Source organism: Macrotis lagotis, chromosome 4, assembly GCF_037893015.1.
Source record: "Macrotis lagotis isolate mMagLag1 chromosome 4, bilby.v1.9.chrom.fasta, whole genome shotgun sequence".
Lineage (NCBI taxonomy): Eukaryota > Metazoa > Chordata > Mammalia > Peramelemorphia > Peramelidae > Macrotis > Macrotis lagotis.
The window spans coordinates 42,077,515-42,149,603 of record NC_133661.1 but is presented as its reverse complement, the minus strand read 5'-3'; the positions used below and the strand labels follow the sequence as shown (position 1 = coordinate 42,149,603).

The 72,089-nt window shown below is 35.1% G+C and overlaps 1 protein-coding gene across 1 annotated transcript; it reads right to left on the bottom strand.

Annotated features, from left to right (window-relative positions):
• Positions 1 to 15,116: 15,116 nt before the first annotated feature.
• On the bottom strand, positions 15,117 to 56,823 carry SCART1 (scavenger receptor family member expressed on T cells 1). The gene is made up of 16 exons (XM_074236171.1): positions 56,760 to 56,823; positions 46,016 to 46,336; positions 44,894 to 45,190; positions 40,794 to 41,108; positions 35,045 to 35,362; positions 30,716 to 31,015; positions 30,325 to 30,639; positions 27,369 to 27,686; positions 25,653 to 25,721; positions 25,239 to 25,553; positions 24,949 to 24,984; positions 24,344 to 24,472; positions 22,748 to 22,903; positions 17,446 to 17,519; positions 16,844 to 16,991; positions 15,117 to 15,247 (listed from the first exon to the last, which is right to left on the bottom strand). The coding sequence occupies exons 1-16, from the start codon at positions 56,821 to 56,823 to the stop codon at positions 15,117 to 15,119; spliced, it is 3,306 nt and encodes a 1,101-aa protein (XP_074092272.1).
• Between the last annotated feature and the right edge of the window lie 15,266 nt (positions 56,824 to 72,089).

Here is a 72,089-nt window from a genome sequence, read left to right as displayed (position 1 = left end):
TGAGGAAAACACAAGGAAAATGGGGGGAAAGAGCTAATTTAATAATAGAAGAATGGGGAAAAATACATTTTTAAAGCATTCATAAAAATGAAAATATGCTAGGTCAATTATAGACTATAAAGCCAAATATAGAAGGAAAGCTTTTGCATATTACATTTATGAATAAGAATTCAGTCATTAGCAAAAAATACTATGAATATAAGTTGCACATTTCTATAGAAATTAAAAGGCAATTAAAACTGGATGAAAATATATCAATGAGAACAATTCAAATATTGCATATCAAAATGTATGGGATTCAGACAAGTATGGGAACTCAGAGACAAGGTTGTAGCAATGTCTATATCAAAGAAAAGCAAATTCTGCAATTTAAAATTTTTTCGATTTAGTAAATAAAATAATGGACCAATTCATATCAAGAAAAAAGAAAAGTCAAGTTCTGGTTAATACTGATAGGATTAAAAATAGTGATTAAACTGACAAGTGAAAACAAATTAAAACTAACAAAATTAATACATAATAAGCAAAACTTAGCAAAATTTAAAGCAGAGCTCAAGATAAAATCTATTAGATTACTGTACCCATTATCATGATTCCAAAATTATAAAATATGATTATTTACAAAACCAAAATTTTCAAATATCCAAAGTGGAAATTTTAAATAATCAGGAAATTTAAATTTAAAAATCTAAGAAAAAAATCAGATCATTCAAGAGCCACTCTACAAGAAGGTACTATGACCAAGCAGATTCTATCAGCCTTTTGGAGAACAATTCTCCTATAAAATTGTGTAATGTGGAAAAGACACAAAGCTGCATAATTACTTGCTCCTATAAAGTAAATGTGTGTTTAACCCTTTAAAGGGATTAAAAAAAACTGAAAAAATGAACCATACTATTGAACATTAATGCAAATTATATTTTAATACTAGTAGAATCTGACATTATTCCATTAAAAATTATTCCCTATGACCACATAACATTTAAAACTGAAATAAAAAGGTTTTGAACCAGGAATATTATAAAGCAAATTATAACCATAATAAAAGACAATGATCAATTTTATTAGCCACAGAAAAAGGCCAAAAGTAAAAATAGAATTCATTTATGTTAGAACACAAAAAATTTATAGGGGGAAGGGAAAGAGAAAGAAATGAAATGATGTTGTGACTATTATACCAATAAGCAGCAAAAGTCTAATTCAAAAGTAAAATATAATGAAATAAAACCAAAATAAACTAAAAAATAATTTGCTTTGAAATACACAGAGGCAATTGAGTGGCTCAGTGAATAAAGTAATGGCCCTGGAGGCAGGAGGACCCAAGTTCAAATTCGATCTCAGATAATTACATAGCTGTGTGACCTTGGGCAAGTCACTTAGCCCCATTGCCTTGCAAAAACCAAAAAAGTACATAGAAGTTGGGAGGGACAGGACAATTATATTACTTTATAATGTTCATATTTTTGATTTTATTAAGTTGAAAATAAATTTTATTTTCTGATTAAAATGTAAATTTTGAAATTTGGGAATTTTGATTTTTAAAATTGTTCAATATGTGTTTGTTGGGGGCAGCTAGGTGGCATAGTGGATAAAGCGCCGGCCCTGGAGTCAGGAGTACCTGGGTTCAAATCCAGTCTCAGACATTTAATAATTGCCTAGCTCTGTGGCCTTGGGCAAGCCACTTAACCCCATTTGCCTTGCAAAAAAAAAACCTAATAAAAAAATATGTGTTTGTTGTAAATGTTGTATTCATGGTAATTTTACTTGAAAATAATAAAAGATTTGAGATGATAATGCCTTCTCTACTGACCTGACAGGATTAGAAAATCATAGGAGAGGAAGGACAATACAAAAGTCAATTTTTCTAGTAGAGTCTAAATCTGAAGAAATGTAACTTTTTAAAGAGATACTGAAAATGGAATATCTTTTACCAGATTCTGATTTCTCAATTAGAAAATACGATGTCTGTGACTATTGATGAATTGCCTACCTAATATAAAGTCATTTACAAAGTACTCCAAAAATCTTAAAAGCTTCAAACTATACTGAGACTTTGAAAATACTAGATAGGAATGTAGGTAAGACCCACTCTCATATATATGTGCATATATTCACAGATATCTATGTATACCTTTCACTTTGTAATTTTAAAGACAATAATTTTGACTTCATAGGTTTTGAAGTATTAAGTTACTGGAGCTTTTTATTAGGGCAATTAAATATGTATCTATGCATATAACACTACATATATGCATATGTGCATGTGTGTATATATATATATATGTGTGTATATATATATATATATATATATATAGAGAGAGAGAGAGAGAGAGAGAGAGAGAGAGAGAGAGAGTATAGTATGTTGGTCATGCAGTGGTTAGAGTGCTAGATCTGGAGTCAGCCATCTTTTTGAAGTCAAATCTAACCTTAATACAATAACTGTATGACTCTGGGAAAAATTGAACCCTGTTTGCCTCAGTTTCCCCATCTATAAAACTGGTTGTAGAAAGAAATGGCAAAGCACTCCAGGGTCTTTGCCAATTAAACGAAAGGTGTTATCGAGAGTTGAACATGACTGAACAAAAATTTTATGTTCACCTTATATAGTAAGCACTATATATATGGATGTATTGTATTTGTACATGCTGTGTGTGTGTGTGTGTGTGTGTGTGTGTGCGTGGGTACACACTCTGAAGTTTCCTTCTGCTCCTATAGTCTCTCGTTGATCTGCTCTTACACCCAAGAGAAAAGGAAAATATACTCTTCTCTAGAAGCTAACTCCTCTTAAACAACAGGATTATTTGCGTTAGATTGACAGGTGATGTTTTTCTGTTTCTAAATCCTTGCATATTTCTGACCCCACCCTTGGCTCTTTTTGGCACAGTTCATTGTGTATCAGGAGATTAGGACCATGAAAAACATTAAGATTGTGAGAATTGTGAGACCTATAAGAATTACTGAGTTTTGGAGTAGTCAAGTCACTGTTATTGGTTTGATATAAGGAGCTATCATGATCATTGAACCATCCAGTAAAGGGTACTATTAGCACCAAACCTCTTTCATCTGAATTATCTAAATGTGATGTATAATCATAAAGGATATGGGCAAATTATAATGAAAGGACAAGGGTTTCACAGCTAGCTTGCCTAAGGGCTGATCTGATTATTCATAAAATGTGAAAAAGTCCATAGAACTATAGTTAACATATTGGGTTTATACATCATGGAGAATCTAAGGCTGAATATGGACACATATTCACGAACACATACCAAGAACATATAAATGACTTGTGACTGACATTGATTGAATATGTACTTTATTGGAGTCAAAGGCCCTTTTAAGTACAGAAGTAGATGAATATATTTGATACAAAAAATATAGCAATCAAAATATGTAGTCACAAAGTTCAGGAACAAGTGCAGACCTGTGTTAAGGAATATTCTCAATAATTTAACTTTTGGGGGAGGAACGAGGTAGCACAATGTTGATTTTGGAATCAAGAACACGAGGTCATAACCTGCCTCAAGAGACTTCTTGCATGACCCTAGCCAAATAACATCCATCTCAGTGTCATCGTATGTAAAGTCGAAATTAAATATTACCTCTATTTCTCAGGGTTGTTGTAAACTTTTAAGTGATGTTTAAATACTAGTTATTAGTAGCAGCAGGAGCAGCATAGTACAAGTATAAAAAATATGTCTCAGTAACTCATTGCTATTAATGTTTTCATTAATCTAACAACAAATTTTTAAATGATTACTATGTGCTATAGGCACTATAAAGAAAAGATGAATAAGATATACCCCTACTCATAAATTCCTTGTAATCAGATAAATAAGGGGAAGGTGGATACATAGAACATTCTCATATAAAATTAAATGAATAGACTACAGGGAGCAAATAAAATGATTTGGAGTTCAAAAAGAAAGATCATTTGCATCTTGAATAATGGCAAGGAGAGCCATGAAACACTTTATTATATAATAAATTAGACAAATATCTGGGTTAGTGCATTCTAGGAGTATGAACCCTCATAAAAGAAAACACAGATGGGGGGGATTTAAGACTTGGGAAACAAAAGTTTCCTTTGGTTGTAGTATAGGTGTGTCATGAGATTTCAACAGACATTCTGAAAGAGGATCTGGAACATATTCAACTCAAACAAGAACTAATTACTAATGCTGAAAAAGTCGTAGAATCTGGGAGAGATAAATGACTCCAGCCCTCATATAGTTTATTGTCTAGCTGGCATATACAAAAAAATAAACAAATAGCTATATGAGGAAATAATTTAGGAGATGGGCATTGAAGAGATACAATGTGCTATAAGAATAAAATACTTAACAGTAGGGATCACCCAGGTAGCAAGGAGAAGAATGCTGGCTCCCAGAATACCGAAAATCACTTTCATGTTCAACTTAACCATCTCTTGGTGCAGCTTCAAAGTCAAGTTGCTTTTTCTTGAAGTAATGAGTAAAAAATAGCACTCTGAGAAATACGTAGAAGCAGTTACCAAAGGTAGCATCAAGTTGAGGGTCAATGGAAACCTCAATTTCCTTCTCAGAAATTATGGGAATCTTCATCTGTTGATGGTGCAGTCAAATAACCAAAGGAGTTGATAGCCCCCAAAAAGCACATAAGCTCTGTCGCTGTGAATTTCTTCCAGACACTGCTACCCACTACCTGAAGTCTAAACAGCTATATCTATATTCAATTCTTGTTAGTTCTCTTCCCAAAGTATGCTTCACCATGAATATGCCTTACTACAAACATTATCAGCAAGGTAAAATGGCAAAAATCCCCAAGAAATAACATACAACTCCACAGAGCAGGACCATAGGTACTTTGAATTAACTATGTCCTGTGATGTTTTACAACCCAAATGGTCACCTACACTGACAATTTAACAAAACTATCTGCAATATCCTAGACGAAAGGATTAATCATGTTTACTATTTACTATTGGGTTTATACAACAGAAAAGATGAGATCTTCCCAATTGCAGACATAAAGATTGTACTTTCTCAAAATATATGTAGGAAAAAGACATTTTACACTCAAATGTTTTATCCTCAGAACACTGGATAAATGGAAATATCTAATTACATAAGTGGAAGACCAAACTTTGAGATCAATACAAGCAAAAATATATCTAAAAAGTCAAATGGACTAAGCCTTTGAGAGGTAGTGAGCTTGCCATCACTGTAGGCCTTCAAACAGATGATGCCCATCTATTAGAGAATTTGAGTGGATTCATTATTTCCTTATGTACTAGACTCAATGACCTCTGCATTTCCTTCTATCTCTATGATATGTCTTCATATTTCCACCTGGAGACATGGTACCATGTAAACATTGAACCAAGTATGATGATATACAATTGTGACCATAAAATCAGGGGAGACTGAGGCTGATGGATTTGTTTAAGCCTGGGAGTTCTGAGATGCAGTGGACGAAACGAGTTGAGTGCACTAAATTCAGCGTGAAAATGGCGGACAGGGATCCACCAGGATGCCTTAAGAAGGGATGAATCAGTCTGAGTCAAAAACAACAAGTTTCCCATGTTGATCGGAGTGAGAGCATAACCACTGCACTTCCATTCAGAAATGAGGACACATTATCCTTTTCAAAAAATCAAGGAGGAATCGGCCGTCAAAATAATGGCACCTTGAGATTTTCATCAATTCATTCTTAAGTATTAATGCTTGATTAATACATTATTGTTGGGAGTTGTGAATAAGATCAAATATTCTGCAACGCAATTTGGAGTTATGTGGCAAGGGATTAGTCCAAGGTCACACAGGGAAGTTTGTGAGACTGAATTTAAACTTCGGTCTTTCTTGCTTTTTACCCACTATACCATCAGTTCCCCTAAGGTAATATTATTAAGTGATAAGAAATGACAGATTTGTAGAATTCAGAGAAACATTGAAAAATGTGTCATGGGGAGATATGTATGAACTAGTAAGGAGTAAATAAATAAATAGATTGAACCAGAAAAACAATATACTCAATATAAGAGAACAAAAAAGAAATATTTTAATACCATATGATCAAGATTAGCATCAGAGAAGAGTTGAAAAAAATGGAATTCCTTCTTCTTTACAGAATAGAAAGTGCCTGGCTAAGAAAACTACCGAAACTGTTAGGAATGGTGGATATATTGGGTCAGTGTTTACTGACTTTAAATTGAAACTTATGGTTCCTTGTGTAACTGAGAACAGATATATTCAGAAATAAAAGGGATAGCATCAGATATTGATCAAAATAAATTTTTTTAAAGTAGCTTTGCCTAGAATTTATGAGTACTTTCAATTATCAGGAAAAGACAGATTTCTGAGCTTCATGATAGCCTTTCACCACCTCTGGAGTATAACAGTGTATATTTAATTTTCTGGAGCACATGCCAGAAATATGTATCTTCCATTTTATGAAGTGATTTCATAGACATCTCAATTGATCTTTGCAAGAACCACAAATCTTTTGTCTTTATGCCCACTTCTCCCACGGAATCCCTCTCTACCCTTCTTTCAGAAAAGCTTAAAACAAGTAATAAAGGGGGAGGTGGAAGGTAAAAAACATGTTCACCAACCAAATACAAAATTAGACAAAGTTGCTCATCTAATTCCCTTCACCTTTGCAAAGAGGTGTCTATAGCATCCTGGGAAAAGGAAATGAATCTCTAGTGGGTTTGCCCTAGTTCATTTAGCCTCAGACCTACAGTATCATAGGAAAATGTGATTAGACTTCATAGTCAAATATTCAGTATTTTTCTTTCTGCTTTGTCCTTTTAGTAAATTCTCTGAAACATGTATCATATACATATCTAGATGTGTATTTGTATATATCTGCATATATATATATGTAAATTCTTGCTGATTGGTTATTTGAATTTGTAAGATAGCATACATTTTTTTTTATTTATTCCAATAATATTGAAGCTATTCTGCTTAAGTTTGAGGAGCAATGCTTCTGTTTTCACTTAAGGGTTTCATTTATTTGGTTAGACTAGATCTAGTCAATCTTTGAGTTTCTTGGGAGGAAAAGTGACATTCAGATTTGATGTGCTTTAACTCATATAGATAACTAAATGAATAGTTTATCTGTGTAATGTCAGAAATGCATTGGATTAACCTTCTTGAATAATTTTAAAATTGACTTGTGAACAAGATTTTGTTTCTATATGAGTTCCAGGTATTCTCAGATTTCCTATTATTCTTTTCACTAAAACCACACTTTCTTACTATCATATGTTCACACCCGGGTGCTCACACCTAACCCATTATTCTTTTCTCGGAGACCACATGTTTTGCTATTTTGTTTACAATCCCAGATTTCTCATCTAATCCACTATCCTTTTCACTGAGACAACACTTTATTATCATGTGTTCACACCCAGGTGTTCCCACCTATCCCACTATGCTTTTCAATGAGGCCATACTTTCTTAGTCATGTTTGCAGCCCCAGATGTTCTCACCTCTCCCATTATCCTTTTCATTGAGACCACATTTTTTTATTGTTCATTGTTTTTATTTTATTTTATATGTTTATATCCCACTAAGAGATATATAAGTGAAATCAATTCTTTTACTTGACATTTATTGAGAAGCTACTATATTTGCAACACTGTTCAAAGGTTTGGGGATACAAAGGCAATATTGATCTCTTCTCAAAAATCTTACATTCTCCTAGCTACCTTTAATATATGGTATATTTACTATGCTTAATTAAGACATTTTTCAATTCAGGAATCATCAACATGCTGTTTTAAGAGTTTAAATATCTCCAACAGCAAAGTTTTGCCAAAAACGAAACCTTTTCTATCCATATGGTGCTTATAACTACTTAGATGACTTTCAGCCAAGATGGCAGAGAGAAGCCAAGTACTGTCCTAAGCTCTCCTGGATTTCCCCTCTGAAATAATATGAATCAAGTCTTTTAATAGCATTTAAATCCACAAAACCCAGAAAAGAACCTAGGAGAACATGTACCAATAAGGTCTGTGTCAGGGGACTGTGGGCAAGCCAGGGGAAGAGAGCAGAGATCCAGCATGGAGTGTACAAAAGCTTTGGTTGTGTGAGCAGCAGGACAGGAGTGTTCCAGAGAGGCTGTAGGAAAAGATCAAGCTCCTTAGATATTGATCTGGTCAACTCAGCTGATCTGGAAGAACAGGGCCATGAGCTTTGTATTTTCAGGAGGGTTCCCTTGTTTCCAGTTGAGTCCCCTCACCTCATTCCTGTGGGAGAAAATGTCTCCTCTCATAAAAAACACAGTAACAGTCCCCCAATCCCCCAGACTCAGGTGTGGGCAGCAGATCCCCCCAGTGCTGAGTGAGGATTAAGGAAATTAACTATATAGCCCAAGTACTCAGTCCACATTGTTTGAGGATAACACAGATCCTGCTGTGCCACAGACTCCCCCCAGGCCTAGGGAGTAGGTCACAAATCAAGGTCACAGGCACTCCAGAAAAAGCCTTTTAGCACCCCTACTACTGGCTTGGAGTTACTAAGCCAAGTAAGCAAAGTCTCTAGGGATTTTAACACCAAAGGTTTTGAAACAGGCCCTCAAGCAACACAAGATCCTAGGAAAATGAAGAAAAGCCAACAGTAAGGGGGATATATTGAAAGTTATCTAGAAGTCAAAGATCCAGACTCAGAGAGATCTAGAACTTCTGAGAATATGAATTGATCTCCAGTCCAGAAAGACTTCGTAGAAGAGATCAGGAAGGAGTTTAAAAATCAATTGGAAAAACTGGGAAAAGAAATGTAAGAAAATTAACACTTTGCAAGAGAAAATTATCATCTTGCAAAAAAATGCAATTTGACAAGTGCAAAAAGAAAATAATTCTCTTAAAATCATAATTGGGCAAATGGAAAACTCCAACAAAAATAGAATTGACTAATTGAAAAAGGAGTTGCAAAAGGTAAATGAAGAAAATTCTGCCCTAAAAAAAGATTGTAATCTGTGGAAACTAATGACTTCATGAGACAATAATCCATTTAACAAAACCAAAAAATGAAAAATTAGAAGAAAATTTAAAATACCTCATTAGCAAAACAACTGACCTAGAGAATAGAACCAGAAGAGAAAACTTAAGAAGCATTGAATGTCTGGAAACATCGAGGATAAAAAAGGCTTGTATCTATTCTTCAGGATGTATTGAAGAAGAATAGTCCTGATATCATGAAACCAGAGGACAAAATAGTTATTGAAGGAATACATTGATTCCCCCCCACCAAAAGCTATCCCAAAATGAAAAAGCCAAGGAATTTTGGGGCCAAATTCCACAACTATCAGATAAGAGAGAAAATTCTGCAAGCAGCCAGTTACAAACAATTTAAATACCAAGGAGCCACAGTAAGGATACACAGGACCTAGCAGCATCAACATTTAGGGATCGAAGGACCTGGAATATGATATTCCAAAGAGCAAGGGAGCTTGGAGTACAGCCAAGAATTCACTATCTAGCAAAACTGAACCTTTTCTTCCAAGGGAAAAGATGGATATTTAACAAAATGATAGACTTTAAATTTTTCCTGATGAAAAGAGCAGACCTAACTAGAAAATTTGGACTTCAAACAGCAGACTCAAGAGATACATGAAAAAAGTAAAAAAAAGGAAAAGAAAAAAATACTGTTATCCAATAAGATGAAACTGGCTATATCCCCACCTGGAAGAAAGATTCTCATAACTCTTGAGAATTGTAAATCTATTAGAGAGAATATACTTAGCCAGAAGTAATGGAGACTCATGACACATCTGTGACTCCAATAGAATGATTTTAAAACAATATCCCCTCAAAAGTGGGGGAGGACAGTAAAGAGACTGGAGGATGGAGGAGATTGAATGGGGCAAATTAATTAAATGAAGAGGTACAAAGGATCTATTGAAAAAGAGGGGAAGAAGGGAGGAGGTGAGAACAGCATGAATTTTACTCTCATCAGATGTGTCACAAAGAAGGATTAACATACACACACACTCAGTTAAATTTAGAAACTCATCTTATCTTTTAAGTATTAAGAGAGGAAAGAGGGAGAGGTGAGGAAAAGAGAAACTGACAAGGAAGGGAAGGAAAAAGGGACAAAGGGAAATGGGAAAGAAAGAGGAGGAGCATTGATATAAGGGGGCAAATACACTGAAGGAGTTGGTATTCAGAAGCAAAATACTAGAAAATATGGATAAGGTGAAAAAAGGAGAAAAATACAAACAGAGGTAAGATAACATGGAGTACAATAAAGAGTAATTATAACTTTGAATGTGAATGGGATGAAAAAACTCCCATAAAACATAAGTGAATAGCAGAGTGGATTAAAAACTAGAATCCTGTTCATTTGAAGCAGAGAATATAAAGGTAAAAGGTTGAAACAGAATATATGCTTTAGCTGAAGTGAAAAAGGCAGGAGTAGCAATCCTTATCTCAAAGTAGTGACAAAAATAGATCGCATTAAAATTGATAAGGAAGGAAACTGTATCTTCCTAAAAGGTACCATAGACAGTGAAGCAATTTCAATACTAAATGTGTATGCATCAAGTGGTATAGCATCCAAATTCTTAGAGGAGAAGCTGAATGAGTTACAGGAAAACTCTACTGGTGGGAGACCTCAACTTTATTATAAAATAAATAAGGGCATTAAGGAGGTAGGTAAATAGAATGTTAGAAAACCTAGAAATGACAGACTTTTGGAGAAAATTGAATAGGGATGGAAAGGAATATATCTTTTTTTTTTCTGCAGTGCATGTAAACGATGCAAAAATTTACCATGTACTAGGGCATAAACACTTCATAATCAAATGCAGAAAGGCAGAAATAGTGAATACTTCCTTCTCAGACCATAATGCAATAAAAATCACATGCAATAATGGGCCATGGTGAGATAGACCTAAAACTAATTGGAAAGTAAATAACCTCATTTTAAAGAATGAGTGGGGGAAGCTAGGTAGCAAATAGAGCACCAGCCCTGTAGTCAGGAGTACCTGAGTTCAAATCCGGCCTCAGACATTTAATAATTACCTGGCCGTGTGGCCTTGGACAAGCCACTTAACCCCATTTGCCTTGCAAAAACCTAAAAAAAAGAATGAGTGAATCAAATAATAAATTATAGATAGAATTAATGATTTCATCTTAGACAATGACAATGATGAGACAACATACCAAAACAAATGGGATACAGCCAAGGCAGTTATTAGGGGATAGATCTTTAAATTCTTACATGAATAAAATGGAGAAAGAGGAAATCAATGAACTAAGCATGTAAAGTAAAAAAATAGAGAAAGAAGAAATTTAAAAAAAGTTAAATACCAAATTAGAAATTCTAAAAATTAAAGGAGAAATTAATAAAATTAAAAGCAAGAAAACTATTACACTAATAAATAAAAGCAAAAGTTAGTTTTATGAAAAAACATTAAAATAGATAAACCTTTGATTAATTTGGTTTTAAAAAAGAGAAGAAAACCAAATTACTAGCATCATAAATGAAAAAGATGAAACCACCAATGAGGAGGAAATTAAAATAATAATTTTGCCCAATTTTAAGCCAATAAATTTGATAATCTAAGTGAAATGAATGAATAGAAATTAAATATCTAAATAATACTATCTCAGAAAAAGAAATTCAACAAGCCATCAATGAACTTCCTAAGAAAAAATCTCCAGGGCTAGAGGAATCCACAAGTGAGTTCTATCAAACATTTAAGAAACAATTAGTTCCAATTCTATATAAACTCTTTGGAAAAATAGGTGAAGACAGGACTCTAATTCCTTCTATGAAACCAATATGGTGCTGATACCTAAAGCAGGAAGAATCAAAACAAAGAAAATTATAGACTAAATTCCCTAATGAAGATGGATGCAAAAATCTTTTGTGTGTGTGTGTGTGTGTGTGTGTTTGGGTTTTGGGGGGAGTAGGTTTTTGCGAGGCAAATGGAGTTAAGTGGCTTGGCCAACGCCACACGGCCAAGTAATTATTAAGAGTCTGAGGCTGGATTTGAACTCCAGTATTCCTGACTCCATGGCCGGTGCTCTATCCACTGCGCCACCTAACTTCCCCGATGCAAAAATCTTAAATCAAATCTTAGCAAAGTGATTATAGAAAGTTATCACTAGGATAATACACTATGACCAAGCAGAATTTATCCTAGGAATTCAGGGTTAGTTCAATATTAGGAAAACTGTCAATTTGATTGATTATATCAGTAACAAACCTAACATGAATCAGATGATTATCTCATTAGATGCTGAAAAAGCCTTTGACAAAATAAAGTACCTTTCCTACTAAAAACACTAGAAAGCATAGGAATAAATGGATTGTTCCTTAGAATGATAAGCAGTATCTATCTGAAACCATCAACAAGGATTATACGCAATGGAGATAAGCTAGAGACATTCCAATAAGAACAGGGGGGACACAAGGATGCCCATTATCACCATTAGGATTCAATATCATTGGGCAGCTAGGTGGCATAGTGGATAGAGCACCGGCCCTGGAGCCAGGAGAACCTGGGTTCAAATCCAGTCTCAGACACTTAATAATTACCTGGCTGTGTGGCCCTGGGCAAGCCACTTAACCCCGTTTGCCTTGCAAAAACCTAAAGAAAAAGGATTCAGTATCATATTAGAAATGTTAGCTTCAGCAATAAGAGAAGGAAAAAACTGAAGTAATTAGAATTGGGAAGGAAGAAACAAAACTCTCACTCTTTGCAGATAACATGATGGTATACCTAGACAATCTTAAAAAATCATCTAAGGGGGTGGCTAGGTGACACAGTAGATAGAGCACCGGCCCTGGAGTCAAGAATACCTGAGTTCAAATCCAGCCTCAGACATTTAATAATTACCTAGCTGTGTGGCCTTGGGCAAGCCACTTAACTCCATTGCCTTGCAAAAAAAAAAATCACCTAAAAAACAGTTAGCAACTTTATCAAAGTCACAGGATATAAAAATAAACCCACACAAATCCTCAGAATTTCTATATATTACTAGAAATATATAGCAGCAATATCTAGAAAGAGAAATTTCATTTAACATTACTTCCTACAATATAAAATATTTGGGAGTCTCCCTGCCAAGGCATACTCAGAAACTCTATGAAAACAACTCTTAAGGCACTTTTCACACAAATAAAATCAGATTTAAATAACTGGGTAAATATCAACTACTCATGGATAAGCTGAGCTAACATAATAAAAATGACAATTCTACCTAAATTAAACTGTTTATTTAATGCCTTACCAATCAAATTTCCAAAATATTGCTTATGAGCTAGAAAAAATTGAAACTAAATTCATATGGAGAAATAAAAAGTCAAATATCAAGGGATTTAATGGGGGAAAAGTGTAGAAGATGGCTTAAGCTTACTAGATCTAAAATTATGTCATTAGGCATCAGTCATTAAAGCTATGTGGTACTGGCTAAGAAAGAGAGTGGCAGATCAGTGAAACAGACTAGGTATAAAACAGACAGCAAGAAATGATTATAGTAGTCTGCAGTTTGATAAATCCAAAGAACTCAGTTTCTGAGATAAGACCTCTCTCTCTTTGATAAAAATAAAACTGTTGGGAAAATTGGAAGAAAGTATGGCAGAAATTTAGAATAGATCAGCATCTCACACCCTATACCAAGATAAGATCAAAATGGATGCAGGATTTAGACATAAAAGACAATATTATAAGCAAACTAGGAGAACAAGGAATAGTTTACCTGTCAGATCAATGGAAAGGGAAGCAATTTAAGACCAAGGAAGAGATGGAGAACATCATTAAAAGCAAATGATAATTTTGATTACATTAAATTAAAAATCTTTTGCACATACAAACCACTGTAACCAAGATCAAAAGAAATGTAGTAAATTGGGAAACATTTTTTACAACTAGTGTTTCTGACAAAGGATACATTTTTAAATATACAGAGAACTGAATTAAATTTAAAAAAAAAAGCCATTCCCCAATTGACAAATGGTAAAAGGATATGCAAAGATGATTAAATCAAAGCTATCTATAGTCATATTAAAAATTGCTCTAAATCATTACTGATTAGAGAAATGCAAATTAAAGCATCTCTGAGGTACTATCACAACCATCTCAAATTGGTCAACATGACTAGAAAGGACAATGATCAATGCTGGAAGGGCTGTGAGAAATCTGGAACACCAATGCACTGCTGTTGGATCTGTGAACAGATACAGCATTTCTGAAGAGCAATTTGGAATTATGCCCAAAGGGCCATAAAAATGTGCATATCCTTTGATCCAGGGATACCACTACTGGGTCTATATCCCAAAGAGATCATGAGGGTAAAAATCCCACATATACAAAAATACTCATAGCAGCTCTGGCAAGGAATAGGAAATCAAAGGGATGTCCATCAGTTGGGGAATGGTTGAACAAATTGTGATATATGTATGTTATGGAACACTATTCTAATTAGAAACCAGAGGGATGGGATTTCAGAGAAACTTGGAAAGACTTGCAAGAACAGATGCTGAGCAAGATAAGCAGAAACAGAAGAACAGGATAACAGCAACATGTAGGTGATGATCAACATTAATGGACTTGCTCATTCAATCAGTGAAATAATCAGGGACAATTTTAGAGTATCTATGACAGAGAATATTGTTTGTATCCAGAGAAAGAACTGTGGAGTTTAAACAAAAATCAAATATTAATGCTTTCAATTTAAAAAAGTTGTCTTGTATACTATATAATTTTTCTATCTCTAATATTTTATTTTTTCCTCAAGGATTTTTTTTCCTCTCAACACATTCAATTTTGATCGATGCATAGCATGAAAACAATATAAAGATTATCAGATTGCCTTGTGCCGGGGGGAGGGGGGGAGGGAAGGAAGGGTGGGAAAAATTGAAAAATTCCAAACATTACCAAAAATGATAGGTAGAAACTACTATTTTATATATTATTGTAAAACAAATAAAATATTTATATAATAAAAAACTACTTAGACAATTAAGGCATCATTTGATAATTAAACCAAGAACCAATCATGAAAGGACAGAAAAAATAAGACTGGTTGATATGTTTTTGTGAAATTAGAAATATAATCAGTATCAATATCTCTCAGAGTACCTGTTTCAATGAAGGATGAAAATATATCATGAGATGATTTATTTTAAATTTTCTTCATACAAGGACATCCCTAAAATATCCAGTTCAACATCATCATAGCCAGGAGCCAGAGACTGATCACTTTCTTCTTCAAGAAGTTCACTGTTGTCCATAACATGAGGTTCCAAGCCTGAAATTTTAGAAGGAGATTGATTACTCTGTGATACTCTTCACAATAAGATTAACTAAGAGGTGGAAACTGCCTCTATCCCTCCAAGTGGTCAACACTTTCCCTTGATCTCAATCAAATACTGGTACCACACAAGTGGAAAAATTAAATTTTTCTAGAATAAGAATCCAATTTCCTTTGAAAAGCAAGGGAAAGAAGGCTAAATTTTCAGTGCAAAGACCACAGTTTGAATGTCCCACTTCTCTTTTCAGTCTTTCTTCTCCAAGCATACCAAACCAAACTTGATTTTAGGGTTTTTTTATTATTCTTAGACTAGAAAAATTACTTTTGATCACATGATTAGTGTTTTACAAATATATACATATATTGACATAATATATGCATATACATATATTTATATAGGCCTCTGTGCATATTCCAATATTTCCTTTTTTCCAATTAAACCCCCCCATGTTTTTCTCTATGACCTCATGATTTCCAGAAATTGCATATATTAATGCTTTTGCTCTTCATTCTCTTCCCTCTTTTCCTACTTCCCTCATTTTCTTTTCTCTGTTCTATCATAACTTCACCCCTAGTTTCAATACCAAAAGAAAAATGAGTTAGACCCAAAAGCAACAAATCCTGAATATTCCCAGATACAGAGACAAACAAAACTGCAACCTGAACAACTGTACTATATTCCAGCAGGATTGGTACTATTGCTGACCTTGTCATTGAAGAAGTTCTACAGATGTTTCTTGATCTTGTGGATATTAGTGAAATGACTTGCCCTATCTCTGATTTATTAAATTTGGCATCCTTTAGTACTTTTTCCACTGGATTCAATGCACAATGGAAGAGGTCACCATTAAGTTCTTCAAAGTAGAAGTGGGTGAGCTGGCATAGAATTCTATTCCTTCATAAAAGGAGTAAGGCTCATTGGGTACTAGAAAACAGAGTATTAATTACATGTTCACAAGTGGTGCACAATGGACAGCTTTCTTACACTTAGAGCCTTTTAGCATTTTGGCTTAAACTCAGTTATGAAAAATTTGACTTAAAAGTTGTCAGTGTTCTTCCCACTGAAGTGGGTATCCCCACCCACTATGGTCCTAACTTCAAAAAATGTCATCTTCATTGATAAGAATAAATACATCTAAAGTGCCAATTATTGATATTGGGAATCATTAAAGCAAGTTAGCATTGTGATGATAGAATTTGTAGCAATCTTCCTAAGGGAAACTTCAGTAATTTTCTTCATCTTTGTCAAAACCCATAGAAAATATTTTTCCTGGATAGAAATTTTTTTGTCTCTCCTTTATACATTTGGAACTTGGATCAGCCTGTATAATTCACCACCATGTCTGCTCACACAATTGCATCATCCAGTTTGGGACCAATCACACATGTGGCATCAAAGACTACATTGGTAGGATTCAATGAAATGGATTCTTTGTAGCATCCCCAATTAAATATTCTACTTGGTGGTATAAACCTATTTTATGTAGTGCTATTTCCTCATTCTCCCATGCAGAAAGTCTTCCACACAAGATCAATGTTACTGTGGGTCCTTTCAACATTGTTCTTAAAGTTTTGTGGTCATTTCTGACTGACATGAAGTAAAAGCTGTTGCTGCCCTGCGTAAGACCCCATGCCACTTCATTTTAAAGAGATGCATGTGTAATTGGTTTTCTGGGACCAGGTAGTCTGGGCTTTCATTCCTTGGATTGTTTAGTTCAGGGAAGGTACAATGATAGAAAACCTAAAGACAAAAGCTATCAATTTAAAAGGTAAAAATGAAGCAAAAAATAAACCATCTACAAAATGTTGGATCGGAAATAAGAAAGGTGCCTTTCATGTAATGAGAAAAGGATGGAAATATGAATAGCTATCTTGACCTAAAAATCCCTCCAAATTCATCCTTTACTAAAAGGTTTGTAGTGATAGGGGTCTTCAAAATATGTGGTGGGGGAAGTTCTGACTGTTAAAAGAAAAAGCACATGATTTCTGCACTGTCTATGGATCTAAGCATATATCAAAATTTCTTTAAACATTCAAGAAAGGAAAATGGAAATAAGGGCTGAAATATGAAGACCTGAGGAAGTGGCAAATTTCTCCTCCTCCTCTTCTCCATCTTCTTTCTCAGTCAGATAATTCTCATTTTCTTCAATATCATCATACTCTTCCTCTGGCAGACTGATATCTTTCTCTTTCACCTCTTCATATTTCTCCCCCACTGCAAGGTCCTCATAGATGCCCTCAGTGGGATAATTCTGATTTGTACTGGAAACTGGAAAGAGAAGACATGAGTGAAATTTTAGGGGATAATCTCTATTAAAGCATCTAAAATGGATTGACATTTATCATACATTAATTTTTTCAAAGATAATTTCCATAACTAGTCTATTCTGGAATCACTGATTTGTCAAACAGAAAGTTATTTCTCATGTCAATACAAATTATTTTTCTTCAGGTTAAGCTTATCTCTGCTGTTCATTATCAAAATAAGTCATCATCTTGTGATATACTATGGTCCCCCTCTACATGAAAGAAACTTCCTATAACCTAATGAAGTGGACTATATTCATCTACAAGTAGGTGCGGGGGGAACTTTTATTGTATCTAGAAACATAAATAATAGAAGGGATCAGAGGTTCACCTGGTGTAATCTCCAACCCAAAGAAGAACAGTTCTTAACATTTTTAAGTTGTGAAATCTGTTGTTAGTCTGAAGAAGCTTATGGTCTCCTTTCTCAGAAAAGTGTTTTTAAATTAATAAAATGCAATACATAGAATTATAAAAGGAACAAAATATTCTGAAATACAGTTGCCAGAATATAAAAGAAAAAGTTCATGAATTTTATAATAACTTTAGCAACTACAGCAATACCCTCTCCAAAGTCCTTGCAAGATGGTCAGCCTAATTTCATTTGATAACAAAGTAGTTATATGACATTGAGTTTTGAGTCAGGAAGAACTGGTAGACTCTTGATACTGTGAGAATTTGACCTAACCCTAACCCTAACCCTAACCCTAACTTCAATTTCCTCAACCATAAAAAGAGAATCATGAGACCTACCTCCCTGAGCTATTATGAGGATCAGATAAGTAATATTTATAAAATGACTTAGCAAAGTGTATAGTATATAGTAGACCCTATAGAATCAGTATTATTTATTCTCTTGTAGCAACAGAGAATTCATTTCTCCATGAGGTGATTCATTTTATTGTTGGCTTATTCGACTGGTAGAAAGTTTTCCAACATGTTCAATTAAAATCTACTTCCCTTAAGTTTTCACCAATTGATCCAACTTCTCTCCAGAAGTTTCATTCTGCTTCTATAACATTATACTTCAAATATTTGAAGGCAGCTATGTTTCCCATAATTCCTTTCTCCAGACCAAATAACCCATTCTTACAATCATCCTCATAGTTTCCAGCCCTTTTATCCCCATTCTGATGAAACTCTTTCCAGATTCATTTTAGTTCATCAGTGTGATACCTCATAAAATATGATGCCTAAAACTGAAAATAATTAATACTTAATATTAATGACATTCACCACACAGAAGCAGACTAGCGACTTTAATTTTTACTGTCATGAGGAAGACAATAGACAAAAAAAATAGTCATCAGCATATAGCCAAAGCCACATTTGTCATGTATTCAAAATCTATCAGAGATAACTGCCAAAAGTAGAAAGACAATGAGTACAGAGGTGTAAATAAACAAAAATAAACATTTAGATAGCAAAGTTGAAGTAACTTCTCAGTATTCATTGTTGGGCTATGTTTTGTGGTAATTAGAGTGCCAGTCCTGAGCTCAAATTTGGTTTCAGACACTTACTAGATGTGTGATAAGCTTGAGAAGGATATAGCAAACCATTCCAGTATCTTTGCCAAGAAGGTCAGTCTACTTAAAAAGAACAAAAATAGGTACAACCATCTTCAGATTCTCCTCTGCTACAGGTGCTATCTATAGACATTTCTCTCAACCTCAAATTACCAAATGTTAATTGTTGCATGAGAAGAGGTATAATTAAATAAGATCTTGTGTTCCCAGGTGTTCTCCATAAATACTAAAACTCTTCCCTTCTTGACCTGCTATATGATATTTTGTGTCTCCCTTTGAGATATATCAATTTGGGATTGCCTTGAGGGGGCATGTCTTGTCTTTGCTAACTCAGAAGGTAGAGACTTCTGATCTGCTCATCTCTGTCTAGATTTGGGTAGCAAGAAAGAACTGTGAGATTACCTTGAGCCTTTTCTATAGCTAAAGTTAGCAGATTAAGATTTAGCCTTAAATTTGACCCAAAAAGATTTTGGCTGTGTCAGGCTCACCAACACCCCCTACCAGAGCTCTTTAGTAACTACACTAAATGAAAAGCACAGTCACCACCCAGAAGATTCTATTCAATGAGACCATACAGAACACAAGAGATATGTGTTTCAAATATCTAAGATTATGTCCTCAGATTGGGAAGAATGACATAAATGATTTACATGCATAATGAAGATGATAGCATAGATTCTGCAGGGGGATTATTCTGAAAAAGTATGCTGTTCAAAATATTTTTTAATCATTGTCTCTCACTTTGTGAGATAATGACTCCTGGAAATTATTTCAAAGGAAGCTGGAATCCAAAAGCACACCAAGCATTGCCCTTTTTATCTTTATTAACAATATCTATACATCAATACCGAATATAATAAGTAAATGTTTCCAGTAGCTGAATTTTTCACATTTATTTTTAGTTATATATGCATATTATAGAAATTAATAAGATATAAATTATTTTGTTACCAAATCCATAATATATTTTGTATAATTATATGCATCTCACAAATGAATATATGTTGTAGAAATTAATGATGCAAATTAAGTTAAGCAGTTCCTTGGTTCATGGTAGTCTTGTCATCAAGGATTTTCCCAACTACTGGATGACAGTTCAGTTATTATTGTGTGAGAATATACACTAAATTTCCTTCTCATTTTTGAAAGAGTTGACAAGTTATCAAAGGAACGTGAGTTATTGAGCTAGAAGGAACCTATATCCCAATTAAACCATTACTTTTTATATGTGGAAACATGCTCACAAAGCATCAATTAATGATTGCCTTATTGTCCTTAAAATCATTGGCATTTTATTCTTTCAATAAATACCACATAATTTTTTTCTATTTCTACAAAGTAACTTTGATATTCAATAATTTGATTATAAATCCAGGTAGGTATATAATGCCTACACATATATATATATATTACATCAATACATTTATAAAAGTAATGATTACTACATTGAAATGATTCAGCAATAAGCCCTATATATTTTTTGTTGTTTATTTATTTTATATTATTACAACAATCTTGTTGTGAGAGTAATCATAAACTTCTCTCCCCCCCAAAATAATGAGAAACCTCAAGAACAGTGAGAGAGAAAAAAGTTTACTACAGTCTGTGTTCAGATTCCAATGGGTCTGTCTCTTGGATGAGTTGTCTTCCCCATCATAGCCATGAGAGAAGTTGCTTCAATATTTTTTCCCACAGTTGCTATTACTAGCTGTATTTCATTCCCTCTACTCTATTCCACCCCACTCTCATCTACTCTGTTCTTTCTCTCCTTTCATGCTGTCCCTGTTCAGAAGTGTGATGCATCTGAGTAGCCTCTCCCACAATCTACCCTCTCTTCTATCACCTACTCCCCCTTCCCTCCCCCATTCCCCGTTATCCCATACCTTTCCCCTCATTTTTCTCTAGGGTAAGATAGATTTCTATACCCTTTTAAGTGTTATTTTTTCTCTAAGCCTTTTCTGATGAGATTTAAGGCTCACTCATTCCCCCTTACCTTACCCCATGCCACTCTATTGTCATAGCTTTTTCTTGACTAATATGTGAAATATCTTAGCCCCTTCTTCTCCTTTCTCTTCTTCCCAGTACCTGCCTTTATCACCCATTGACGCCATCATTTTACTCTATTATATCATTATATTCAGCTCTTTGCTGTGCCTTGTCTCTATATGCTCCTTCTAACTGTGCTTATAAATGAGAAAATCCATATAAGTTATCAGTATCTTCTTCCCTTGCAGGAATATAACCAGTCCAACATCACTAAATTCCTCATTATTAGTCCTTCTCGTCTGCCCTCTCTATGGTTCACCTGAGTCGTGTACTTGGAAATTAAACTTTCTGTTCAGCTCTGACTTTTTCAATAGAAAAGTCTGAAAGTCCCCTGTTTCATTGGAAATCCATCTTTTTCCCTGAAAGAGGATGCTCAGTTTTTCTAGGTAGCTGATTCTCAGTTATAAACCAAGATATTTTGCCTTCTGAAATATCATATTCCAAGCCTTACGAGCCCTTCATGTAGTGCTGCCAGATCCTGTGTAATCCTGACTATAGAGTCACGGTAGTTGAATTGTTTGTTTTTGGCAGCTTTTAGTATTTTCTCTTTGTCTTGAGAGTTTTGGAGTTGGCTATAATATTCCTGGAAGTTTTTCTTTTTGGATTTCTTTCAGAAGGTGATCGGTAAATTCCCTCAATTTCTATTTATTCTCTGCTTCTAGGATCTCAGGACAATTTTGCTGTATTATTTCTTGAAAAACAAAGTCTAGGCTCTTTTCCTGGTCATGATTTTCAGGTAGCCCAATAATTTTTAAATTATCTTTTCTGGATCTGTTTTCGAGGTCAGTTTTTCCAGTGAGATAGTTCACATTTTCTTCTAATTTGGGGGGTTTTAGTACAGATTTTTTTCTTCCTGAGTTCTTGCAAAGTCATCAGTTTCCTTTAGTTCCATTCTGCATTTGAAGAAATTATTTTCTTCAGAGAACTCTTATCTCCTTTTAACTGGCTAATTTTGTTTGTTAAGACATTCTTTTCCTCATTTGCCTTTGGTTTGCTTTTTCCATTTGGCCCAAACTAGTAATTAATTAATTGATTGATTGATCCATTTTAATATTAAAATATGTTGTTTTCTTCAGTATATTTTGTATTTCTTTTACCAAGTTGCTGACTTGGTTTTCATGATTTATCTGCATTGCTCTCATTTCTCCTCCCAATTTTTCTTCTACCTTCCTTAATTTCTTTTCAAAGTCTTTTTTGAGCTCATCCATAGCCTGAGCCCATTTTCCATTTCTCTTGGAGGTTTTGGATACAGAAGCTTTAATTTTGCCATCATCTGAGTATGTATTTTGACCCTCCAAGTGAACAAATTAATTTTCTATGGTCAGATTCCTTTTTTTCTGTTGTTTGCTCATTTCCTCAACCTATTATTGATTCCAATGCAGGGGGTTGGGACACCCCATTGGGACGTTTAATCCTCCAAGGTCTTATGAGAGGCTCTGACTACTTTCTTGTCTGTGTTCAGGCCCTCCCCTCTGCCCTGGAGCTGTGAGGAGGGCCCCTGCTCAGCTATGGTAGTGTTGTGGGGGCCCAGACTGCAACCTGGATCTGAGGGTGGGCAAACATTTGAGTCCTGCCCCAGGGAGAGCAGAGAGACCTCTTTAATCTCCCCCAACCCCCTTACCATCTATGGGCTGAAAGCTCTGGATGTGCTGAGGGCTCTGCAGACTCCTGCTGCAGGTTCTCACTGCAGGACTGCTCCTTCCATACTCACTCTGTTGCAGCTGAATTCTCTCACCACCCCTTCCAGCTGTCCCTGATGATCCTTGGGCCAGGAGGTCTGGAAACCACCCCCTCTTCCATAGACCCAATACCCCCAGGGATCTAGGCACCTAACTCAGCTGCTCCACAGTATACACTGCAGCTTTTTCCAACCCCCAGTCCTAATGGAACAGACCTTTCCTGTGGAACATCTTGTCTTGAACTGAGAAATTGTATCACTCAGTCTTTCTGTGGATTCTGCCCCTATAAATTGTAACTAGAGTCATAATTTGGTGGCTTTTGGAGTTTTTGGGGGAATGAGTTTGCAGGAATTCCTGCCTTCGTGTCATCATCATGGCTCTGTTCCCCCCCATATAGTTTTTGAGCAATTTTATTTTATTTCTGTAAAAGATTCAGAGTTGTACTTAAGTAAATCTTAAATGTCTCTTAGTTGATTGAACCCAAAATATTTTGTGAAAATTTCAAACAGAATTGTTTCCTTCTATTCATTTTGGGTTTTGTTATTAAAATTTAGAAAGGCATCAGATTTCTGTAAATTTGTTTTTTTTATCTTGGTACATTGCTGAAGTTATTTTTTATTATTATTGAATGTTTAAGTCAGTCAAAATATTAGTTGAAAATATAAATAATTTTGCTCCACTTTACCTATGTTTATGACCCACATTTGTTCCTGGATTAAGGAAAACCCGAGTTCAAATCTTACCTCAGATATTATCTGCATAACTCTGGGAAAATTACTTATCCTCTGTCTCAGTTTCCTCTTCTGTAAATTTGGAATAATAATAACCCATAACCTTTAGGGTTATTGTTAAGATCGAAATAATAATTGTGAAGTGCTTAGTGTAATTACTGCTAATTATTATCATCTTTATCAAATCGATTGAATTTGTTTGTAGAACTGAATTGAACATAGAACCATCTGAAAATGATAATAGACTGCCAAGACCTATGGCACATAGCAAACAAAGAGATTATTCTCAAGGCAAGGGAGGGTCTTCTCAACTAGCCCAATGGACACAGTGAGAAATTCATCCTAATGGTTACTCACTGAGGAAGAGAGCAGTAAAAATTTATCATGCTCATAGCACTTACTTAGACCCCCATTGATATCCACATATTCCCAAAATAATAAGCAATCCTCTGAACTCACTAAAGAAAATATTGTTAGGGCAAAGAAGGCTTAATGGGAGAACAGAGAGTAAGTGTAGTTCCCAAATACCCATCCTAGTGCAAGAATTAAAAACCATACCTTCACAGACTTCTAAAATAGCCATAAGTCATCTCAAGAGAAATAATCATAGATTAGATAGGGTCAAGAATGTCATTTTTAAATGCTTCACACCCTTGATCAAAGGCTTCAAGTGATGGTCCTGATACAGCAGAAGTTTATTCTCACATAATACACTGGAGAGCAATATCTCAAATATTCCAGATGTTTCTTCATTAGAAGTCTTTTTTTTAATTAACTGATATTCTCTAATACTTCCCATGCACTTACTCTGGCAGAATCCTTTCTTGTTCCACACCTGAGCCCCCATGAATATTAATACAAAGCAGAGAAGTATTCCAAGGATAAAACAGATGATCCTTAGTAGATTATCCCCTTCTTGGACTGGTGACAGTGAACCTGGACAAGAGCAGAGATTCCCAAAAAATCATGAAGTGAGTTTGTTTCTCCTCCTTATCCCCCATAGACCTAAACATTCTCTACTATTTTCCCACTCTCTTTGAGAAAGTCAATGTCACAAGATTTGTTTTCACCATTTGTTCCCCAGATGGTCTTGTTCTGTGGGATCTTCAATTCAAAAGAGATATCTTAGCAATAGTTCAAATTTATATTACATTCGCATTTTAAAGTCACTTATGATGACTCTTACACACACACACAGACATAAACACACACAAATATACACCACCACCACAACAACAAGAACAACAAGCCTAAAAAGATGTGCAAGTATTCTTTCTTCATTATAGAGATGAGGTACAGCTGTTGGAGTGTTGGAGGAGGATGTGGAATAGCATGTTTTCTGACTCATGCTCCAATATCTGTTTTAAGAACAGAGCAAACAGAAAATTTGGATTTTTAAGGAGAAGGCTCACCTCTTCCAGGCAGTGGCACTGTCTTCTCTCCCCTACCTGTAGAGAGAGAAAGAAACAAAATCAAAAGGAAAAAAAAGCAAGTAGAGAATTATATAGAAAGCTGCTAGTCTCCTATATTATTCAAATTTTGTCATTGATGATACAAGTTCAACTGTTCCTTACTTGTACTTTTTTGACCAGAGTTCATAAACTGAACTAAACTAAGTTGAACATGTTTAATGATGTTCACAGTCACACTGGGAGAGTCTTTCTCTACATGGTCCATACTCTACTCATGACCTATCACTCACCAGAGCAATTCACAGCTGCATCTTCCTTGTGACCACAGTCACTGTGTCCCCAGGGCTCTGCAGGACAGTCCCACAGAGACAGTTCAGTCCCCTTACACCGCACCTCATCCAGCCAAATAGTCCCTGTGCCTGGTCCAAAGGCAGCCTCTCCCAAAGCTGATACAGCTGAGCCACAGTCCAGCTGCCGGCACACAACCTCAGCATCTTCCAAGTCCCAGGAATCATCACACACTGTTCCCCAGGAGCCTCTATGCCAGATTTCCACTCGCCCAGAGCAAATGTCCTTTCCATCTCTGATACGCAACCTGTTCATCCCTGAAAATGCAGCCAATAAGAGTGATTGAGATAGCCAGACAGGTAAACAGACTTGACCTTTCCTTAATGATAAATAATGAAAAGTGACCAAACAGATACCTGTGCATTCCTGGTCAGATGAACAGTTGAACTTTTCACCGGGGCCCTCTGAGGTCTTCTTTTTCCAATCTATAGGGAGAACATAATGGAAAATGTCAGAAGAAATGATATTGTAGTGTTGAAATAATGAGTCATTCCTGCTATGGTGAAGAATAGGATTTCTTAACTAAATTCTCAAATAGCAATTAATTTCTCTGTGAAAAAGGAAAATGAGATTTTAGGACACATTCTGAGAACCACAGTCACAGAGACACATCATCACTGACATCACTGATCAAACTATATTTGAAATATTGTGCTCTGAGTTCTGTGTTTTAGAAAGAGCATTAAGAAACTGTAATTTCAGGAGAGGTGAACACTATAGTGAAGGAATTGTAAAACATTCCATAAGATAAATCAAAGCAACAGGGACAAAATGATAGGAGACTTCAAATATGTAAAGAATATCTCACAGCAGAGTTCAAATTTATATTACATTATATTGTTTCAGAAGGCAACATTAGGAGAATAGATAAAAGTTTCTGAGAAACAGTTTGCCTCAACAGTATGAGGAAACTTTCTAACAGAATCAAACAATATTGGAATGAGTGACCATGGCAGATAGGGAATTTACCATCATCATGACCCAGAGAATTATGAATGTAGCTTTAATGCTGTTAAAATCTTGCTAATTGTGGGAGGTTGTTTGCTCCTGAGATGTAAATTGACCCCTGTTGATTTTATCTTATCTCCCCTTGACCCTGTCAAATATATCTTATTCTCCCATTTCCCCCTCCACTTAACCTTGGGGCAGGAAGGACCAGTATGACCTGGCATGACCAGAAATGACATGTTGAACTTGGAGGTGGAGCATGTTGGGACAGGAAGGGACCTGTACATAGCCTACCATTGGAAGGTACCTGGCCCAAGATATAGGATCACTCCCCAAGCACCACCCCTTGCCCAACCTATCATAGAAGGGTACCTAACAGGAAGCACCTCATCTTCCTTCCTCCCTTCTTCTTTTACTCCAGCAGGATGGGTTTTTCTCACACTGAAGCACCAGGGGTCTCCCCCAGACCATGTGGCTAGATTAAGCCATCTCATGTCTACTTGCCCTTTCTTCTTCTTCTTCTTCTTCTTCTTTTCTCTCTCTCTCTCTCTCTCTCTCTCTCTCTCTCTCTCTCTCTCTCTCTCTCTCTCTCTCTCTCTCTCTCCCAGGCAGCTCTCTGACTGTCTTTATCCCTGTCTCTCTTCATCTCCCTCTCTCTGTCTCCCTCTCTACCAAGCAAATAAAATCTAGTCTTTTGTTACTCATTCCCGTCCTAAAGTGACTGTTGCTTTCCCAGGAGAGAAAGGAAAAGTTTTCTTTAACCTGTTTACTTTGCCATGTTTCATAATAAAATCCTGAGCAGTTTTAACATTCCAGAGAGCATGCAAACTCTTTTGCTATTCAGTGGTCCCCAAATTCCTATGCTTATTTGGTTACCCCGGATCCCATTGACACCAGTTAGGAATCTTCAAGAACAGACTAGATGACCATTTGTTAGGAATTTGGGGCAAGGGATTCCTGTTCAGGAATGGAGTATCAGATCTTGGGTCCCTTTCACCCTCTATAATTCTATGATCTATTAGAAGCCAGATTCAGCTAGAAGCTAGAAATTGAATGGCAACCTAAGCTGATGATATTAGATGATATTAGATGATATTAGAATTCAAAAGGATAAGAATTCCAACCTTTACATGTGATCCAAGCTTCATCCCCCTGGGAACATGAGTGTGGATTCCAGGGGGCTGACGGGCACTGCCACAAAGAGTTAGTATGTGAGCTGTGACATTCGATTTTGTCCAGCCAGCTAATATCTGAGCTTCTGTGGAGTATTGGCTTATTCTCCAGCCAACCATGCTTCCCACACTCCAACTGCCTACATATAATTTCCATGGAAAGTTCCTTCAGAGAGTTGCTACACACAGCTCCCCATGTTCCATTGTAGAAAACTTCCAACCACCCAGCACAGTTGAGGGTCTCACTGGTCAGTCTCATGTCTGTAAAATCTAGGAGAAAAACATAAATCAGTCCTGCAATGATTTCTATTATCATAAATTCATAGTCACATAATTATGAAGCCACATCGAACTTTTTTCAATTGTGGGATCCATCATTTTTTTAAAAAATCTAAAATCCCACAACTCCTTAATGATAATACTTGGACCAAAACCCAAGGTTCTGACTCCCAAGTAAGGAAGTGCTAAATCACACTGAAATTAAGTGGTCCAGTAAATAGAGTAATGGGACTGGAGTCAGGCAGATCACCCTCATGAGTCCAAATCTGGCCTCAGACACATACTAGATGTATGCAACTTTATGCAAGTCACTTAAACCTATTTGCCTCAGTTTCCTCATCTGTAAAATTATCTGGAGAAAGAAATGGCAAACCATTCCAATATCTTTGCCAAGAAAACCTCAAATGGGGTTATGAAGAATCAGACACCACTGAAAAGACTGAACAACAGCAAAACCACATTACTTCTCTTATTAAAGGCCAAGGCTCAGTATGGGAACAAATTATAGAAGTTGCTAAAAGAAAATATCCAAACCCCAATATCAGTTCCCAACAGAGATTTTCACAGGTGACAGAGTCATAGAGAGTTGCAATGCTGATATCTAATGTTTTCATAAATAGTCTAGATGATAGACTTTGGGCTGAAAAAAGAATTGAAGTCAAGGTATTCTTACTGACATCAAATTGAGCATTATCTGCAGCATATCAGACTATCTCATCCTACCAAGCTCAACTATCTCAATGCTTTGACATTTCTCAGCTTTAGCAATTCTTTGATTTCAAGTTAATTTGATTTTTAATGGCATGGTGAAAAGAACAGTGGTCTTTCGGGAACTAGGGTCCAAAAAAGCAAAAAAAAAAAGACCAGGGTCAAGTTACAGTTGTACTCTAACATCCTCTGACTGTAATGCTTTGGGAAAATTCCCTCTGGGGCATAGTTTCTTCATCTGTAAAATAAAGGAAGTGGATTTGATTAATCCTAAGGCTGCTTCCAACTTTATCATCCTGTGAAAAGACCAAAGTTCCAGTGGCATCTTCCATGATCTCTAAAAGATGTTTCTGGCATTATTTACCATGTTTTTAATTTTTCTAGAAAATATGTTAGATGCTTCCTGGACACTCTAAAGGAACTCTTTAATTCCTCCTACTTCTTTGAAATTATTCTAATTTCTCCAGGTTTTGTGATTTGAAAAATGGAATAGAAGATGGAGATAGAATTTAGGACCTGGAGTCTAGGAGCAGAGCTGAAATCTTAGCCTTGTCAAGACTTTGCAACCCCAAACGGATCACAACCTCTCTGTCAACTTCTTTATCTACAAAGTAGTATATTTAGACTAAACTTCTACAAGTCTCTTCTGATTCAAAATCTATGATCCTAAAAATTCCTGGCATAAAATTTTAAATATAAATCCTTTCCCTCCCATCATTTCATTATCCCCGCCCCCCTTTGCCTCAAGGGATGGAACTCTCAAAAGTGTTTGATGATTTTTGACACACTAGACTATCCTATCAATCTGTGAGTTCCTTAAATTTACTAGAATTCAACATTCATATCTGATAAAAGAGGGCATTAGCCTAGATCAAGTAATCCTAACCCATTTTGTGCCATGTGCTCATTTGGGAGCATATGATGAAGTCTATGAACTTCTCACAGTAATGGTTTTAAAAGTATAAAATAAAATACATAGCATTTCTAAGAAAGTCAATTATACCAGAATATAGTTAAGGAAGTATTTTTTAAGATAAATTACCATACCTCAGGAAAGGAAACTCTAAACTAATGAACTAATAGTACATTCCCTTATAGACAAGAATGTGCCAAAGTCAAATTGAATTGGTTTGAAAGTTGATTAGTAAATGTTCAGTGAGCATTTATACTCATAAATCAGCAAACACTACAAACCAAAGCTTGGTTTATGATTTTCTTAAAATCTAGACTTTTAAAAATGATAAAAAAAAATAATTTAAATTACACTTAAATCAGGGTCAGAAACTTTTAGTTTCAGGAGATAAGACCTCCAAGATCTCTACATTAATATCTCTATCCCTTAAGGAAAGACTACAAGGGAAAAGGGACTGTGGAATCGTATGAAGTAACATTGTTTCTAGGAATAGTAAGAAATATTTCATTCATCTAAAGACCCTTCCAGAAAGACTTCCTAGGAATATAAGCAGTAGGTCTAAGACAAGTGTTCTATGGGATGTAAAACTCAGCTTGAAATAAGGGAATTCTAATCTTGTTTAGATCCTAAATTCTCCATACTTGAGCCTCACCCCAGGGAAGTGACCTTTCCTTGTGATACTGATATTGAGATAGAGTAATACTGAGACCTTTTCAGTACTTGAAAGGAGTTGTTGTGGCTGTTGTCAATGTTGTTTGTCCTTTATTCTCTAAGAGGACTCATGAAAACAGGCAGATGACATCTTGTTTTGCAAATGAATTGGATATGAGTGGGAGGAGGCATACCACATCACCAATCTCACTTTCTCCTCCAGAGCCATCTGGGTCTAGTAACCAAATATGAATCAGGATGACTGGAGATGACCCTGATATAGTGGAAGACTTTGGCCTTAAGAAGATGGTTAAAGATAATGATGATAGAGACAAAGGATTGACCTGAAGGACTGACCTGAGCAGAGAACACTGGCATCCTCCTTGTGTCTGCAGTCATGTTGGCCCCAGCTTTGAGAGGGGCACTGCCAGAGCTCAGACTCATTTCCAGAACAGCTCAACTCATCCAGCCAGATGGGGCCAGCCCCTGCTCCATAATGAGCAGATCCCATGGCACTAATGGCCACACCACATCCCAGCTGTCTGCAGACCACATTGGCATCAGAAAGATCCCAGGCATCATCACACACTGTGCCCCAGGTGCCATTGTGGTAGATCTCCACTCGCCCAGCACAGCGGCCAGTACCATTCACCAGGCGGATCCCTCTGCTCCCTGAGGGACAAGGTTTTTCATTAAGAATGAAAATGAGAAGCCAGTAAGGATTCTGAAGGATTGGGCAGGTACTCACCTGAGCAAATGACACCGGCATCCTGAGTGCTTCCCACTGTAGCCAAGGCAGACAAGGAGATATTACACTGGCTCAGTTGAGTCTCATTACCCACACACTTCATTCTGCTTAAACCCAACCCTGGGTCTGAGGTAGGAGAAGTATAGATTCTCTCTGCCATTCCACATTGGAACTGCCTACACAACACCTGGGCATCATTTAGGTCCCAATCATCACCTAGGACTTGGCTCCAAACTCCATGTAGAAAAATCTCCACTCTTCCATCACAGCGGCTCTGTCCTTCCCTCAAACGGAAAGAATCTAAGTTCAGGGAGAGGAAAAAAATGAATCCAATATTTAAGAGTTTCAGTTTGTGGTTTGGGTTGCAGAACAATAGATAAACACTACTGGATAAGTAAATTAACCTGTTTTGGTGGAAGGTACTGAATTATCAGCATAATGCTTAGGATCATGAAAGTTTGGGAATGTAGAAGATAAGAGCAAAATGAATTGGAGACAAAAGAAAAGAGACAATGATCATGTTAAAGGATAAGATCCTTTGAATAATTTTTCCTTTTTGTGTTACTCCTACATTTGCAAGCTATTTAGGGTATCTTGATTTCAGTATCAATGAATATGGTTAGACAAAAACCAGGATAACCAAATGCAGCCCAGGATAGTAGAAAGAGCACTGGGATGAAAGGATGGGGATGGAGGCAAGGAGAGACATCAAGGCAAGATGCTGCTTGAAGAGGAGGCAGACCACCCCACTCCGGCATCCCTACTCCAGAAAAAAAGCCTGAAATTTACATCAAATCTAAATAATAATCAAGAAATTCAATGGGAAAAACTTCAGTGATTTTTTTCCCCACCCCAGAACTGCTTAAGAGGTCAGTCAGAAATTCACAGGAAATTGGAAAAAGGACTGTCAAAACTCCAGTGTCAACAAAGTAAAGCCTACAAACCCAATCAGAGGCTGTCCAGGGACCTATGTACTCTCCAAGTTTCTGTGTCCAGAAGCAACAAGAGTGGAGGGCTTCCTCTGAGAAAGTCCTGGGGTGATAAGTAAGCATAAGGGTGGGAACTATAGAAGTCTCAGGGACAAGCATCAGGCAAAAATCAACCCTGTATGGCAGGTCTCAAACTTGGACATCCATTTCGAGGACTGTGAAGTCACTAATACTCTGTCCTGAGATGCCACAGAAACTTCTGGAGATCTTGTGTTCTGAAGCTTAAATATCCAGAAGAACCTAACCCCAGGAAATGGAGCTCAATATAAGAACCCGTGAAAATACTTTTAGGGCTGATCACCCTACCCAAAAGTAGAGCAATGGACAGAGTCTAACCCAATCATGAAGTCCCAATTCAGGAAGCAAAGCTAGAGAGAAAATAAATCAAAGAAAATACAAACCAGTACCGAATCTAGAAATCTCCAAAAAGAACAAAGTGCTACAAGCAGAAATTCAAAATAAATAACATTTTCCACAAGGACATTCTGATGCCTAGAAGGAAAGAATAAAGAAATAAAAATTAAATAATTGGAGAGAGGATAAATAGCATAGTGGAAAAAGAGATCAACCTTTCTCAAATAATAGACCACCTAAAAACTAAAACAGAACAAAAAGAAATCAATGACTTCCTGGTTTTGTGTGATAAAAAAATTTTAGCTGTACTGAACTAATGCATGATTACATTCTCTACCTGAATATTTATTATCCAGCTCTGTAGCCAGCTGTATATTATTCTTGTACTTTGTGACAAGATATTCAGTTCTGAATGAATACGTTTTTAAGATTCATGGGGGGAGGCTTTTCATTTATGTGGAACTTGGGTTGTTTTTGTTGGCTGAGTTATTTTTTCCCTATGCATTTAAAAGCAAAACTATATTTTTTTTAAAAGTATTACAAATGAGTTAGCCTTTTTTCTTCTATAGTTGCATTGTTGTACAAATTATTGCCTCTGCTAAATTAGTAATATAGAATACATGAGAATACAGATTAGTTTGTTCCTGCTTTATGTGTACATTTTAGACATTAAAAGTTGAAACTCTTCTCCTTTCTTACACTTAGCCCCATATTTCATTTGCTCTCAAAAGAAATTTTAAAAATCGCAAAAAATGAGATTGCAAAAAATATTGTAACCAAAACAAAATATTAAAAGATATAAAAAGATATAAAATGAATATCACAATTGACATGGAAAAGGAAGTAAAGGATAAATCATTTAAGAATCACTGAACTTCCTCAAAAACATGATTTTTGTAAAAAACTGTTAGACTATATTTCAAAAAATCATACATAAAAACTGCTCAAATCTGTGAGAACAAGTGGGCAAAATAAAGATGAAATGAATGCATTGATCATCTGTTGAAAAAAAGCTACCAATGAAAAGATCTCAGGAATGCTATAGCCATAATCCAGAGCTCCTACTAAAACACACACACACACACACACACACACACACACACACACACACACACACACACACACACACAAACACAGACACACACACACACAGCAGGCAGCTATAAATGAAAGACCTGAAATACTAAATTCCAAAGAGATTTACTATCAAGAATAACTTATCCTCTAAAGTTAAGTAAAACCCTACAGAGAAGAAATGGTGGATCTTTAATGGAATAGAGGACTTTCAAATATTTCTTAATCAAAGACCAGAGTTGAGTAGCAACTTTGAAATATAAACAAAAGAGTTGAGAAAACCTAGAAAAGTAAATATATTTGAGTAATTGGAAAGAGCTGTATAATGACATAGTTCTAATGTTCTAATAAAGAGAGAAGAAACAAATAGTCAAAATCTAAGGAAATATCTTAGATTGACCCAGATAGTTTGAAAATAGTTGAACAAATTATGAAATAAATGCAGTTTATTATTACAAAATAAAGGACAAAAGAATAAATGATATAGCTTCTTAGATATGATCTAGATTCCTAATGGTGTTTGGCTCTGAGTTGTATAACAATTTTCATCAATGTCTCAATTTAAAGCATAGATGGCATGATTATACAATGATCCAAGACAGTTCCAAAGGAATAATGATGAAATATACTATCCATCAGAGAAGTAACTGATACTGTTTGAATAGAGATTGGAGCATACTATTTTTCACCATTTCATTTTTTTCTTTTAGATGAATTATCTTGTTCAAAATGACTAATATGGAAATATTTTTATAATTATAATTAAATATCTGATTGTTTTCCATCTCAGAGAGGTAGGAATTTGGAATTCAAGACTTTAAATAAAAAATGTTTTTGAAAAATTGGGGGAAAGGACACAAGTCTAAGCAAACTAAAAACTCAAAAAGCCTCAATAATGTAATTGGATAATCACATTTTGAAAAGACCATGACCTTGAGCTGCATTCAGAGAGGTCTCACCTCCAGAAATAAGAAAATCATTATCACATTGTACTTGACCATTATCCCCTATGTCTGGAGTGTTCAGTTCTAGGTGGCACCTTTTAGAGCACCTGAAAAGTTGATGAACCTATAGAGAAGAACAAACAGATTGGCAACGATACTAGAATCTATGCCATATGAGAATCAGTTGAAGAAATTAAGAGAAAGATGATTAGCCTGAAGAAAATTAAAAGTTTCAAGAGACAAGGCAATTATTTTCAAGTATGTGAAAGGCAGTCTTATGGGAAAAGGTGATAGATTTGTCTTTTGCTGTTAACAAGTAATTAAGGGCTCATTATATGCTTATTATGTGAACTGTGCTAATTTCTGAGGATATAAAAAGGGGGCGAAGGTCTCTGCCAACAAGGTCACATTCTAATAAGGAAATATGTATATATGTTAGTATATATTTCTTAGTATGTATGTATGTGTTTATGTATATGTGTATAACATCTCCTAGTTTTTTTAAAACAAGTTGATTCTTCATCTTTGAGTGCCAGAGGGAAGAGCCAAAAGCAAAGGTGAAGGAATTATGGGTTCAAATTTAAAAGAAAAGGGAAAAATTCCTAACATTAAAATTGTCCCAAAAGGGATGGGCTATATCCGGCTATATCCGGCTACATCCTATGAGGTGATTTGTCTTTCCTCCCAACACCCACTGGAGAAAGGTTTATTGCAGCTAAGCTATAATGTTTGTCTAACATATTTTGAATGAGATTTCTACTGAGATGGTTCTTCCAATCTTAATCTCTTTGGGGTCACACAGGAAATAATGTCAAAATTCAAACCCTGGTCTTCTGAGTTCAAATACAACACTCTTTGTACCACACATCACTGTCTCTTCACTTTGCTATTATAGAGACATGTTTGCGGATCTCATTCCCTAAGAGTTTCTCCTCTCAGCAATCACATCTGTCTGCCTCTGTCTCTGCCTTGGCACTCACCTGAGCAGATGGCCCCAGCCACATTCCCCAGAGCACACTTGGATGCCCCCAATGTGCTCACTGGGCAGTTCCATAAGTGGGGCTCTGTTCCTGTGCAGTGAAATTCATCAGGCAAGATCAAACCATCTGCTTCCCCAAAGTAATCTCTTCCTGGAGCTGCTATGGCATGGCCACAATTGAGCTGGTGGCAGAGGACAGTTACATCTTGCAAATCCCAGTGAGTGGCACAGAGTGGGGCCCAGACCTCCTGTACTTGGAGTTCCACTCTCCCTGAACATCTGTTGCTGCCATTCACCAGCCTGTACTCTGGGGAAACAAAAAGGGGGGCTTTTTAATGAAGGAATCCTAACCACATGTGGCAATAGATGCCAACAGCTGATTGAACTTCAGCAAAGGACTTTATTTCTGATATGGTGAAATATCAATACCTACTAACCTTAGAAAACACCCTAAATCTATACTAAATACAAATGATATAGACATACTGTCCACCAGGTTTCTAATCAAAAGACAACACACTTTAAATATATAGGAAATGAAACATGCAATCTGATTCGATGCCACTGAACAAGTTGCACTTATTAATCATCTACTCTAGTCAGGGCACTACAGAATTAAAGGAATGATGTCCTCCCCTAAACATCAGAGAAGATTACTGAATTTGAACCTAGTATGATTCAAATTGAGATTTATGTTACTGTGAAGATATGAATAAATTGGACTTTAGAAAGTTAAAGTGGTTTTTTGCAAGGTTAAGTGATTTGCCCCAAGTCACACAGCTAAGTGTCGAGGGCAGGATTTGAACTCAGAGTCCTCCTGACTCCAGAGTTGTATTCTAGCTACTGTGCCACCTAGCTGTGCCTGAAGTATATTGTAAATGCATTATGAGAATCATTGTACTCAGAAGAATTTTATGATAAATGCTTTTACAAAGCAAAGATGTTCAGTAAAGCAAATAATCAAACCCTAATTTATTTGCATTTTAAATCTAAATTTCTACTGTCAGATTTCTTTAAGAAACAAAAGCCTTGCCTGTTTTTCTTTCTGGATCTACTCTGCTACCACAGGATGGTGCCAACACCCAGGGAGGGGGGAGATTCCCATGTTTTGTGGAGGTCTTTGGCATAATTGATAATGTCCTGAGTCAGGAGAGAGCATTCCTCCTGACCTAATAGAATTCCTGATAGCAACTCTTCACCTCTAATGAATGTGACATGAAGCAATATCCTGAGCTGAGGACCACACTATTGATGAATAAGCAGGGAAGCAACTTTATCAGATCCTACCTTCTGATTTGTGCAATTGTATAAACAAGCTTCCCTAAAATTCCATTTTCAGTCCAGTTTCTAACTGGACCTCATGAATGCATAACTGCAAGTCTAGAGAACTTAAAAAAGATAAATAGCAACCTAATTCCATTTGTTCTTAAGACCAAACTCAGAAGGAAAACACATTCACCTAATTCTGTTTGTTCCTTTCTAGGCCAAATTCTGGAGATTAACATGTTAATTTAATTCTGTTTTTATAAACACACCAAATTCTGTAAAGTTGTCAATCAGTATGGATGCTTGATATAAACCAACTTTTAGAAGCCAATATAGGAAATAAGAAGTGAAAAAACTTTTTGTAGACTCATTGTCAGGAAAATCTGTGTAGGTATATGACCCTATGACCCTAGAAGGATAGAATTTAATTCCAAAATTTGTATTTCCAAGAGACAAAGGAACAGGATCACTGAAGATTCTACCTGTTCATCTTTCCTAAAATGGGAGGTGAGAGAAAGGTAAGAGAGGGAAACAGAAAAAGTCAAAAAGTTATAAAAGAGGAAGAAATTGTAAGAGAGACAGTGAGCTTGGAGTAGCAAGAGAAAGGTGGGGATATAGGAACTAGTTCCCTTCCATCTCCCCAGAGATGTAGTAAATGAAGCTAAAAGGTGAAACATAGTCTTGATATTAGCTATCCAGGGCAAGAGAAATAAAAGGAACTTAATCATCCTAAACTTAATATCAATAGAGCCCTAAGAAATTGTCTGATCAATAGAAATAGTAAAGTTGTGTGTTGGATTAACAAGTTTAAAAATATACTGCTTGGCCCTAGGCATATTTTAATTTTCACAATACCATAGGTGACAAAATACATCAAACCATTGACCTGGGATTGGGAAGATTTGAATTCAAATCCAACTTCCAATGACTTACTGTGTGACACTGAGAAAGTCACCTAATTCTGCTTCAGTTTCCTTATTTGTGAAATGGGGATAATGAAACCACCTACCTCTCTATGCAGTTGTGTTGACAAAATGAGTAACAATTATCCCTTCCACATTGTTGGGATTATAGGCAGTCCCTCACAATCTGGAAAATTTGCATAAAATTTTTGACTCTTCATTCCAGAGAAGAAGGCTAATTTTTTAAAAAAAATTTTATGAGTTATTTACAGTACTTTATTGCAAAATTTGGGTTATGTATTTGGTCATAGGCTATGTGTAGGTCAATTTCAAGGAAAACTGCTACATGAAAAAGAAATAAAAATAGGAGATAAATATGAAAATTTAAAATGTGCTGGAGAAGGAGGAGGTAAATGTGCAGAGCTACACCCCTAGCAATAGAAGGAAGAAGTGCTGGAAGTGGTCATTTTGGTCATTGGACCATTGATGGTCATTTATTTTAGGTTTTTGCAAGGCAAACGGGGTTAAGTGGCTTGCCCAAGGCCACACAGCTAGGTAATTATTAAGTATCTGAGACCGGATTTGAACCCAAGTACTCCTGACTCCAAGGCCGGTGCTTTATCCACTGTGCCACCTAGCTGGCCCTGATGGTCATTTTTTATATCAACTTGAAAAATATCAAAACTTCGATGCAGAAATGGATAACTGCATTTGTAGAAAGTTTTACCAAAAAAAGTTCTATGTAACGTTGGCAAAAAGACAGAGAAAGAAGAAAATAACAAGGGATTTCTATCCTGCTTCAACAATATAAATATATATATATATATATATATATATATATATATATATATATAAAGAATATGTTTGTAAATTTAAAAAGAAGATAGTACTTTGTTTCTGTTCTTTAATCCTTGGATCAATTGCAGAGACAGGGAATCTTTTGAAACCTCTTTATAAATACTAGTTAGCATTATTATTACTTCTAACATTCTTACCTAGAGATAGTGGGAGCAACAAAATTGGTTTTCTCAACAAAATCTTGGAAATAGATGTATATCCTGCTTGGATCAGGATTTACAAGAAAAGGATTGAATTACACTTAATTTACTCATCTTCTTCATTAGAATATGAACCCTAAAAGGCTGTAGAATAATTTTACCTTTCTTTATACAATGAGCACCAGGTACCTAGATGGGAAACAACAATTTTTTGATTTATCTAGTGATAGATTGTTTTGATTCTTTGCACTTACTTGCAAAGTCATCTCATTCACTCAACAATTATGTTTCTTAAGGTGCAATTTTGCATAACCTTAACAAGGCATGCTTAGTTTCCTTTTAATGGATACCCATTCCACAGAAGGCACTACAATATATTCAGGAAGTTTGGATCTAAGATTCCATCAGTGGGAGCAGCCCAACTTTCTTCAAAGGGTATAATTGCTGTTGTTAATATGAAATGTCTGCTCCCTTCACTCAGCATCAATTCATACAAGCCTTTCTAGACTTTTCTGATTTGCCACCTCTCATGATTTATTCAAAAGGTATATCTTCACCATGGTTATACCTTTATAATCCATGTTCATATTAAGTATCAAAGACAAAATTTGAACCCTTCCTGACTCCAAGGCTGCTTCTCACTTGTTTCTTCTTATTAGATTCTGTAGTTACACACTGGGGCATGAAAAATGAATATTTCTCTCTTGTATTTAATGACTAATTACTGAATCAGGGTCAAGGTTTTTATCCCTTTTCTACCTTTTTCATAAAGTGTGAGAAAGTTACCACCGGTGTTGAGAAATCTCTCTTAAAGATTTATCTAGGTCAAGAATACCATCTGTATCCAGAGAAAGAATTGTGGAGTTTGAACAAAGACCAAAGACTGTTACCTTTAATTTTTTTTAAATTGACTTATTATGTAATTTTTCCATCTCTTATACTTTATTTTTCTTTTTTTCATTAAGTATATGATCTCTCTCATCACACTGAACTTAATATATATCATGGAAACAGTGTAAAGACTAACAGACTACATTCTGTGGGGAGTTGGGGGGAGGGAAGCAAAATTGGCAGGGGGGAATTTGTAAAATTCAAAATAAATAAATAAATTTTTTAAAAGATAGTGGAAACTAGGAGTATTACTAAAAGATTGGAGAAGTGTAAATGTCCCAGTTTTCATAAAAGAGAAGACAGGAGTCTATAAACTATCATAAAATAAATGACTTTTAATCCTTGGGGGGGAAAAATATTTATCCAGGTAAAGACCAAATCAAACAGTAAAAAAAAGTCTAAGTTTGGGCTAACAAGTGTTTTCCTGCTCATTATGATTGTTCATACAGATATAGGGAAGGATTGATTCTCTTTTTTGTCAAGACAGGTGATATGGAAATTGATGTCTCTTTGACCAAGATTTGGGTGACCCAAGTCACATACCCAAAGACTCTTATTATAATAGAATCCACCTCCCATTGTGTTGATTCTTGAAGAAGACCATGACATAAGGAAGGAGTTGCCATGACAAACAAGTTAATTGCTGTGCTAAGTCACTTGATTCACTTTCTTTTCCAGAGCCATCTGGATTTACTGGTCAGATATGAATCAGGATGACTGAAGATGGCTTTGGTTGCAAGGAAATAAGGAGTAAGTGACTTGTGATAGGTCACAAGGCTAGTAAATCTCTAGTGTCTATGGTGGGATTTGAATTCCTATCCTCCTTACTCTATCCATTGCATCACCCAGCTGCCCTATGCCATTGTACCAGTCTTGATTGATACCTCTCAGGAACACTTAACTCTTTGAAAGGCATGAGAGAGAGCCAAATGACCACTCCTTCATTAATAAACATGCTGAACTTATTCCCAAAATTATTGTCACCCCTAAATTATGTCTCTCAATCCCCTGCCAATCTTCAATCTTAGTATCTAGCCTACCACAGAACCTATTTTCAATAACTAGTATTTATTAAGTGTTTATATAACTTAATCTTTATAGTTAGAATTTATATAGTTTGAAAGTTTGCAAGACACTTTCCATATATTATCTCATTTGATCAGAACAAGTCCATCAAGTTGCTCATCACTAAGATTAGTGTCTGTTAATTCTCACTGTTATATTGGACATATATGTAATATGTATTGGACAATTATGTCTAATGGATAGTTCTTAAGCTTCTAGTATTTTCTAATATTCCAATTTTCAGCATTCATTTTGTAAGCTTTTGATTTTCACAGTTTTTTTCCTTTCCTCCCTCTTTCTCTGAGTTAATCGGATAAAAATTATACATGTACAATTATGTTAAACATTTTGCAGATGAGGAAACTGGGATTGGGACAATTAAGTGTCTTCCCTAAAGTTGCTCAGGTAAGAAATGTGTGAGGCGGGATTCGAACCGAAGTCTTTCTCACTCCCAGTCCCCCACACTGACCACCCAGTCCCAGTGAAGAGACACCTTGAAAAAAGTTGGTGGAGGTGACCAAGTGCAGATCCAGCCGGAGAGCCAAATCAGCACCAAGGCCAGCGCAGAGAGATGCCGTAGGAACCATGAGAGGCAGCTTTTTGGTGGGGGTCTCACCTGAGCACCTGATCCCGGCATCCCGACGGTGGGAGCACAGCTCCTTCTGCCGCTCCCCTCGGCGACAATGAAACAGCTGGGACTCATTCCCCACACACTGGAAGACCTCCGCCCACACCTGGCCAGAGCCCTCTCCAAAGTGGGCTCTTCCCGGGAGAGAAGCGGCGTTTCCACATTTTAATTCGCGGCAGACCACCTGAGCTGTTGGGAGATCTAGGTCCGAGTCGCAGACCGTACCCCAGTTCAATCCCCTTCTCACCTCCAGGCGCCCCGCACAGGGATGCTCGCCTCCAACCAGTCGGACTTCAGTGTGTTCTAGGCAGAGAAGTAAGCCATTACTAAGGAAACTCACCTGCCTCTAATTATTCCTTTCTTTTAAAAAAAAAATATGATCTATTTTTATTTTATTTTTTAATTTAATTTATTTATGCTCCCAACCACAGGCAAATATTTCAACATTCATTTTTTGTAAGGTTTTAAGTCACATTCTTTTTCCCCTTCCTTCCCCTTCCCACTGATTCAGAATAATTTAATATAGGTTATACATGTATAACTATGTTAAATATATTTCCATCTTAATCATGTTGTAAAAGCAGAATCAGAACACAAAGGGAAAAAAGATGAGAGGGGAAAAGCATAAAATATAAAATAAATTTTTAAAATTGAAAATAGGGAACTTTGTTCTACATTCAGACTCCATCTTTCCTTCTCTGGATGTGTATGGTGTTTTCCAAGAACTTTAGAACTGTCTCTGATTATTGATGAACAAGTTTCTCATAGTTGCCCATCAAAGTGGCAGCTAGGTGGCAAAGAGGATAGAGCACTGGCCTTGGAGTCAGGAGAATGGGAGTTCAAATCCAGCCTCAAACACATGACACATACTAGCTGTGTGACCTTGGGCAAATCACTTCACCCTGGTTGCCTCATATCCAGGGCCATCTCTAGTTATCTTGATTCATATCTTGCCACTAACCCAGATAACTGGAGGAGAAACTGAGCCTGGTGACAGCATCCCCTCATTCGAATACACCTCATGTGCTTGTTAGGGCATCACCTCACTGATGCCATAGTTTTCTTTTAGTAGAAAGGACAAAATCATCATCAGTTGCTCATCACTATGATGAGTGTCTGTTAATCTATACTGTTGCTATACTCAAAAATTATGACCAATGGATATTTCTTAAGCATACTAAATTAGTTTCTGCTTAGCAGATGCCCATTCCACAGAAGGCATTGGAATATATTTGGGGAAATTTGAAACTAAGATTGCATCAAGGAGAACAGTTCAGTTTCCTTCAGAGAATATAACTTCTGTTGTTAGTATGAACAATGTTCTGAGTATGCTAACTTCACTCAGCATCAGTTCATGCAAGCCTTTCCAGACTTTTCTGAAGTTTTCCTCAGGATTTCTCACAGAACAATAGTGTTCCATCACATTCATATACCACAATTTGCTCAGCCTTTCCTCAATTAATGGGCATCCCTTAAATTTCCAATTCCAAAAAGAGCTGCTTTAAATGTTTTTGAACATGAGATTTTTATCCTTTTTAGGATCTCTTTGGGATATAGACTCAGATTCAGGGTATTTCTGGATCAAAGGGAATGCACAGTTTGATTGCCCTTTGGGCACAGTTCCAAATTGCTCTCCAAAAAGGTTGGATCAGTTCACACCTCCATCAACAAGGTATTAGTGTCCCAATTTTCCCACATCCCCTCCAACATTGATCATTCATTTTTTTTTCTTTTATTGTCATATTGGCTAATCTGAAAAGTGTAAGGTGGTACCTCAGAGTTGTTTTAATTTGCATTTCCCTAATCAAGAATAATTTACAGCAATTTTTCAAATGACTATAAATAGCTTTGATTTCTTATTCTGAGAATTGTCTTTGCATATACTTTGTCCATTTATCAATTTTGGAATGACTTGTTTTTAATTTAATTTTATTTAATGGCAATAGGGTTAAGTGATTTGCCCAAGGTCACACAGCTAGGTAATTATTAAGTGTCTGAGGCTGGATTTGAACTCAGGTACTCCTGACTTCAGGGCCCATGCTCTATCCACTACACCACCTAGCTGCCCCAACTTGTTTTTTTATAAGCTTGACTCAGTACTCTATATATTTTAGAACTGAGCCCTTCATCAGTAACATTAATTATAAAAACTGTTTCCCAACTTAATCTTAGTTGTAGTGGTCTCATTATTTCTAAGTTGCATTTCCCCTTGCTAGCAATACATTATCTAGGTGCGATATCTAGACAGCAAGGTGGTACAATGAATAGAGTGCTGGAGTCACCAAGACCAGTTCAAATCTGGTTTCATCATACCAATTGACTGAGACCTTGGGTAAGTCACCTAACTTTTATTTGTCTTAGTTTCCTCAATTGTAAAGTGAAGACAACAGCTACTACCTGTCAGAGTTATTCTGAGAAGCAAATAAAATAATACTTTAAAAAAAAACCTCTTTTAGCACAGTGCCTGGGACATTGGAATTGCTATGGAAATATTTATTTCCCTCTGTTTTCAATTCAATTCAGGAAATATCTATTAAATACCTAATATGTGCATGGCTCTTTTGGAATACCAAAACTTTTTTTTAAAGAGCATTGCTTCATTACTATATATTCTAAAAGGACAGTAAAGTCTACACTTAACGTATAAATGAAAATAAAATGAGAGAGGCATGAAGGTGAGATGCAAAGTATCTCAGGGAAATATGAGGAAAACAATTACTTTCATCTTGCTGTATCTTCTTCCCAATATATCAATTAACAAGCTAGAATGCCTTAGAGAAAGGTTACCATTAAAGGAACCAGAAACTTCCATTGTTTGAATATGAGGATTACTTGAAAGATATAGGGACCCCAGTCCTGTGGGAGATGATAGTCATCTTCTAATATTTGAAGGTGAAAAGGTTTTGTCTTCCATTTGGTCCCAGACAGAAAAATGAAGAGCAATGAGTGTAAGAAGCAGAGAATAAATAACTCTTGACTGGATATGAAGAGAAGCTTCTGAGCAATTAGAACTTCCCAAAATGAGAGGGTCTGATCTTGGCAACTTGACCTCACTAACAATAGCTAATTTGCCTTTTTTTCATCAGAATTTCATCAGAATTTGATCCATAATGGCCAATTCCTTTGACATTGTCTCCATCTTTTGAAAAACTAAGCAACTGCACCATTAAGGCAAATAAAAAATGCATTAGTTTATCTGCCTTGAGATGAAAGTTTAAAGAGATATTTGCAAAAATAAGTCATATATATATATATATATATAAAATGATTGTTTGTCCTTTGTTCTCAAAGAAGACCATGACATCAGGGAGGAGTTGCCATGGCAAGCAGGTGAAATGGATTTGAGTGATGAGGTGCTGTGCTAAGTCATCAGCCTCACTTTCTCCTCCAGAGTCATCTGAGTCCAATGGTCATTTATGAATCAGGATGTTTTTATATATTCACGTACATATATTGTGCATGTATTATGCATGTATATATGAACATGCATGTATGTAACTGTGTCTATGAACATATTGTGTACATATACATGTATGTGTATAAAATGCTTGTGAGCTGTTTCCTAAAGTCTGCATCTATTTCCATACCCAAATGTATCATCATAATTCTCTTGATTAGGTTCATAGACTTTTTTTTCCCTTTTCCATTTTTTTTGGTGAAGGCAATGAGATTAAGTAACTTACCCAAGGTCACCCTGCTAGTATCAAATGCCTGAGGTCAGATTTGAACTCGATCCTCCTGACTCCAGGACTGGTGCTCTATCTACTGTGCCACCTAGCTGCCCAGGAGTCATAGATTTTCTAAAGTCATATTGACTTTTGTCTTGTCACTGGACTTGATGACTCAGGAAAAGAGAGTGAGGTTGCCTCACTTAAATCCAATATACCCTCAAGTCAAGATATGACCCTCATGATATCATTGATTATTATACCACAAGATTTTCTAACATGAGTTTATACTCTTAATATAAAAGACTATTGTCATTTTCCTTTCCTTTTATTTATTCTGCTTTTCTTATACTGCTAGAGCCATATTCCATAATGGTGGGAGGGGAAAAACAATCACTGAAAAGAACTGATTGAATTTACCAGCACAGACCACTTCGGCATCCAGCTTGAGCTGACAGCCCCTCCGGAAGTTGTTGTCCAATCTACAATTTCGAATTGTTGATTCTGTCCCTTTGCAAGTCATGTATTTCTGGGTTTCACCCAAACCTTCTCTGGGTGCTTGGACAGCGGGGCCACATTTCAGCTCCTGGCAAAATACAGTTGCCTCTTCCATGTGGAGGCCACACAATCTATCGATGCCCTTCTCATTTCTTATCTCTGGAAGCCCAGCACAGGGACTCTTCCCCTTCAGCAGTCTGATTTCCCGAAAGGTTCCATCTGGAAAAGCACCAGTCTAGGTAAGAGAACGCAGACAGTACAGAGCTGTCTAATCTTAAACCATGCTCTTATATGAAGATTTTGGGGCTCTGTATATATCTGCTTTGGTCAATCAAGTAAGATATCAATTGTCACAGCAACTCTTACAGTAGCATCTTCAGCACCCATCAAGTGGTTATCATTGTTCACAAATGTTAAGAGCTAACTGAGTGGCTTGAAGATGGGTCACTTTTAAGCAATAAAGGGTGCTGGAATATTCCAAACTGAAGTGTGCAAATTTATTTTATTACTCTAATTTCTGTTTATGTGTATTTGGGAGTTGGGGGCAGGGAAAAAAAGGGCATCATGGTAAATTTCAATTAATATGGGGTCAAAAATCATTACTTCACTCATTTATGGATTCATTATTTCGTTTATCTATTGTTTCAACAACCACTTGTTTAGTACAAGGTTCTACCTCATTCCTATCACATAATCTATGCTTGTTAAATTGTATGGATTCTGAGCCCACTCTTTTTATCCCCATTCTTACTCCTGCTTAGATCTTCATTTATTGGGATCAAAGGAAGAGATAATTGAATCTGATTGATGATTAAGTGGATCTTAGTGCTTTCAGTTTCATTTTCTTTAAGGATAATCACCACTGAAATTTTTTTCCATATGCCATAACCAAATTGGGAAAATGACTTAGTGACAAACAGATAGACAGACACAAACAGACAGATAGATGAGTAGATAGATAGATAGATAGATAGATAGATAGATAGATAGATGATAAATAACCAAGGTTTTCATCTTACAAAAATAAATTACATGCTGACTTACTTGAACAAAGAACTACAACAACCCATTGGTAGGAGCAATTTTTCTGGCTCCATTCCCCAAGATCACACTCCCAGAAAGTTGACTCATTGCCTTTACAGGAAACTCCATGGAGCCATGGCTTGAGACTCTCTCCAGGCAAGGGAACATATTTGGGAGCACCAACTGCACTCCCACAGCCAAGCTGCCGACAGATCACAGAAGCCTCTGCCAGAGTCCAGACTTCATTACACACAAAACCCCACATCTCTTGGTGTTTAACCAGCACTACTCCATCACAGGGGTTTGGCCTGAATGCCAGTTTCAATTCTGCAACAGCTTCTCCTTTTGGAAAAAATCAGACATTGGTTAGAGTGGGGTATCCAGCATGAAAACTGATGCAAAATTATCTTTTCTGGAATCTCCTTTTTGATGTTACCAGATAATAATACTTCTATTTAAATTGAGCCACATCCTCAGACTAATATCACCTTTTCACATGGTAAAAGGAGAGAGATATATGAAAAAGGGGGTGGGGTGAGCTTAGAGTCAGGAGACCAACTGTACAACCTACAAGAAGTCACAATTTCTCCAACCCTCAGTTAGCATATTTGTAAAATGAATTGCTAGCAGGAATAAATTTGAGTTTAGAAGCTATAGGAATCAGTCACCTATACTTTTTTCAAGCCCAAAAGAATAAAAATAAATTAAAACCAAAAACGATCATTAAAAATCACATATAAGGGGGTGGCTAGGTGATGCAGTCGATAGAGCACTGGCCCTGGAGTCAGGTGTACCCGAGTTCAAATCCAGTCTCAGACACTTAATAATTACCTAGCTGTGTGGCCTTGGGCAAGCCACTTAACCCCATTTGCCTTGCAAAAAAATCATGTATAAGGAAAATAAGCAAGCAAAATGAAGATCACTAAATAAACTAAATACAAAACAGAGATAGCTAAAGCATCGGTAATGATGCAAGAGATAGAATGATAAGCTATTCAGAGACAGCCTTAAAAGGATATAAGAAGCACTTAAAGAATTTAACCAATGATTAATAATGACCAAAAAATCCTGAGAAAGTAAAAGAGCATATATATTTTTGAAATTATGTATGGAATTAAATATAGAATTTTAAGCAACTAAGAAAGATCCAGAAACCATATTAGAAGGGAAATATTCAATATGGAGAAATATTGCCTTGGGTCAAAAATTACTTCACTGTAAACTGTATACCTGTCAGTGACTTATGCACCATGATAATTGGATCATATTTTATTTCTTTTAGTTTGTGCAGAATTGCTCAAATATTTACAGTTCCTATGTCATAAATCTGATTAATTTGTGGTCATTCTGAGATTTTTTTTAAAATAACATTATTAGAGACATAGAGTAAAATTTTCCAATGACTTTTTCTATGACTTTTGGCATAGGTGATCACTGAGCAAATGTCAGCAGTCTTTGAAAAATCACAAATATAATGTACCACAGTACTTGAGATGGGCAGTTGCTATTTTACATTTCACAAAAAGGGAGCAAGGTAAAATCTTGAGATGATAGATCAATAAACTTGACTTCAATTCCTGGCAAAGTTCTAGTCTGTATTACTGAAGGGATAGTTCACATTCATTTGGAAAGGGATGTGGTGGTTTATGAAGAGTCAACAAGGTAATATCATAATAGACAATTTTCAAATGAAAAGATACAAGTTATCAGCAACCATATGGGGAAAACTGTGTTTTAAACCACTAATAATTGGGAAAATTCAAAATAAAGCAACTTTGAGATTCTACCTCAGACCTATCAGACTGATAATAATGACAAGGGAATAGAATGGCAAAGACTGGAGGAAAATAGGAACAATAATACCCTGGAGATGGAACTGTGGATTGATTAGGCCATTCTGTAAAGCAAATTAAAATTATTTCTAGAATGTTATACATTTCAGAAGAAACTGGGAAGGCCTATGTGAAATGAAGCAGAGCAAAGTGAGCATCCTTAAGAAAATAATGTATATGATAACATAAAGAAAAACAGTGTTTAAAGATCATAACAGTGCAATGATAAAGCAAAAGTGCAAAAGAATGACACTGGAAATCCCACTTACCTCTAGATAGAGATGAGGAAATTTAAATGCAAAAAGAAATAAACATTTTCATATATGACTAATGTGAGACTTTATTTTGCAGGACTATGAAGTTCTGTATTAAAGGGTTTTTTTAATTTGCTAAGTAAGAAGATAAAGAAGGTACTAGAAGAGACAGATTAATTTAAAAAGATTTTATGTATATGTACATAATATATAATGCATAATATATAACTATAAATTTATGTGATGAGGGCTTTATCTTTTTGACTATTATTTGCTTAGTTGGATTTTGAAGAAGTCTGTGAACAGGGCAATATAGGTTCATCCTAGTGATAAAACTTTACCAACTGTCAAGGAACATGTCTAACTCAGATTACGAATGACAAGGGATTCCATGCATATGGGGAAGTCAATGACTTGCCTTGGCTCCATTAAATTTGGACTAGTTCCAAGTCAACTAAGATAGAGACTGAAGGAGACCAAGTTCGATTCCTACAGATGAGGGCAGAGGAAGGTGATGAAAAGATCAAGCCAGAGGCTCCAGGATTCTGAGGTCATCCTTTTAAAAAAAAAGAATCAGACATCTACAATTCCCCCTAATATTCTTTCAAATCTAGAATGCAGCCTCCTAGAGTGATAAACCCCATTAGACAGAAAAAGGAAATGGTAGCTAGGACTGTGACCTAATCACAAGAATCTCTGCTGCCCAGTCCACTTTGTCTTCCCATCCTTTTTTCCTGTGACCCTATTGCCTCCTCTTCTTTTTTCTAGTATTCTTCCTCTATTATGTAATTCTCTTCCTCCCTGACCCCAACTCCTGCTCCTGTGAACTCTTCTCCTCTGCCTGTAACTTAGTCTCTTCCTGTCCTCCCATTATGTTTTCCTCCTGTCCTTCCCCTTTCTCCACTATGTGAAATCATAGAATTTGAGTTAGAGTAGATCTCAGACACCCTGTCTTCTAAAATACATGAACAAGAATTCTCTCAACAACATTCCCAATGACTCATTAAAACTATGATGTGTTATTTTTCTAGAATAAAATTAAAAATAGAAATATCTCTGACATTTAAACACTTTCCGAATATGGCTCTAAACCATTCTTACCCTTTCTTCTAATTATTGAAAGAAATTAAGTAATTAATCAACAATGCTCTTGAAAGTTGAATAAATATACAAGGCCTCCTGAAAGATAAATAGAAATAGTCTTCTTTGTTGACCCCTTGATTATTAATACACATGCATCATAAAATAGGAAGAACTATGCTTGCTGTAGACATTTGCCACTGTCATAGAAAATTCCTGTGAGCTACATTGAGCACCAAGTGCATATAAAATTCATAATAATTCAAAACTTTGACTTCAACCATCCATAAACAAAAAAAATTATGTGGAGGAGAAAGTGTCAAGAATACAATATGCAGTTGAATAAGCAACCTATAGTGTTTGTTTTGTATTAATATGTTTATCTTAGATACATACTCAAGGTGATTACCTGGCTGTTAATGCCAGAAACAGAAATCAAGTTGTAATAGCTTTGGACAATTATACAATTCTCTTAATGAGCCCAAGTTTCTAGCTAAACAATGTTCCTTGAAAGATTTAAGAAGAGAAATAACTTTGTTTTATGACCTATTTGTTAATAAATGTATTATACCATTAATTTGGTTTAGATTTTGATGCCATTTTTTGGATAATAATAGACGTCATAAGTCATGGAACAATATTGCTTCCTGATAATTAAAGTTGATCTCCCTCTAGTGTGAAACTGGAAGGCCCTTTAAAGGGTCATCCAGTTCAGTCCCATATTTTATGAATTGAGTCTCACAGAGATTCTAACTTGTTCCTGCTCACAGAAGTAGTAAGTAGTAAACAAAGGATGTTAAGTCAGGTCTTCTAATCCCTGCAAAATATAGTAAAAAAATGCAGAAGGATAACTCTTTCTCCCAGACTATTCCAAATACCTCTAAAAATGAACTCTAACCAAATTCTGGAGGCAGAACCCACAAAAAGACTGAATGAAACAATAGTTCAGTCCAAAACAACTTGGAGGATCCATGGGAAAGGTCTGTTACACCAGATTATAAAGGTTCCCCAGGCCACACCAGCCTCCAGAGAAAATCAGTTCCAGTCACCCAGGAACAGTCCATGAGGTGCCTGAGTCCCTGGGAGTGCCTGGGTCTGTGGCAGTGGGCAACATATTCAGATCTCTCAGGCCAGGGATTGCCAAGGACAGCTTGGAAGGTCAGCAGGAAAATCCTCCTGTGCCAGAGTGAGCATAGAGCCCAGGCCAGCTCAGGCCTCAGCAAAGACATGGCTCTGGGAATCAGGAGCTGCTTCCTGGCATTAAGCCCATGGACAGTAAGGGAATCATGGAACAGTGCAAAGGTCTCTCCACTATCCCTGGGGCAAGACTCAGTGGACCAAAATAAACATTCAGAAGATGACATAGTCAAAGCTTCTGTATTCAAATCTCCAAGAAACATAAGAATTGCTGTCAGGATATGGAAGAGTTCAAAAAAGATTTTGAAAAACAAGTAAGGGGGATAGAGGAAAAAATTGGGAAGAGAAATGAAAGTGATGCAGGAAAATCATGAAAACCAAATCAGTAGCTTGGTGAAAGAATTACCAAACAAAATGAAAAAAATTACATCTTAAAAACCAGTTTAGGTCAAGTGGAAAAAAGCAGTTCAAAAGGCCAGGGAGGAGAAGATTGAATTGATCATATGGAAAAGGAGACACAAAAGCTCATTGAAGAAAATAATTCCTTCAAATGTAGAATGGAGATAAAAAAAAGCTGATGCCTTTGTGAGCAATCAAGAAACAATAAGACAAAACCAAAAGAATAAAAAAACTAGGAAAAAATGTGAAATATCTCATTGGAAAAACAATGACATGGAAAACAGATCTAGGAAAGAAATTTTTTTTAATTATTGGACTATTTGAAAGTCATGAGCAGGAAAAGAGCATAGACTTCATTTTCAAGAAATAATCCAGGAAAATTTCCCTGATATCCCAGAAGCAGAGGATAAAATAGAAATTGAGGGAATCCACTGATCACCTCCTGAAAAAGATCAATCCCCAAAAGAAAACTCCCAGGAATATTATAGACAAATTCCAGAACTCCCAAATCAAAGGGACAGTATTACAAGCAGTCAGAAAGAAAAAATTCAAATATCATGGAACTAAAGTCAGGATTACACAAGATTTAGCAGTTTCTACATTAAGGACTTACTGGACTTGGGATATGCCAGAAGGTAAAAAAAGCTTGGTTTTCAAATGAGAATCAACTATACAGAAAAATTTAACATCTTCTTTCAGGGGAAAAGATTGACATATAATGAAATAGGGAACACTCAAACTTTTCTGTTAAAACAAGCAGAGTTGAACAGAAAGTTTGATCTTCAAGTACAGGACTCAGGTGAAACACAGATAGGGGGGACAAGAAGGACAAATTACAAGGAATTTAATGATGTTGAACTGCTGGTATTCCTGCATGGGAAGATGTTACCTTCTCAGTGTGAACCTTCTCATTTATTAGGACAGTTAGAGGGAGTATATATAGACAAGGCATAGGAGAGAGCTGAATATGAATGTATAATATAATGATGAAGTTAATGGATGATAAAGAAATATACTGAAGGAAAGGAACAGGAGAGGTAGCATATAAAAGAGTCAAGAAAAAGTTTTTTGCAATGGAGTGGAAGGTGGGAAGGTGAGGGGGAATGAGTGAGCCTCATTCTCTTTGGAAGTGGCTCAGAAAGGGAATAACATGCACTCAACTGAGTAGAGAAATCTATCTTACCACAGAGGATAATAGGAGAGGGAAGGGATGGGAGAAAGGGGATGGGAGAAGGGAGGGGGGTGTAGATGATAGAAGAGAGGGAAGATTGTGGGAGAAGCTAGTCAGATGCAACACTTTTGAAGAAGGACAAGAAGAAAGGAGAGAGAATAGAATAAATGGGGGTGGGGAGGAATAGGATGGAGGGAAATACAAATAACAATAGCAACTAGGGGGGAAAAGTATGGAAGCAATTTCCCTGATGACTTATGATAAAAAATACTATCCAGCCCAACGACAGAGCTGATAATATCTGAATAGAAAATGAAACATACTTTTTTCCATCTATTTTTCTTGAAGTTTCTCTTTCTTTGTGGGGGGGGGGGGGAGAGAAAGAAAAGGTAGATTACGCTCACTTTTATAATAAGACTATTATAGCAATGTGAAAAAATAAATAAAAGAAAATAGACATTAAAAAGTATACAAAAAAGTGGTATAAAGAACGTCATTGAAGAAATGTGCCATCAAAAAAAGAAAATAAGGCAATAATATAATGAAGAAAAATGAATGGTTATTGTATTCTTTTAACCCTTACAATGTCAAGAGGTTCAAGATAGGTCCCTAAGACATTGGAATGTAACTATAAATATAGAAAAAACAATATTAGTGGAAAACTAATAAATTATTAGAAGAATAAGATAAATCCAACAGAAGATAAATGAGAGAAATTACAGTTTGAAAGAGTATTTAAAAATATAACTGATAGATACATAGAGAAAATTTAATGCAAAAAAGCAAATATAATATACATTGTTTTCAAAGATACATGAAATGTACAAAGAAATTATCATGTTCTTGGTCTAAAAAACAAATTTTGTATTCTGGTTTTATAAATTATAATAAATAAAGCTAGTAGTAAATAATGATAGTATGAATAAAAAGAATACCATGCAAAAACAAAAAGAACTTAATTAAATAATACCTTGGTGTCAATAAATCATAAATGTAGGAATTAAATCAAGAACAATGCAAACAGATGTGCTACATTTCCAAATCTGTAGGATGAAACCAAAACAGTACTTAGAAGTAACTTTACAGCAAAGAATCCTATATAATTTTTTAAATAGTAGCTTGATTTTTCATTTAAAAAAATAAGAACAAAGCAAAAACAGAAAAAAATGAAAATAATAATCATAATAGCTAAAATTTATAAATTACTTAAGATTTGTAAATTACAAGTCTTATCTAACTATAACCCTGGTGCTAAAGCTATTGTATTCCCATTTTATAAAGCAAGTAACTGAAGCAAGTAGAATGTTAAATGACTTGTCCAGGATCACACAACTAGTGTCTCCTGTCAATTCAGCATTCTCTCTATTGCACCACCTACCTGCTTCCACCTCAGAAAATATATGAGGCCAATATGAATTAAATTAAGAAAACAACTGAAGTTGTAAATAAAAGCAAGATCTAGCAAGCAAACCTGGATTAAAATTAAACAATGTCCATATTACCAAGTTTGAGAAGGAGAAAGTTATGTTTACAAGGATAAAAGTCATTTTTTAAAAAGTTATGAAAGATTTCTACATAGTTTCCATTAATACATTTTAAAATCTAAAAGAAATGATTATTTACAGGTTACTTTTAAAAGTTACAAAACCAAGAAGTAAAAAACATAAATAGACAAGTCTCAGAAGAAATACCAGGTTATTTAGTATCAGTTCTATGAAAATGTACCAGGATCAGATAGATCAATAAATACATTTTGATCATTTTAATCAATTGCTCAGTAAATTGAGCATGGAGATGGTGCAGTAGCCACAGTACCCAACCTGGAGTCAGAAAAGCTTGAATTCTAAGCCAGTCTCAGACATTTAGCATTTAGCCCTACTTGCCTCAGTTTTCTCATCTATAAAATAGGAGAAGAAAATGGCAAACCACTCCAATATTTTTTCCATTTAATCCCCAAATGGGATCATGAAGAGTTGAATATGATAGACCATGACTGAATAACAAGTCTTACCATAGGCTTTACTGAGCAATGAAAAAAGTGAACTGCAACACTACTTAGGCAGTAAAGGGTAAATCTTATATTTGAACCAGATCCTCTAAGGCCAAATGTAGCATACCTTCCACTGTGTCATGCTAGAAGATCACATAACATTTATCATTTTTAAATAGCTGCTTGATTTTTCATTTTTAAAATATTAATAATAGAACAAAGCAAAAACAGAAAATGAAAAAATTCATAATAGTTTAAATTTATATTTAAAAGCCCTTAATAAAATATGGTATTTATTTATGTTTTTAAAAATAAGAAAAGGAAGAGAGTTCTTTTTAATTCAATGAGAATTATATTTTTAAAACAGGAGTTAATACTACTTTTAGAAACATTTTTACTAAAATTAAGCTTAAAGTAGGGTTATTCATTTTTGTGACGTATTTTAGAAGTGGTCAAAAAAACATCAGCATAGGAAAAAAGACAAACTTAAAATGTTAAGCATAAACAATGGAGGAAAGGTATGTAAACTTTAAAATAACATAACTAGGAAACTCAAGACATTTGATAAAAACATATATATATATATATATATATGCAATTTGATATGAATGTGAAATCTTAAGGATTTCCATCAAAAAATCCATGAAAAAAATCTCTAGAATCTTACTATTTGCAAAAACAAATTTATCTAATTTTCAGGTACTAGTTAATCAAGAGATTCATAATACATAAGAAATAGTGGCAAAAAAATTAAAAAAAGAATTTAAAAAATGGAAGGAATAGGTCAAACAAATTTAGAGAGAAATGTTAATATTCATCAGGTTAATTGATAAATTTAATGGACTATCCATTAAAATAGCAATAGTCTCATTCAATTGGACAAAATCATCACTAAATTCAAAAGAAAAATCAAGAGAAAAAGAATATCAATAAAAGTTCTGAAAAAATATGCTTGAAGGAGTAACATCTTGACTGGCTGGACTTCCAAAGGTCATCATGAAGCAGTACATTTTTAAATTTTTCTTATACAGGTCAAATATAGAGAACTAACAGGATGAAATAGAGAGCATTACACTTGACCTTGAGGTACAAAAGCCTAGAGATTGGTGAATTCATGACTACAACCCAATGGGGAATTAGGGGAAAATTGGGTAGCTCTCTGGTAAAATGTAGGTTTACATGTTTATTTCACAGTGTAAATTACAACAAATTCAAACTCAACCTGTGAGTTGAATACAAAACAACACATAAAGTAAAAAAAAAGATAAATTTGATTTAATTATGGAGAAAATATTTGTTGTTGAACTAAAGAAGAAATTATTGATAGTAAAATGACAAATTTTATTTTTAAGAAGACATGGAATTTTCCATGACAAAAATAAATATTTAAAATGAGGAGAAAAAACAGATTGGAGAAAATATTTGATGGTCTGGTATCAGGTATCTGCCAAAATATTTAAAGGCCTAGCATCATTCTTCTAGTTATCAAGGATATAAATAGTCAAGGATATAAATATGCTATTATTTAAATGAACAAATCATTAATAATCCTTTTAAAATATGTTTACATTTTCTAATAAAAAAATCAAGGCAATGCTAACTTTCCACCTTATATATTAGTACTGAAAGAATTGAAGATTTTATTGGAGTAAGTCTTCTTTTCACTGGAAAAGAGCACAAGTTTTCAATATTGAGGCGATCTTATTATAGATAACATATTATTCTATATAAACAAATTGCTAATGACTTTCTCAGAATTTAACTATTCTGATCCTCGGATAATAAATTTACATATTGCCTGCCATCAGGCCCACACTATGAATCTTTGTAGTTTGCTACAATCTGCTAAAATGAAATCTATTAGCATAATCTTCAAGAAATTGAGGTCAATTCCAAGCCACCATGAGACACTGGAAAGACTTAAGACGTTATGTTTCACTAAGTTAATCAAAAGAGCAAACTTAAAAAAAAAAGAGAAAGATAAAATGCAGTTAGGTGGGGCTATGGAGATACAGAGAGTTATAATATTGTTCATAGGACAATAAATTAATATTAACTATTTAGAGCACAATCTAGGAATGTACCATTAGAATCACAAAGTCATATAATAAAATAACCTATTTGCAGTCAAAAGACCTGAGTTCAAATCTTTCCTCCATCACTAACTACAAGACATTGGACAAGTCATTTAGATCCTCTTGGCCTTGGTTTCTATATCTGTAAAGAACAGCTATATTAGATGATGTCTGAGGACTCATTTTTCAGCTGTAAATGCTCATGATCATAGATAACCAATATGGAATTTTTAAAGATATCATAAATATATATATGTATATATACATATATATTTAATGGTGAAAGACAAGAAATAGCTTTTATGTTCAAAATAGACAAGGAGTTGAATAAATGTGGTACATTAATATAAGAAAATGTTTTGTGATAAATACAAGATATGCAAGCAAATATAGGGAAAAATACATTTGAAACAATGCAAAATAAGATCAACAGAACCTTGGTATTAATTTCATGGGAAGAGACTTCAAGATTAAAGACCCAGAAACAAGAAAATACAGGATGTGTTCAGAGACTGCTTTGAATGGATCCTAAAGGTTTACAAACCATCCTTTGGATCTCAACAAGAATGCTGGAAAAAGAACTGGAACCAACAGATTCCATTTGATTCAATAAACATGAATTAACTATCTACCACCAGATAATATTAGTTGAGGATATGGCGGTCTGAGAATGATGCAAAATAGATAGGACACTCTTCCCTACTCTCATTCAGTCTACCATCTTGTAAGGGGATAGACCCTATACAGAAATAGCTATAAAACATAAAAAAACACAATTAAGGAATTCAAATGGCATAAACAATAGGCTCCATGAAGAAGACACTTACCAACAGGAACCATCCAGAAAGCAAGAAGAAACCCAAGCCCCAGCATATAGAAAGCTACTTTCATGGTCCACTTGGCCTCCTCTGTCTACTCTTTCAGACTCCAACAGACTTCACTTGGGATATTGAGTGAAAATTACATTCTGGGAAACAAATACATAAATACAAATACTAAATAGTTTCATATTGGAGGCCATTGCAAACCCCCATTCCCCTTTCAGAAATTATCGGAGGTTTCATCTGTCATTAATGCAGTCAAACAGCCAATGGGGTTATCAGCCCCAAAAAACACCACATATGAGTGAAGAGGCCCTGTTATTGTGGGTTTCCTCCAGACACTGATAACCCACTAACTGGGGGTTAAACAGCCACACAAAGATTCCATTCTTATGAGTTCTCCTTTCCATAGATCTTTCTCAACAGACATACCTGAGGAATATTATTTGGATCATTTTTATAAAATGATGCAAAAGCCTCATGGAAAAATAAAGGTATGCAATTTGAATCATATCTCCAACCAGGATATTTTGCCATTTTAATGATAGCATAATAAAATTATCTAATTCTTCATTCTTGATTCTACTAAGATTCAGTTCTTCATCGCCTCCTTTATTCACAGCTTCACAAAATTGTACAATTAAAATTATCTAATATATTCTGACTCTGACATTTACTGCTTATGAGGGAATCATTTCTCAATAAACCTTAGTTTGTACATTCTCATAAAATGAGAGGAATAGGTTAAATGATTTCCAAGTTCCTCTCCCACTCTCAATATGATTCTATATGAACTAAAGCTCTTTTATAGGCCATTTATTCCAAGCCTAAATTAAAGCAGCAATCCTATCTAAAAGGGCCTTGATATACAATCATCATCTTTACTTTGTTCCAGAAACTATTTCCTATATATCAAGTCAATATCATTTCTTTTTTCATATTTATCCAAAAAACTATAATCAATTCATTGGCAGACATTGTTGATATAAATTATATCTACCTTTCAACATATTCAGAAGGAAAATGAAGAATTAATTGCTCAAATATCTTAGCTACAGATCACATTTTCAGGAGAAAAAATAACTATATTTGGAATCAAGGAACCTGTGTTTTAATCCAGGACCTACCAGTTAAAATCTGTATATGACATTCCTACTTTTGCCTCCTATGATTCTCATATTTTGTTCATTCATTAATAAGAATTTGTATCTACAATGTGTTTAGCACTATGATTCTGCAAGAAAACATTTACAAGAATTTCAATCTTGAGAACATTTACTCAATGTCTGTTGCATGCAAATATCATCCCCAAAGCTATGATGGATATAAGATAAAAAATTATTCTATTACTGTTGTTGTTAAAAGTAATATTATTGTAAGTGACGCTATGTATAATACAATTAAGATGATAATAAATATTTAAAATAAAACTATATTGGATGAGGAGGGAAAGAGTAATGTCTTGAAGTTCCAATAATATAAAGAATAGCTAATTCAATAATTATTGAACAAGCTATCCAAAAGCAGCTGTGATATTTATACTGCCTTTGTTGATTATCACAAAGGTTTAGATTAAGCTTGTGACTTATTCAGATACAGAATATATACAAAATATATCCAAGGAAACTTGGGAAAATAGAGCATGTGATGTTCTTAAAGAAAACTCTTGCCCTAACACAAAAATGTCAAGAATAGTTAATATAAAATGTGATGTTGTTCAGGGAGGTAGATTAAGCCTATTGTGGTTCTGCCTAGCCTCAAATCTACTATCCTCTCTCCAAAATAGAACTAAATATGGCTTACAAAGTAAAGGGGAAATAAAATAAATATATCTTATTAAACATATATATATACATATATATATATATATGAAAGGTACAAAGCCCTATAGCTCAAATATATATATATATATATATATATATATATATATATATATACATATATACATATATACACACTAAAAGAGGTTTTTTTTTAATCTTTGGAATTTTTTTTCACAATGACTTTAAAAGTCATTTAGACTTGACCATAAGGTCTCTGACAGATATCAAGGAAAAGCATTTGCTTTAGACTTTGAAGAATGCAAGCTCACACTGAAAGCTTGTATGGAGGCAATATTTCTAAATAATTTTATTTCTTTGGGGCAAGATATGAAAATATAATGATAGCAAAGAGAAGATAATCATTAAATATGAAATTTGAGATTCCTGAAATCAAAGTTGAATAGGAGAATATATTTAAAATAATTAATACCCAAATAATTATCAACTTCCTATATACTATCAGGACTTTAAAATGGACTGGACTGTTATAGATATAGAAATTATCCTAAAGAATATTTATGCAATATTAATAAACTATCAAGTCCATTATTCTAAGGCAATTACAATAACATGAATATTTACTTAACAAAAAGAAAGAAGGGGATTGAGAGACATTTTTAGAGAATGAAAAAACAGGACAAAAACTAACAGAAGCAATTTTGAAACAGACAGATAATCACTTTATGAAGCTTTATAAGAGCTGATTAATGAGTACACATAATTAGAGAGTCAATGAACACTTATTAATCGTCTTCTATTTGCTAATCTCCTAATGGATTCCAAAAAGTGTCTAAGATTCAAGAAAAGATTCAAATATGAAACAACCATGTGAGCTCAGCAAATATGAGGTCAACAAAAGAGCATAGAAAAAATGACCCGTGCATATTTGTTGATGAAAATAAGAGAATTTATGATTATCTACTAATTTTATTCAGCTACAAAGCATTTTATCCAGCTGTGCAAATTTGTGGAATATTTAAAAATAAAAGAAAAGGATTCTAACAGGATAGCAATTTGTCATGAGGAATCTTTCTGTTTCCCATTAAAGAAGATGAGAATGAAGCAATAACAACAGGGTTAGCTAGATAGTCGCATGAATAGAACACCAGTCATGGAATCAGGAGTACCTGAGTTCAAATCCAGCCTCAGACACAATGCTTACTGGCAATATGGCCTTGGGCAAGTCATGTGACCCCATTGCTTGCCAATAACAATAATAATAATAACATCATCAACAACAGCAGCAATCACAGAATTTTCTATATTCAGCTCATTATAGATTTAGGGGAAAAAGAATGTCAAAGTGCATGAACATCTGATAGGGGAATGGACAGTAGATCTATTGAACCCCAACACTGCTATAATAGTTATAAAGAACTGTAAGATGCTGTGAAAGACCATTGAACTCTGATAATATCACTTGTCAGTTTATTGTCTTTATTGGTTTAACTGTTCTTATGATTCTAAGAAACAGATTAAAATGGCAAAAGGTTATACATGAGCCTACTAGAAACCATCATGATAATCAATATAATGTGAATGACGGCAAAGTAGGTGATACTTTTCTTGTTCGAGTGCCCACAAATGAAAATACCAGACTTTATGGAGATATTTTGGTAAATATGACACTGACCACTATGTTGAACAAACATGAGTATGCATGAAATGTATTGAAGATGTGAATGTGTTTTATCATGTGCCAATATTATATTATAACAAAAGAAACAACTCTTCCCAGTTACAGAAGAAGCTTCATACAGATGTTTATCAACTGTAACCTCAGCTCTAAGTTTCACATTTCATATCAATAGAGGGTAATCATAGAAGTAAGTTCATTTCCAAACCCAGAGTAGATAGAACAAAAGCAAAATCTAAAGAGTTTCTTAGATCTGAAGAACAGAAATCTGAAGAACCTGACAATATGGAAAATCTGCACTTAATACAAATTTCAGAAGTCATATCTAATGATAAAAAAACAAAAATAATACCTAAGTTTCAAATGATTTCAGAAGGGAAATCAACATAATAGAATGAGATGTTAAAACATTCTTTTTTTAGTTTCATGATATAAACCCAACTAATATTTAAACTATATCAAAAATAATACTTTATTCATTACTATCTACTACAACTTCATGAAATAAATGTATTCCCACATATATTTGACTATAAAATATTTCAGGATATGCATTTGACAGAATTTGCTGCAGTCATTACCATCAATTATAGTCTAGCTATCCAGGCTTACTTCTAAGTAATTAAACACCACCATCAGAAAAGCATCTTAAGAAAACTACTGAAAACCAGTAGAAAAGCATTAGGAGGAGGACAGTTAGATGGCTCAGTGGATAGAGCAACAGCCCTGGAGTCAGGAGGACCTGAGTTCAAATCCAGCCTCAGGCACTTCATAATTACCTAGCTATGTCACTTTAGGCAAGTCACTTAACCCCATTCCCTTGCAAAAAGAAAAAAGAAAGGCATTAGGAGAGGACATTAATATCTAACAGTTATGCAATAGAAAACTTGAATATCATTTCACCTGATTAAAGTCAGAAAAAGAAAAATGCAGAAGGCAATCTGGAAAACAAGTTATAATATTAACGATTGATACTCTTCATCAATAATATAAAATGGAAATCAAGAGTTTAAAGCAATTAAAAAGTCAAGACATAAGAAAGAAAATAATAATTTACCCTCAGAAACTATACCACAGACACATAGAAAGCAAAAAGAAATTAGAGAAGAAAGAGAACTTTTTAATGAAGAGGTAGAAAATTTCTGGTCATCCATATAATGAAAAGACATCCAACACAACAAAAGCAGAAGTTGGATTAAACATGAAAAAGAAAATTTGTACCATGAACATAATTAAAACAAGAGATATGGATAATTTCCTTTTAGCAATGACTCAGACGTTTCACAATAATATATGAATTGCTTAAGGAGTAAATTCATCTAGAGATTAATTTCACTAAAATTTGATCCTATTTTCCTTAACTGAAAGCATCCCATAATTATTACTGTAGATGAGAATAGCAATGATCCCTGAAAAAATGGATCAATTGGGTGTTTTTGTACTTAACAGAAAGTATTCACATTTAGTATTAATCCAAAAATGTATAGCTATAAGAAATTAATATATTGATTATATTATATATGAAATATACTATATATAATATAGTCAATATAATTAATATATGACTAAACTGGTTGTTCCAAAAAAGTCCCTGGGATGCAAAGAGCAATTCATTGTTGATTTGATGGTTATTCAATATTAATATTGAAATCATTGTAATATTTATATTAATTTTATTGAGTAGCACAAAAAATTCTTTTTAGAATTCAATTTTTATTTTATTCAGTTCTGTAGTTTCAAAAGACTTTTTGTAGTTTCTCCATCCCATTTGGTTTTTTGTTTTTGTTGCTATTTTATTTTATTTTTGCAATTACATGTTATGAATGTTTCAACATTCATCCTCCTGAATATTTATAAGTTGCACAATTTTCTTCCACCCTTCCTTCCCACTCCCTTCTCCTCAGTAGCGAACAGTCTAATGAATGTTGTACATGTACATTTGTGTTTAACATGTTTACAAATTAGTCATTTTGTGTATGAGGAATTAGGACTAAGGAAAAAGAAAGAAAATCTTGGGAGAGGAAGGAAAGACATAAGATAAAGTTTTTAAAAAGTGAAACTAATGTTCTTCAGATTCTGTAGTTTTGGGGGTTGTTGGGTTTTTTCATCTGGATATGGCTGGCAATATCCAAAACAGGTCTCCCAGGATTGTCCCTAGCTCTCTAAACTGCTGAGAGGAGCTGTATCTAATATATTTGATCAACTCACAATGTTGCTGTTAATATGCACAGTGTTCTTTTGGTTCTGCTCCCTTCACTTGGCATCAGTTTGTGTAATTCTTTCCATACTTCCCTAGAGTTTGATCATTCATGGCTTCTTATAGTACAATAGCACTCCATAATATTCATGTACCATAACTTGTTCAACCCTTCCCCAATTAATGGGCATTCCCTCAATTTCCAATTCTTTGCTGCTACAAGAAGAGCTGCTACAAATATTTTTGAATGTGTGGGACTTTTCCCATTTTTTATAATTTTTCTGGATATAGGTCTAGTATTAGTATTGGTGGGTCAAAGGATATGATCAGTTATATGGCTTTTTGGGGCATAGTTCCATATTGCTCTCTAGAATGGCTGGATTAGTTCACAACTCCAACAGTAGCAAAAAGATTTTGACTCAGTTTTAGACTCATAGAGACTCTTCATCTTCTGGACTGAATGGCTTTTATTTTCCTGTATATTCAGAATATGCAATAAACCAAAAAGTAAAATCTATTTTAAAGTAGGAACCGCAATATTGTTAATACTCTAATGATAGCATTAGCATATTTAATATTCCCAGGCAAAATTGTTCTCTATTTAAAAGATGCAACTGGCACACAATAGTCAAGAATAATTAATAGAGACCATGGGATCCTCCAGGAAAATCATTCAAACATTCCATAGTTCTATTTGCCTTTCAATTCATCATCCCAAGTTTTGAATAGAAATTAGTATGGTTTCCAAGTCAAAGGGAACTGGTACCCCTTTTTTATATTTATCATTTAATGAATACTGGGTGATTTCGAGTTAGAAGCCTCCTCTGAGCAACATATTACACATTTATCTCATGGAAATTTTCTCTGGTGACATCAGGTCAAAAAGAATTTATTAAATGCCTACCTTTCACCAGATATATAGCAAGCTCTAAGTTATAGGGATATAAAGAAAGTACAAAACAGTCTCTATTTTCTATCTCTTTATATCAAAATGACAGACTCAATAAGTTCAAACTTCTTAATGAATTGCAAATAAGGCTTTACCTGGAAGATAAATTGAACCAATGAATTATGGTAATACTTATAAATACCTTGGTTCTTTCCAGGCAAAACAAGTTGACCATAAGACTATCAAGAAGAAAGTTGAAGATATGCATAAGAGATTGACTAGCATCTTGAAGTTAAAGAACAATCACAACACATTTAGAACACTTAATATATCTATCCTTGAGTATTCAGTAGACTTTTAAAACCATAGCATTCTTACAACCAAAATGATTGTCCACAATCACTCAAATATAAGACTCACACATTAATTTAAACTCAATTCTATATTTCTCCTTCAACCCACATCTTTCAGTTCTATCCACAGACCCTGGAGCTTGATGAAATCATGTAAATTCAACACCTGTAGTTAATCTAACTCTTTTCTTCTCTCTTCATACCCTAAAGCATTTACTCCTCTACATGAGTTAAATCAAGGTCATTTGCTCCGAGTTCCCCCTTTTCTCCTTCACATAATCCCCCTACTCCTGTCTAGTGTCTTCAAAAAAGAGATAGAGCTAATCCAACTTTTCTATTCTGGGTTCTACCCTCTCTTGCATTATTCAGCAAATTATTCCTATTCCACCTACCCATTTCTGATCTTCAATTCCTCATTGTCTTCTAGTTCCTTCCAGACTGCCTATAAATATGCTCATTTCCCTCATCCTGAAAAACATTCACTTGATTCAATATGAACATAATTAGCTAAGGGTTCATTCTACATTTCACCACTTTCTCTTATTCCTAGAAAAGGTCCTCTACACTCATTGCCTTCATTTCTTTTCCTTTCACTCTCTTCTAAATTCTCAGCAACCATAGGTTTTTTACTTCATCACTAAAGGAAAGCGCACTCCTCAAAGTTACCAATGATTGCTTAATTTCCAAATCTGATGGCCTCTTTTCAGTTCTCATATTTCTTGACTTTTCTGCAGGCTGATGCTGTTGATCAGTCTCTTTCTCCTGGTATTCTTTCCTTCTGATTCGCCTCCTACGTAGATGACAACTCCTTCCCAGTCTCCTATGCAGTCTCCTATGTACCAAAAAATACAAGACAAAGTCATTGCTACCAGAATTCACAGAAAGGCTATCCTTGAGGAACTGACATTCCAAAACACCTATTCATTTCCCAAAAAAAGGCAGTCATTGAATCTGCTTGCATGATAGCCTACTTGTAGAATCTAAACAAAACAGATTGATAGCAAGAAAGTGCCTTGTCCCAGAACTCTCTCTATGAACTCTTATCAAAAAACTGAGAAGAGAAGTATAACATACTTCTGGAATGAACAATGAAATCTATAATGATAATCTTTTTGTTTTTATAATGTCTTATGCTTTATAAAGTAAATTCACCTATAATATTTCATTCTATTTTTATAACTACCCAATAAGGAAGATAGGTATATATTATTTACTTGTTAGAATTGAAAAATGAGGCTTGAGGCTCAGAGATGTTTATTCTTCCTGCATTTGGAGATTTAAGAAGTAGAGATAATATATCTCCCCAAGACAGAGAGATATATTTGAGTTGCATGTGTCTAGGAGATTCCAGACTGTTTTTGGAACCTAGACAGATATAAAATATCCAAAAACTAAAGAATTATCTAAAACGTATTAATCTATTGCTGTTTTTTTCTCTTTTTTCTTTAAAAATTACTGTTTGGGAGACAGCTAGGTGGTGCAGTGGACAGAGCATCAGCCTTGGAGTCAGGAGAATCTAGTTCAAATCCAACCTCAGACACTTAATACTTAACTGTGTAACCTTTGGCTAAGTCACTTACCCCCATTGCCTTGTAAAAAACAAAAACAAAAAAAAGTTTGTAAATTCTGAGTTACCGCCTAACACCAATTAGAATGACTAATATGACAAAGAAGGAAAATGATAAATTTTGGAGGAGATTGAAAAAATTGGGATGCTGATGTACTGTTGATGAAGTTGTGAATTGATCCAATCATTCTAGATAGCAATTTGGAACTATGCTGAAAGGGCTACAAAACTGTACATACCCTTTGATTCAGCAATACCACTACTAGATCTGTATCCCAAAGAGATTCAAAAGGAGGTGGGGACCTACTTGTACAAAAATATTTATAGCACCTCTTTTAGTGGTGGCTAAGAAGTGGAAAACAAAGAGATGCCCATCAACTGGAGAGCGACTGAACAAATTGTAGTACATAATTATGATGGAGTATTATTGTGCTATAAGAAATGACAAGCAGGAGGATTTCAGGGAAAAACCTGGAAAGAATTGCATGAACTGGTGCAAAGTGAAGTGAACAGAACCAAGAAGACATTGTACATAATAAAAGCAATATTGTATGATGCAGAACTGTGAATGAAAGCAATTCTCAATAATAATGTAATCTAGAACTATTTCAAAGTATTCATGATGAATCATGCAATTGCACTCTAGAGAAAGAACTGATATCACCTGAATACAGGTAATTTTTTATTCAAATCTTCTTGCACAAAATGACTAATTGGGAAATGTTTTACATGATTGCACACGTGTAACCTATATCAGATTCTTTACCACCTTAGGAAGGAGCAAGGGGAAGGAGAAATAGAATTTGGAACTCAAAACTTTAAAATAAATGTCAAAAATTATTTAACATTAATTTGGAGAAATAAAATATTTTTTAAATTACTGATGTTTTATGGGATGGTTCTCAAAAGTGGAGAAAAGGAGAGACTTGGCGGGGAACTATTTTGTTCTGAAAAATAGACATGCATCAATTTAAAAAAATTTTGAGATTCTGAAGAACAGGTATATGCTTACAACTCCAGCATTAATAGAATGACCCTAGACAAATCACCTCATATCTCAAAACTTCAATTCTTTCATCTATAAAATGAAAGGTTTAAAGTATTCTGGGAAAAGAAAATAATTTCTATGGGTTTCAGTTTCCTCATCTAAAAAGCAGTTTGGTCTCTGTCCAAGTTTTCTTAAACTAGGCTCCGTGAAATTTCTATTCCTTTTTTTACTGCATTGATTACAATATATTTGGTTTCCTTTTTACTACTTTTTTTATTTTATACATTTTAAAACACTATTATGAGAAGGATTTCATTGACTTTATCAAACTATCAAAGCAATTTTTGATGAAAAAAATTTAGGTTAAGAACTCCTGGCTAACACATGTTATTTTTCTGTTGTGTCCAACTGTGTCCATTTCTGTTGTGTCCACCTCTTCATGACTCCATCCTGGGGTGGTTTGCCATTTCTCTCTCCAGCTCATTTTACAAATGAAACAAATGGTAAGTGCCTTGCTCAGGATCACACAGGTAGTAAAAGCATTTGAGGCTGGATTAGATTTTATGAAGATATCTTACTAATCATAAGCTCAGTGATCTATCCACTGTGCCACCTCACTACCCTTCCTGGTCAGCAGGAAGGACATTAAATTTGAAGTGCAAATATCCAGACTTTAGTCTGTCTTCTCCTTATTACTATTTCTGCCTTTGGACAAATCATTTCACCTCTCTTGGTCTCAGTTTCTCTACCTGTAAAATGAGATAAGATCAAAATGAATTCATTAAAATATGCTTTGGGGGCAGCTAAGCAATAGATAGAGCACTGACCCTAGAGTCAGGGGGAACCTGAGTTCAAGTCCAACCACAGACACTTGACATTCCTGGCTATGTGATCCTGGGCAAGTCACTTAACTCCCATTGCCTTGTCAAAAAAAAAGATGATGCTTTGTTGAAGACAGATTCAATAAGAACCAATATTGTGATACAGTAGCTAGAAAACTACTCTATTCTTGGGCTGCATTAAAGGAGACAATATCCCGAACTAGAAAACAAAATATTCTATTGTATTCTACACTGACAGATAACATCAAGAGCAGTTCTAGGAATCATATTTTAGGAAAAACATGGATAATGAGTGTCTCTGAATGTCTAAGTGCTTGGAGATCATAATCAAAAGCAGCAATTGAAGGAAATAAAGTCATTTATCCTGGAGAAAAGAGCATGAAACAGAAATTAAAAAGAATACTTGGAGTAGGAAAGATGGGACAGAAAAATAATATCTCTTTGCAAGTATTAGAAGACCTATCTGGTAGTAGAGATATTAGATTATTATACTTAGCCCCAAATATCCAAACTAGGAATAACAGGTGAAAGAAAAGGCAGATCTAGGTTTAAAATTTTTTTTAAAAAATTTACTGATATTTAGGGTTATCCAAAGATAGAATAGGCTAGAAAAGTTGTAAGTTCCCCCCCCATCCAGCTAGAGTTCTTCAAAGAAAGTCTTGATGAACACTTTTCAGTAGTAGAATGGAGAGAATTCTTGTTCACGTAGAGATTGCACTAAATATCCTTTCATGTTCCTTTCAGTTCTGAATATCACAGGAATCCTTTTTTTAAGATTAGATGATCACTGTGGTTCTTATCCATCCTATATCTATGAGTCTATGATCCTTTGACTAGATCAGGTGTGAAGAATCTTTTCTCTTCCAAAGGTCATTTGGATATTTATAATATAATTTGCCTGCATTATTGATCAAATATTTAATTAACTCATCCCCAAAAGCTCCTAGATTTATTGAATTTTGATTTCTTCCTGTGGTTGCTGTGGCAGTGCCAGTCCAAATGATTTCATGGGCCTTATACAGTTTGTGAGTCTGGACTAGATAGTCTCTTAGGTTCCTTCCAACTCTAACATTCAATGGTTCTATTCATCACAGATGAGAAGAATTGAGAGGAGGAGGGAGCTCTTAGAATAGTTCCATAGCCCAGAGGGGAAAATTAGCAAAACTAAAAGTAGGTCATGGTGATACAGGCCCTACTATCATGTGCCCACTTCCCTTTTTTAAAAGCCCCAGATAACTGGAAGGCCTACTAAAGAGAAGACAAAATGCCATTGAGAGGAAAGGGTTAGGGTAGGGAAACAGTCTGCTTGCTTGTTCAGCAAGAATAGCGGGAATTGGGGGCCTCAAGAAGAACCACACAGGTTGTGGTTTCCCCATCTGCTTCAGAGTTTTGAAATCTAGTCACTGTCATCACAACTGCAGGGACTTTCAAGGCCAAGAGATAAAAGATTCTGTCCTATTCGTTAAATTTGGTGGCATCTCTGAGTTCTCAACTTTGTTCTGTAGAAATTGAAGTATAAAGAGAAGTGATCATGTTGACTGGACATCCTAATTTAATTCAATTAAATATACCTTTATCATGAATCTGCCATTTTGATACTTTATCTCCATTTGCTACTATTCTTCACTTATTCTAGAATCCAGTTAAACTGGATGATTCACTCTTCTCTGCACTCATCTTATGTTTCCTCATTTCCGTGACTGGTCATGCTATTCCTTATACCAGCCACTTCAAGATGTTGAATCTTTGCCCACTCATTGATTCATAGAATGTTACTGTTGAAGGGAGATTTAGAAGTCGTCTAATTCAATCTCCTTATGTCTCAGATGAGGAAATAGATGAGGTTAAATGATTTATTTGTGGTCACACAGCTACTTACTGGCAGGGTTGGGTTTTTAACCTAATTCTTCTGACTCCAAAGCCAGTGTTCTTTTGACTAGGACACCAAAGTTCAATTCAAATGCCACTTTCTATAAGAAACTTTGGTATATCACCCCACCCCTAAATTAATAATGACCTTTCCTACCTTGGGAAGATCTCATATAATACTTGGTAGCTTCTTATGCATTAATCATTCATTATTCAATATCTGAGTTACTTGTGTGAGATACATCATCCTGATAGATTGTAAACTTCAGGAGGGATGGGATCATGACTTACCCAAAAGTTAGAATAGATGCTATCTGATTCTATGAAAGAGTAAAGTGCTCATTGGGCAGAAATCTGATCTCAAGCTACTTCTGGAGGGCTTATTAGTTTTCTATGCCTAACCCTTTGAATCTCCCCCAGTCATTCCCATCCAATCTTGATCCCCATTAAAGCCTTGAGTTTCAATGACATCAAGTAAAACACCCTTGTACAGAATGGTTAACAGCAGGATAACTAGTCCAATGATCTTCAGAACTTGAAATTTAGTCAGAATGAGATTGACTCTAACATAAAATTCACAAAGAGAATTCTCAAGGTGAGAATTTTAGGGGAGCTGCATTTCAGAGACAATAGTGGTGCAGGGAAACTAGAAAACCTAGGAGATAAAAATAGGAAGGAAAAAACAAGGCAAACAAAGGGTCAGAAATCAGAAAGGGCAAGATGTTGGAAGATACAACCCTAGAGACTAGAACTCAACTATTTAAGTCTGGGCCTGGGAGAGAAGTTGTTTGCCTTCTGTCCTCTTTTATAATTCAATTCAATGCAAGCATTGCTTAAGGACCAACTATATACTACTATAGGCACTGGAGATACAAAGGCAAAAAATCTCTGCCCTGAGGGAGATTACTTACTGGGGACAAAGCCTGTGCTGATTCTTCCCACTCCATCCCCAATAGAAGCTATTGCCCATTCTATTAAAAAAATTGTTTGGATATGTATGTGTATAGAATGTAAGCTTCTTGGAGGCAAGAATGATAACATTATTATTTCTCCAGCATCTATCTAGTACATAGTAGGCACTTGATAAATGCTAATTGTCTGATTAATTGATTTATACACACTGATAAATTCTAGATGATTTGAAAAGAGAGGAAAAAAAACCTAGCAAATTTGTTTTTGATTGTTTTTTTAGTTATGCCTGACTTTTCATGACTCCTTTTGCGGTTTTCTTGGCAAAGAAACTGAAGTGGTTTGCCATTTCCTTCTCTATCTCCTGAGGAAACTGAGGCAAATAAGGTTAAGTGACTAGTCCAAGGTCATACAGCTAGCTTCCAAGGTTAGATCTGAACTCCAGTCTTCCTGACTCCAGGTTCATCATTTTATCCACTGTGCTACTTAGCTCTAGAGAATAGAGGGTTCTGGAAAGACTTCCCCTAGGAGGCAACACCTTTTTTCTTAAGTAGAAAATGGGGGCGGCTAGGTGGCGCAGTGGATAAAGCACCCGCCCTGGAGTCAGAAGTACCTGGGTTCAAATCTGGCCTCAAACACTTAATAATTACCTGGCTGTGTGGCCTTGGGCAAGCCACTTAACCCTGTTTGCTTTGCAAAAACCTAAAAAAAAAAAGAAAGAAAATGAACATAACAGTTGAGTCATTCCTACAAGTATGAGGGAAGTATTTTCTGATAGTTAAGGAAAGGAGCCAGTGAATAGCAGTCATAAAGTTGGTTTTGAAATTAGAGACTATTGCGCTGACTCTATTCCTCATCTGTCTTCCAGAAAACTACACTTTCAGTGGGACATGAAACACATTACATCATTCACATTTTAGTTAGAACACATCTAAGTCCCTTCAACCAATGAAAGCTATTTTCAAAGGTCATTTGTTTGATGTGGACTGTATTTGTAATTTGGGGCTCTGTTAGTCATCTTTCATTCTGACCCATTAGACAGTCCAGGAAATCTAGTTCCTAGGTAGATGTGTGAAGATCTCTAGGGGCTTCCTCCAGAATTCCCTCCCTAAACCCATACCTATATTCCTCCCATTCAACACCTTTGGGAAGGCTAGACGTAGGAGTGACTAAGACTACCCTCCATAAATTAGCCTTCAAGAATAAGGGAAAGTGGAGGAACTCTCTTTCCTCCCCAGCTTAAGGAAAGGGGATTTTGTAACCATGGACTTCCCTTCTTCATCTATGATTTCTTTTTCAAGTATATTTGCTCAGCAAATTTGTTATTTTTCTTCATCTTTTTTTTTAATTTGAGGAATTAATAAGAATTTCAGTAATTTTTTTTTCAGGAATTTGAAGGTTTGATTTCTCTGTCTCTGTCTCTTTTTTCTCTCTCATCCTATTTATCTCTGTCTCTCAATGAAATGTTTTAAAATAAACTCAGCAACACTATCTACTCATCACAAAGCTCTTTCTGCATTGCTCATGTAAGTAATCAGAATGCCCAACTTGTCTCTTAATGCTGAAAACAGCTATGCTTTAGGAAGATCGTGACAGCTTTTTGGTTTGAAGTGACTTAGAAAGGAACTCTGAATGTCTTGGGTCACCCACTTACCTGAAAAAAGACCTCTTCTATTGATTCCATGAGGCAATATCTAAACCCTTCTCACTCTTAGAAAATAATCAAAATTCAGGAGAACCCCTTTGCTCTGTGAGCCAGACATTCTCTAGACTGTCTCTTTGTGGAGTGTTCTCTACAGTTTATGACCTGATCCTTCCTTACCCCATTTCTCATTAAGAGGTTTTTAAAACTCCATTCCTACTCCCCGATAATTTCTAGTTTATGTCTCCATTTATTGGGGGAGGGAAAGGAGACAGGAAGGAATACTTAATCAGACATATATAGTAATGTGATTCAGTAACTCGTCAGTGTGGATGATCAGCAGTAATTCTGTCAGCTATTATGGGTCATATATCATTAAAAATAATTGATTTATCTTGAAAATTAGGAGTAAGCCAAAGACAATAATAGTGATAGTAATATTAACTAGTATCTCTATAATAATAATTTATATAACATTTATATAGCAATTTAAGGTTGACAAAATACTTTATATACATTATCTAATTTGTATTTCACAATAATCCTATGAATTTTATAAGAACTATTATTATCCCCAATTCATGGATGGAAAACTGAGTTTCAAAGAGATAGGCATTTCAT

What these genes read in the sequence shown, in the direction of transcription:
- SCART1 (XM_074236171.1), bottom strand. Translation starts at nt 56,823, where the DNA reads ATGAAAGTAGCTTTCTATATGCTGGGGCTTGGGTTTCTTCTTGCTTTC. An exon ending in TGCCGAAGTGGTCTGTGCTG is followed by an intron (nt 41,109 to 44,893) that starts GTAAATTCAATC and finishes TTCTCTGCCTAG; the next exon opens with AACACACTGAAGTCCGACTG. An exon ending in CAAGAAAGGATTCTGCCAGA is followed by an intron (nt 22,904 to 24,343) that starts GTAAGTGCATGG and finishes GGTGGTTTCCAG; the next exon opens with ACCTCCTGGCCCAAGGATCA.